Consider the following 72,089-nt stretch of genomic DNA (forward strand, 5'->3'; position numbering starts at 1 on the left):
CTAATCTGTTCTTCCCCTGCATAGCATGACACTAAATACCCAGGGGAAGGACACAATGACTTCTCAAGGAAGTGTCAGAGTCCTGTTCTTCTCTTATTAAAACGATGAACAGCAACTAAGTTGAAATACAAATAATTATGTTTCAGGAAAGATACCGTGACTATTCTTTATATTCATACCCTTGATGTTGACATAGTTTGTGACCTATTCTGTTTGTTAAATAATGGTTACAAGTGTGCAAAGTTTTCCATTGGTGACATTGAGTGTGACAGAAGACTATTAAGGCTGCCAAGTAATTCTTGGCTATTCTCAGACTAATTGCGCACAAAAAGCAGCATAAAAAATGTGTTTCACCGGGCTCCGCAAGGATGATTTTTCCAATAATTATTTTAATATGAGTCTATTGTATGACCTTGAACAAGATAATATGTTGCCTTGGTTATACCCATTCATTTATTACAGCCAAGGACTATGCTGAGGGTACAGTGACCTTATCAATTAGATTTTGGTTCTTCAGAGGGTAACAAAATGAATATTATATATATATATATATATATATGAATATATAATGTATCTCTGTACAAAGTTGATATATATGAATATGTAAGATTATTTTATTTGCCATTGTGTCTTAAAATAAATAACTTAGCTGGAATGAAAGAAATAAAGTTGGTGAGTGTCTTTCAAACTGTGTTTGACATTTATGTCTACTTGGAACACAGGCCTAGAGGAAACCATAGCATGTACTAATTTCAGACTGACTTCTCCTTGGAGCCTGAGAAAATATGCTTTCATAGTTGTTGAAAGATTTTCAAAACTAAACGTAAAATATAAACATACAGCTGTAAGCATTAAAGAAGCATGGAATACTGTTTTTTCCTTCCACTTGAGAGGATTATATGAATATGATCAACCTTATCTACCATGAGGATAACAAAGGGACTAGAAGAGGTCCAGGAAGTGACTTAGCCTCCCAGAACCTCACTTGATATGCAATTTGGCATCGTATAATTCTACTCAAAGCCCAGTCCTGGTATTTTAGTTTATAAAGTCTTTTGGTTTAATATTACTTTTTAATATACTAAAACCCATTATAATACAAACACATGCAATTTTTCATATTCCTGAATTTTATCATGGGGTTATTTAAGTTTTTAAAGATTTAATAAACACTAATGTAGGAAGCCAAGTTGTAGCACAAAAACATTTTTCTCTAACAGCAGGGCCCATTTAATTTAATCTTGGAATAGATGATTTATCCTTAAAGAGAGATACTGTTAGAAAAAAAAATGAAAAACATTGTTCATGGCCATATGTTATTGTAAAACAGCATATTTGAATATTTTAAAGACACTAAATTTGGTCCAAATTGAAATAGGCTTTTCTCTTTTGTTGACAGTATGAAACATATGCTAGGAATATGAGCTATAATTAAGCAGTAAGAGACAACAGCATGTTATGTTTAGTTGGGACTGTGCCATACAGGGTGTGTAAGTTATGAGGACCAAAGAAGAGAAGCCCATAGCCACCATCACTGTGGCAAAATTCCAACTGAAAATCTGAGCATGTGGCTGGCAGCATGCTTATGCCATCCTAATGTGCCCTTATATAGAGGGCTCCTTTATAGTATAGGGACATTACAACACTAAACTCATAAAATGCAAATTGCGCGCCGAGACCCTCTCTTCCCAGACACATTAAAGAGTTTGCTTGCACTCTTTCCTTCACCTCCAGAAAGGCTCCTGTTGGTTCTCATAGCTACTCTGTAAAGTGGTTGCTTTGGCAACTAGAAAATACACATGTGATTTGAACCCAGTAGAGAAGCTCGTACTCTGGCTTAAGACTTCAGTCCTCTAGCTCGGATGAAAACCGAGGTCATTTATTCTGCTTCTTCAGTTTCCGGCAGCAGAGTTGACACACTGAAGCTTTTAAGTGAGGCAAAGTTGTGTCTTGCTACTAGCACCTTCTGTACTTTAACAAATGGTAAACTGTGCCAACAGAAACCTCCAAGTCTTCTTCACTTCGGCACGCTTTCAGCAATGGGCAGGAAGTGACCTGCGATTTGCTTTAATTAGTATGAGAGTTTGCTCTGCTCGGAACTACTAATTGAACCTAAGACCTTGTTCACATATAAAAGGACTCTTATCCCTTATGGCTTTGGGATAAAGACTCACAAGGTTGTCCATAGCATCCAGTCTTGTGAAACTCTTGCCTCAGGCTCCTAAGGAGCTGGTCTGGATTGGGGACCTGATTTAAACTAAGTTACCAAATGACATGGGCAAAATATTCATCTTTCCATTCACTTAAAAATAAACTATGAAAGAGAAATTTCTTATTAAATTATTTTATTTACATTCCAAATTTCCACTTCCTGGTGCGTCCTCCCAGTGCTCTTCAACTCTTACCCCTTCCCTTTGGCCACCCCCTCAGCATCTCCCTTCTAGGGACATCAAGACTCTACAGGATTAGGTTTACCTCTCCTACTGAGGGCAGACAAGGCAGTCGTCTTATGTGGTAGGTGCCATGGACCAGCCCATGTATGCTCTTTGATGGTGGCTTAGTCTCTGGGGCTCTGAGAAGTCTGGGTTAGTTGATACTGTTTTTCTTCCTATGGGGTTGCATTCACATTCGGCTCCTCCCATCCTTCCCCTAACCCTCCACAGGGGAATCATGATAGAAATTGAAGTTGTTCTAAGATGAAGAAGCAAAGGAGCTTTCCTTATCCCAGGATCACTTCTACTCAAGCAGTGTGAACTTGTGTATTCTAATATGCAAATTTCTGCCGTGGAATGGCAGAGTGAAAGTTCATCTGTTTTGTGAGAAACCTATCTCTCTTCTAGGTTACAAAAATAAAATTCCATTATGTTTTTATTCTGTTTGTAAGACCAAAATTAAATGAGACAACATTTGCAGCTGTGTACAAATATTAAAATACCAACACCCATTTAAGGAATATGTGTCATAGTACTATGACCTGGCTTTGAAAATTAAATAATTATATATTTACTATTTAGACTTATTACATAGAAGTACCCTATTGTAAGGAAGAAAAAAATGGAGTTAATATCAAGCTAAATCTGAAAATTATTTTCAATATTCAATTGTTCTAGAATATTTTATAATTTCTGAAACATATCTTCAAATATTTTATGCTTTAAATTATAAGATGAAGTTTTAATTAAAGAATAAAATACGTCCAATCAATTTTCAACATTTAAATTTTATATGACTAAAAAATAAAACGCAAAGGGAAATTCTTATTGCCAGGTGGCTTAACATGCAAATGACTGTAGAAAATGATCATGGGTTTTATTAGAAGGACAAGTGCAATAAGAAAGACAGAAACATTTGCTCTTGAGAAAATGCAGAAGGGCCATTTATACAATCTCATGTGTAAGTTGTATGTATGGTGGTAAAAATAAAATAGCAATCAGTTTAGACAGGGAGACCTAATAACCTTTAGTGGAATTAAAAGAAACCATGAGGAAAAGGGATAAATTCCTTTGACCTTTTTGAACTGAACAGAAAGCAAATGTTTCTCGGTATTCAGTTGAGTTGAGGTCTGGCTCCACAATGCACAAAAAAAAATCGAAAATGTCCAAGCCAGGCAGTTACTATCCTTGCGGGATGCTCTGATCTACTTGAATGTCAGACAGAATAAGAACTTTATCTCAACACTGATGGAAAGCCTAGGAAGGGTTCTGAGCTCGCGTGGGATCAGAGATATTTAAGCATGATATTTCAAGTAGACGAGAGTAGGGAAAGCCGAGCAGTTTTGTTAAATCATGTTGGGAAAGTGACATGGCGTACTAACAGTGACAGAAACACAGTGGGCTGTTGAGGAAGTGTTTGGAGGTGACTTGTTTGCATACAGCATCAAACAGCAGAATATAATTCCCAGATCCAAGAAAGCAAAGAGAATAGAAAGTAGCACCTTAACTTTCTCCTGTTGAGAGGAAAGCTCCCAATTCCTGAACTCTGATTGCTCTCTTACATGGTGGTTACAAAAAGTATATACCAGGAAAAAATATGAAGATATTATTTGAGAAAAGAGTAATAGGAGGATATTTTTCTCTTAGGCATATTGTCCTTTAGAACTAAAACAAAAGTGGAATTTATACATTTGAAAGGGTTATAAAATAGTTAATGTTTCAAAGCCAATTAAAGGTCCAGACTGTCACATCTTTGAAATTGAAAATATTAATAAGCCACGTGTGACATATGAAGTCATAAAGCTCTGAAGGGGCATCTGGGGGAGATCCGCCACATAGCAAGAGGATCATACCTCAGCTCTTTCCAGAAACACGGCCATTGAATACAGATTCCTCTGTGCAAGCGTGTCCTCTAGACCCCAGAAAAGCAATTCTCTCGCATGGCTAGGATGTGTAGGGTACCTCTCTCCCCCTTTTCCCCCTAGCATATCATGACTTCCGCCTAGGGAGAAATAAGTCTACTTATCAAAATCACAAGATTCCCTTCTGTTTTTGTATGGCAATGCATGGTTGATTAAGGGGAATCCTCAAGAGAAGACATCCCAGGAAAAAATGCAATGGGTATCACGGGACACGAAGAAACAGGAAATGATACGATGAATAAGGATAGAAGCTGGTGAATCTAATTTACCGTGGGTAAGCTGTAAGGAAGACAGGGGCAGCCAAAGATTTCATTTAGAAAGAGGACCACCATCATCCAAATGCCGGTCTGTGCCTCATTACGTAACTACAGCAGACTGGAAAATAAATTTTTCCCCCGCGAAGTTGTTCACACACCATAATTGAGGCTGAAAAGTTCAGTACTGCTTAGAAGGAAAATGCCACCGAAAACAAAATGTGTGTTGTGCTAAAGTACCAGATGTGAGGCATTTGCTGTGCGAAGCGCACCTTTCAGACAAACTAAGAAACATAAACACAGGGGCCGGAGGAGTTCGCCATGCCCCCTTAATGTTATTGCAACCTTGCCTAAGTTTCATAGAGACAGTTGAGACATTTTCTGGACTCTAAATCATAACTTTATTTGAAGGTAATTGAAAGTTGTGTTTTGTAATCGATATGGAATATAGACTTTTTGTAATCATGTAGGAGATTCTGTATAATTACTTCTTAACATCAAAGTCTAAACTGCACGTGTGCCAGTGCATGAAACCTGGAAGAGGCTTGTTTAGTAGGGAGTGTGTTCAACAGCAGAGCCATAATAAGAGAAGCCATTGACGACCGGAGGCAGCTCGGTGCCTGTCAGTGTACTGGTGATTCCTGTGCTCGACTCACATTTGATTTAATGGTGCATTTTAATTTTTAAACATGGCATTTCTTCACACATTGAAGGCGAAGTTCTTTCTCAAATCTCAGAGTTGCTAAGACAAAAGAGTAGCTCGAGTGGATATTCTCTCTCTCTCTGTTATCATTTAGCAGGTTTTAATGAAGCAAGGAGAAAGTTCTATTCGCTGAAAGAATTCGAGACAAAAAAAAAAAAAAAACACTGAACAGAATTTATCTCAGTGACAAAGGCAGTTGAATACCCTTAGAATAAAGAAAAGTTCAGTTTCATTTTCCTGTAAGTTTATATTTGACATATTTATTGTTTCTTTGTAGATGGTATGCCTCCCTTCTACTTGATTTGAATAGACACTGAATAAGCATAGATTTAAAAAAAACTTTAGCACAGACAAAAAAAGAGAATGCAAACCTTCAAGTGAAAAGGACTAAAAATTGTATTGGGGGTTGGGGGAAGCAATAAGAATAGAGGTGCACGAATATTGAAAAGAAATATATTCTTGTCCTAAATACACTAGGCTGAATACCTTGAAGGAAAGAAAGAAATGAATGAATAATAAATCAGGTATTGTTTGTGTGCCCACCTAAGCACTGAACCCCTGGAGTTGAATATAGGGGTTAACTGTAGCACTAAAGCATGCAAAATTTAAGAGAGAGAGATACAGAAGATGATGACATTCAGAACCAAACTTTCTAGGTTTCCTCTCTGCCGTTTATGAGCCTCTATGTGCCTTTGATTAAATAATTTATAAAATGGTGATATTAAATAACAATCGTGGTAGCAACTTCAGTGAAAAAATACAAATTTTATAATCTACCAATCTAGAAAGTGACTGCAAAAACATATAAGTGAAAAAAGTTTTATTAATAAATAAGCATTCCAAAATTTTCTGTAGGTGATATATGATTATTTACATATAATTATATACAATTATGTTTGTATGCAGATACATATATGTGTGTATATATGTATATAAAGACTATATATCACAATCAATATGCTAAAGGGTTTGCAAAGGCAGGACATTCTAGTGTGTGTGTGTGTGTGTGTGTGTGTGTATACTTATACATAGATGTGCATGGTTTCTCACACAACCAGGAACTAAGAGCTTTGGTCCTCAAGTCCTTAGAATATATCTTGAATAGGGATTCCAAACCCCCACTTTGCTCCTGGCTTCTTCAGTAGGGGGTAGTGATCCACACTCAGGTGTTTGGACTTAAACAGGAAGCACTTTATTCACCAAAAAATGTGGGCCATACACTAATTTTTATTTTCAATACAGACAAGCTGATGCAAAGGATTACATAGACATTCTCTAAGCAAATAATAATTAGTACTCAAGAAAGAGGACCTGGCAGCCTTTGTCCTAGATAACTCATTCTAACTTGGCCTGGTAATTAGATGACACTTTGTGATTTTATGAGCGGGGCAGTTTTACACCTTGAAGCAGAATGCCCACTAAGGAATAGCATCCTTCCTTCCCACAGAACTTGCAGATAAAACAGTCTTTACATTAAATGCATTCCAAAAAGATGATTTCCAGATACAAGTGCTAGAATAAGACTTACTTACATAAAAAAATAGATTTCTATATATTTCAAAATGATGGAAAAATCTTACCATCACAAGTTTTCTAAATTCATTTTGCATATGCAAATGAGGCAAAAATAGTGGATGTTCTTGGTGTGTGTGTGTGTGTGTGTGTGTGTGTGTGTGTGTGTGTGTGTGTGTGTGTATGTTTGGAGGAAGAAGCATCTTTCCTTATTCTCACTCGAAGTTATTACCATTACAAGTAATTTGAAATTTTCTTATATTTACCAATCATGGGAGATGTTTAAAGTAGTAATGGAGACCTTATAAGTAATATAAATGTTATTAATATATTAAAGACAACATTGATTATAATGAATATTTAGTCAAAAGGAAGTTGTGTGTATATGTGTATAATTATTGTATTTAGCATATATAATAAAAATAACATGTATTCCACCCAAGAAATAGGTGCTATAGTCACCAAGAAGACAGAAGGACAGGGTGATGCCTCTACAGTAGACTGGCAGGCAGCACAAGGCTAGCAACATGAGTTCCATCCCTGGAATACGAATTCTTACAGAAGCTGGGTGTAGTTTTTAGTTTTAGTTTTTAGTCTGTAGTTTTAGTGTTCCCATGATGAGATTAAAGATGGAAAAAGGACAATCATTGAGAAGCTCATGCCTGATAGTTTGGGTTACTCAGGACAGTGGCAGGAACTGTGAGAAAGACCTTAAAAAATAGGTAGTGAGAAATGTTTCCTTTCGCCCCTACAAGCATACTATGACATGTGTACAACTGCATGCATATGTACTAGTGTACAAATGAACAAGGCACATGCACATGTGTGTGTGTGTGTGTGTGTGTGTGTGTGTGTGTGTGTGTGTGTATATAAAGAGAAAGAGAGAGAGACAGACAGACAGACAGACAGACAGTCTGGGACCTGAAACTAATTTCTGAGTATCTATCTTATGAAAAGAACCATGTTACAAAAGAGGAGAGAACGTGTTAAAATGCTATTTTCTAGAAGGTTGGAATCAGAGAACATAAATTACTAAAACAAACCTCACACTCTGCTTGGGAATTGTAGGAGTGATAATATTGAGATCCTTTGCAGAGTTATACTCATGGATATCTTACAGTATGAAATTCAAATTTAATGAAATTAAAACTTGTCATACAAGAGCTAGTAAAGAAGTAAAAACTGCTTTGTCTCACAATGAAGTGCTTATAAAATGATTTTCGTACAAACAAAGCAATCAGGCAGTATACTTGAAGAAGGTGAGTGAGCTAAACCGAACCACAGCTATGGTTTTGGCAGGGAAAAAAAGGAAAGAAGATATTCATGTCAGGGTAAAGGAATCAGAAGAATGTGGGAAATAGTCTTCATTTTTAGGAAATAGTCATCAAAAATGTAAAAAGTAATGTTTTTACCTAAATACATAACAAAGAAGGATTTTATAGCACGTCATCTTCTTATTTCAAAAAAGGTGGATAGAAGAAAACAATAGAAGAATTGTTATAGTGCTACCTAAACTCATCGGGTGACTAGTTTTATGTTGAATGAATATTTTTAAGTGATTAATTAAGAAAAAGAAAAGAAAGTTAATTAATATGCACAGGCATGCACAAACTCTCAGTTTTTCCAATAGAGTGTTATTCCCTTTTTCACTTCTTCCTACTAATCTGCTCCCTTCTTTAATACTGTTACTTTGAACTCAGCTGCATTTGATTGTTGGAAGGCACACGGAGAGAGGAGAAGACAAGGATGACCTGAGGGACAGAACCATTTTTGTCAACCATGAGACTCTGCTGCCTTGTGATACTAGGATCAAGTTGTCACAGTTTTAGCTCAGGGCTGTGGGTTGCATCTGGTGTTGTTTCTCCACAAGACCTGAACTGAAATCTGGAGCTCGTTGTTGAAGAAGCAGGATGGTTTCTGTGATCCGATAGACAAAGGTGGTTTAGAAGATCCCCAAGTAACATCATGGGCAACACAGTTCTATCCCTGTAAAATCCACATTACTCTTGCTTCTTCACAAGATTTCCGCAGGGAGAAAGCAGAGGAAAGCTCTACTGGAGTGATGCTAACACAAAGGCAGGGTTTGTGTGCAAAACTCCACGCAATGTTAAGAGTAGGAAGTTCGCAGTAAAAAATGTGGAGCTGGCAGCCCCCACCCCACTCAATTCTCTGTTTGCAATTTAAGGGAAATTCTCTAGTCACTTTTCCCAGCAATAATTGTAGGTATCTCATTAAGTGGAATCTAAATTGTGTGGTATGAATATTTTATGAGGCAATTTTGTTCATCTAATCATCATATTGAGATTGATTAAAGATAAGGAAGGCTGGTTTATTTCTGATATCTGCTCTATTTGTTTTTGTTTGAGGGAGGTTTTTTTTCCCTCTACAAAACTGAATTCCATTATCCTAAGGACACACACTTTACTCAAAATTCTCATCTATGTGAAATGGCAAATTCAGTCCTGGCTCCTAGCGATGAACTCTCAGTGGAACATTCTCCTTTTATGTTGTCAGATTTTTTTCTTTCCATCATAGAAAAAGAATGTCATGACTGGCCAAAGTGCCATAGGCTTTGGCAAACCATCCATGCTATAGAGGAAAGTCTGAATGCTTTAAATTTTTATGAGGCTCTGTCATCCTTGCTAAGAAGAGTAAGAGTATTTGAGAATAATGAATTTGGTCAATATCCAACATCCATCTCCTTTCCATTTTTAATAAAACTTTACCTCTTAATATTTGCCTTTGTTTGAACATAGTAACTGTACAATGTCATAGCTCTGGATACAAAGCAATCAAGATTAACAGAGGAAGCAATTTTATTTTTAGTATTAAGATGAACTTCAGAACAAGAAATTTGGAAGAAGCATTTTCTCAAAAAAATATAGAAAGAAGAAAGAAAGGGAGAAAGAAAGAAACAAACAAAGAAACAAAGAAACAAAGAAAAGTCTTTGCAACCTTATCACTAAGAAAAAAAAATCGTAAATTACAAACCATCGATTGGGAATGATACTTTAAGAAAGCTTCAATAATTTTCTGACTAGTAGATTTTTCTAAGTTTATTAAATAAGAAGCATTTTCTTTGATGCTCTGTCTTCATGACAGTTTCCATAGTATAAACACAGTGATTCCTCCACTCAAGTAGATGCTTCCAACAAGAGATGTCTCTTTAAATATCCTTTGTAGATGAAGCAATGGAAAAGATTTTGAAACATATTATAGGAAGACTGGTAATTTGAAGAGAATTATAGTTAGTATTAAAACGCTCATGGCAAACCTGGCACAAAGGGATAACACACATGAAGGTGGCAGGAAGTTTGTCAAAACAATGGGTACCAAAGTTCCATTTTGAGATTAAATGTATCTTAAGGCTTTAGCGACCTTTATTCCTATCACTGTATGAACTCAAACAATAGGAAGAAAGCAACAGCATCATCTATTCATCTGACTCGACCTCATGTAAATTATATTAACTTCCGCGATCAACCATTGCAAATGCTGTTTAGAAGTGCATCACATATACTAGAGAAACGAGAATGGAGAGATTCCTACATGTATCAAAGCACTTAATTAACAAGGGGAGAGGAACTGGGAATAACCTGATAAGTAAGGCAAAATATATGATGGCTTATCACATCAGAGAGCATCACTACAGCACAGAACACACAGCAGTAGTTGTAGGGAAGTGTAGTTAGAAGGAGTGCGGAATGGGAAGTGTACTCAAGTCAAATTTACAGAATCAAAAGAAAGTCATTAAGAAAGCCATAGTTTTCTATCACCATTAGCTTCCCGTAGAACAGTTATTGTCCACAAAACTCTGAGTGGTTTGAAACATAAAAGGGTGTGTAAAGATTTTAACTACTTTTTCTATAAATTATAAGCAACTCACTATGAATGAATAAAATACAACGTAAATTTTGAATATATATCTACTAATAATACATTAGAATTGATGAGAATGTACAATGAACATTTATTTATATATATATTTACATATACATATATATGCATGTGAGTGCATGGGAATTATATACAAAATATATGTCTATCACCATTTAATCAGCAGCAGTGTGTGTGTATACATTTGAAGGATTTTATAAGAAATGGCTATGTCAAATATATTTTTCCAATTTATCTTGAAACTTCCCAGTAGGTAGTTTTAGGCAGGGTTTCCTTGATTATTTCTTTAGTCTATGAAGATAGACTCCAGGACTCATGTCATTTGTGTGTCTTACAAGTTCTGAAAGAAAAACAAGGATCCCAGAGTCAGTAGTGTTTTAAGAGGTATCTGTGACAGCTCTTACATGCCAGTTATCTGATTATTCTTGCTAGACAGATCATATTTCTAGCAAATTTATGCATAAACAAAGCAAGCAGCTCAACTATATCTGGCTACACAGTGTAGTGTGACTGTTTTTGTTTTTTTGTGTTTTTTTTGTTTTGTTTTTTTTTGGGGGGTATGTGTTTAAAGAGAAAATTAAATAGTGCAGGGAACGCAAACATCACCACACTCCTTTTGTGATCTGGTAAGCACCTGTAAATGGGCCGAATTCCTACTTGATGGGTTTACTCTTCTCTTTGGATATCCCTATGCTCCCCATTAGAAATATTCTACCCTGGAGTCTTATGTTATTTATCAACTGTTTTACACTGTATAGGATATTCTGAGACACTGAAAAAATTACTAAAGTATTTCCAAATTCAACATTTTCACTGACGTGCACGTGCAGAGTTTATTTTGCTGTAAACGAGGGTCAGTTATAGGCGTAGTAGAGCTGCAGTGCAAAGGTGTACGCTAACCAGAAGCTAAGGTCATAAGTTCACATTGAGGACCTCTGTCCTCATGTTCATGTTAAGTGAAAGACTTAAGATGCTAGAGGGAAATAAGTGGCCGACAGAAGTGAAGAGGTTGCCCGTTTCTACAGCAGATAGGATGGCTGATGTAGCTGGTAAAAGAAGACATATGACCCCTCACTGAAATATTAGGCTGTCCATTAGAAAATCTGAAAGCTTCCAGGGCTTTTAGAAGTGCACGGCCACCTTCATCCTTGGTATCCTTGTATGTCAAGTCCATCTCAATCCCTATCATTACTTCCAAGAGTCTTTCCATTTGCCTGTCTTCCTATAATGCCTATCTCCAAACCCACTCAATTCCTTCATTCACAGAGGTTATTCAAAAACATAGCTCCTTTCTCACAAGCATTTACTTGAGTGAAAGAATGACTGAGTTTGTACTACGGTAATCCTGCCACGAAGGCTAATTCAAACAAACAAACAAACAAACATAAAGTCTGACTGAGCTAGCTCCCCTGGGCATAAATGTGCATGGACAGTTTGTAAGTGTGATATGCTGTGTGTAAGGCATGACTATGCCTTACAGAAGAGAAAAATGACAAACATTTTAAAAAGGAAGAGGCAATTTTATAAATTCACATTCCAGTCGTTGCCCCTCCCCTTCCCAGTGTCCCCTCCCACAATGCCTCATCCCATTCCTCCTCTCCTTTGCCTGATAGAGGGTGCTCACCCCCAGCACTAAGCCTCCCTCTTCCTTGGGTTTACAAGTCTCTGGTGGATTAAGCAAATCTCCCACTGAGACCAGATCAGGTTGTCCTCTGCTATATGCCAGGCGATTACTTTAGGTTTAAAAAACAATGATGCTTGTTGAATAAATAGTGATAAAAATACAATGGACAATTATATCTGTATACATATGGAGTCACATGTAAGAGTAAAACACACACATATATGCATAAATCATTGTCATATGTATATGTTAATATATGTAGAGATTATGGATACCTGTTAAGCAGAAATCTTCTAGGTTTGATTGATAACTGTATATAGTATTTTCTGAAGTAGCTTTAACACTGATGTGAATTTAAGTAAAAATGCTATCACTACTTATTTAGCTGTGAATAGTGAATCCTTTCTTATGGACCTTGTTATATCTATTTGCACATCTATCATGTATTTTATTACGAAGGAGATAAAACTTTTGCATTGCTTTTTCTTTTGTAAATCATTTCAGTGTAGATTACGCACTCCCAAACTAAGGGAAGTGTTTGCAAGTCAAAGTACAGAAAACAAATGCTTTATCTTCGTCTTTTCTTCACTGTATTTTTCTTGTCTATGCCTTGCCCTCCTATGTCAGAATTATGGTCAAATTTTTCTTCTCAACATTTATGAAAAATCAATAACAGGAACTCAGATAGACAGAATTTAAATTGCTGTCAAGAGAAATCCTTCAATGCCCTTCTCTCACACTGTAGAAGAGGCTAAACTTGCAACTCTTGAGGGCTTCTACCCTTTACTGGCCAGTTTCCAGTGAGGTACTTCTAGCCATAAATCACACTCTGCAAACACTGTTGTTGATGGCTAGAGGTGTGCCATTAATTGAGAGGAGTGGTAGGTCTGGCCTGATTTTCAACTTGCCCAAGAATATCGCTGCTCTCCTGTGTTTGGGTGCACTGGCAAGCCCCTCCCCCAGAAGAAAAAAAGCCACTGACATAACTCTAAGCCTTTACAAGTGGGATTTCCAAATGCTAAGTGCTAATGCATGATTTAAAAGTATGCTATTTCCTCATTCCTTTTGGGTTTCAAAGCTTTTGTCTCCTGGCTAGAAACATCAAGGTCAAGTGAAGGTTGACCTGATATAAACCCCATGAGGTGAACACTTGTGGTCTGCTGAGTCTCCCCGTTGGCCTCTTACTTGTATCTCTAAGCACTGAAAACTGCTCATATTTAGAGATTCAAAATACAAATAATTGGATGATTATCGCTAATCCAAATACCTTTAATATATGTGCATACTGCTGCTTGGCTCAAATCAATACTGACTATAATAGCAATTTGAATGTGAGTTCTTATTTTAATGACAATGCTAACACTTATAAAGTTCAATATTCTATATAGTTTCAGAACTAATCTTGTAGCACTACTTGGGCTTGATCGATTATATACTTAATAAAGTGTCCCAAAACACAGTGTACTTTCAATCTTTTCCATTTTTAATATTGCATATAATTTTTTTTGCAGAGTCCGGTTATTTGACTATGCACAAATCTTACAATTATGAAACAATATGTCATTCTGGGCAGGAAATTAAGGATTTTTTTCCCCTGTGATTGATTAGAAAGTGAGAATGAGAGATAAAAGACACTTGGTGCTACTATTGTTTCATATATTTTTTGAATCCCCTCATTCCAAGGGGTTTATGTGCCTTTTCTGTTACATTATGAGATACAATATTACTTGAGAAAGATTGGCAATAAAGGAGCAATACTACTAGAAATTAATTTTCTCAATAGTTCCTAATATTTTTCATTAGCCTAGAGGGTTAATTTTACAGTTTTAGGCAATCATTATTTATCATCTCTTGCTTTACGGAAAAGAATTAGAGTTATTAGCTATTAAATTATCCATGAAAATTTGACAGTCCTGTAGACCAAACAAGGCCTGGGGCTTGCTGATTTTCCCAGTGTGAAACATCTGTGGCTTCAACTAGAAAGAACTTAACATTGTCTAATTAGATTTTCAAGATTCATAGGGTTCAAATACTCTGTTATTAGAAACCCGAGAATTAGTGTAAAGTTTTACATTCTCACTTATTAAAGTTTATTTAAATCCCCCTTAATGATAACATTTTTATAGTAAAGAAGATTGATTTGTAATTTACTCAAGAATATAAAGAACACCTAACTAGCCAAAAATACTCATAGACCTATGTACATATAGGTAAAGAACTTTTCTTTAAAATTCTGGAACTAACATTAATGATGATTAGATACCATTGGAAAGTTTTACAGCTAATTCATGCTATACACTAATAAACTACCAGTCTGTGCTTGTTAATGCAAGTGCGGTGTCCCTGATACTTTCCTATCTGAAGGGAAGAGAAGGATCAGCTCACATCTTTCCAGTCAATAAACAGCCTATATCTCTTTCTTCATGACCTCATTATTATGGAAAATTCTCAGAAGATATTCAGGTCCACACTAGGAATTTACCAAAGATGCTACCATCCACATGCCTTACTGTGGGCATTTACTGTTTCAGGGACACTAGAAGGAAGAATTCCCAGATAGAGGAGAAATGGGACTGAACATCCCCTCTGCCTTAATCGAGAAGACAAGTTCAGAAGATAATTTTTGGGGTGTCCACTCTACGTACTGGATGCTGAACATATCAGGCAGTAGAATATTTTTTCCCTCTTTGCTGTTAACCATCCTCTTAACCCTGCACTCTCAGGAATTCATCTCATCCAGCTTAGCTCCAGGGGTTATGTTGACAAGAGAACCCTGCTGCCACTGTAGATGAGGGAGCTTCAAATCACCAGAACTAGTAATGCTGCCAAACAGAACATGCAGCTTTCTCCTCAGGGGTGGAACATGTTTTTCTCCCTACCTCGAAAGACATTAAGTCTATGCTAATGGATTTCAAAGATGTATGTTTAATTGGTTCATCATTCAACATGCAGCCTGCCTCAGTTATTTTAAATGGAAAAGTTAAATTCAAGGAAAATAATTTTAGCAGAGAGTGAATAAGAAATATGACTATGTGAGATTTTGAATCTGATCATAGAAGAAAAGGAAGATTATTTCTTCTTGGCATTACTTTTCCTCTTACCCCCATGCTATCTATATTTCCTTCATGTGCAATGACTGTTCCTAATTAATAAATACAGATCGTGTGTGTGTGTGTGTGTGTGTGTCATTATTCACAAAGTCTTGGGTATGATCCCCAATATTAAAACCAGACGTGGGGTCACACATCTCTTAGGTCTGTACTTGGGAATAGAATCAGCAAGAACAGACATTCAGCTCATCTTCATCAAAACAGAGTTTTAGATAAGCAACAGATACTAGAAAACTCATAGTTTTTCACTGTGCTTAAAAACAAACAAAAAAAGTGGCTGAAAACAAACTTCAATGTTAGAACACTTGGCTTGAATATGTAAATCCTAGTTTGCATACACAGTATCTTAAAAAATCAATATGAGTATATGTCAAATGTTAAGAAATTCCGTAAAACCTAAGTCCATGCTATTTGATTAAAGTTTTCCAGTTTTTCTTATTATAATAAAGATCTGTAATAAGAATGTGTCAACATGAAGAAACATCTTTACATGTATAAGAAGCCCTTTTATTTATCAAGTGAAATGAGTAAAACATAAAATTAACAAGTCACAGCCAACACCTAGGGGCACCGGTTATAAAACGTAGAAACAGATGAAAATGGAGTTAAAAAAAAATCAGTGAAAAACATGAAGAAGCAATTCAGACAGGTAAATCTCAAATTGACAATAGGAGTTGAAGACTTGTGCATTTGTACTATTGAAAGGCAACATTCGATGTTTAATTCCATCTCTTTTCATATATATTCTTAAAAATGCGAAAGTGAAAGAAAATCTAATAACCATAAATGTTGACAAGATGTGAAGAAAGAAATCCTCAAGTACATTGTACAGATTTTTGGGAGATCAACACGCTGCTATATCTTGGCATTGAATATATGTGAGTTCTACTACATGATTATTCAATTTCAACTTGTAAAAATCAGCGAGCTTCACTTCACTGCTAACCTATTCATACATGTACATAATAATCTTAGCTCATGTACACGTCTTATTCCACTTCCCTGTCTTCCTCTCTTCCTACACTTTTCTGCAAGTCCCTTTCTTCGCTTCTTTATCTGAATAAAAAATAGATTCTACATATGCAGGAAAACACTACGTGTGTGTGTGTGTGTGTGTGTGTGTGTGTGTGTGTGTGTGTGTATTATTTCGTGTAGTGAGAATTTTGGGCTGCAGGACTATGTTTTGTTCACAGATATGGGATATAAGATAATGCCAGCTGTGGGATACGGGGCTGATTCAGAGTCCTCATAGCTTCAGACTAGGATTTGCCTCATCCTCTGGCAGGAGCTTGATTTTGCCAGCCTCAGATAGTCTTTGTAAGTGTATGACATTTGGAATTATTGGGACCTTTAATAGGTTAGATAAATGTAAGCACCCAGGAGGTGCTCCAAGGCACGGAGGCTGTTGCTCCCTTGTTCTTGCAGTTACTGTTGCTGCTGCTGCTGCTGCTGCTGCTGCTGCTGCTGCTGCTGCTGCTGCTGCTGCTGCTGCTGCTGCTGCTGCTGTTGCTGCTGCTGGTTGCTGGGTTCTGGGTTCTGGGTGCTGGGTGCTGAGTACTGTTTTCTAGGTGCTGGGTCCTGAGTGCTAGGTGCTAGAAGAAACCCTGACAATGAAGGACAAACATGTCCCAATTAAATTGATACCTCTTATCAGCAGGAAGCAGTCTAATGGTGACTCCCTTTCCTTCTTACCCTCTTTCCTACCTAATGTTAAGAGTTGGAAGGGATGAAGGTAAAGACGGGTGACAGAAAAGAAGAACCCGTGAGGAGCCAAACTTCTGGTTAAAACGTCACTTACGTAATGGCTTCTAGTTCTACTTCGTTTTCCTCATAGGAATCAAATGTGTTCCTTTTTTCATTTTTTTCAGCCAACTATTCCTCTGTGTGTGTGTGTGTGTGTGTGTGTGTGTGTGTGTGTCTGTGTGCATGTGTGTGTGCACACACATGTATTTATTTGTGTTTGTGTAGGAGTTTCTGTGATTGTGTGTGTGTTTGCTTGTGTATGTTTGTTCTTCTGTGTGTGTATGTGTGCTTCTTTCTATACCCCTCTGTCTTGTAAATAATGCTGCAATAATTTTTTAATCCATAGGTAAGAACAATAAATTCATGTTAATTGATCACTACACTGTGGAAAATTCTGGGCAAGGGGTTGATATGCTAAAACAAAGAATCCCACAGATTATGTGCCACAGGAGACAGACAATGATTGCTACAGTCCGGACAAGTGGTTAGTATCAAGATTATCAATGCCTCAAACTGCTTAACAGCAAAAAGTCCAATCATTCAGCTTAAAAGTGTAAATAGACAGAATAGATAGATCCTGAAGTAAGACATTGAAAGAGTCAACACACATATGCAAGCATCCTCGATATAATTACTCATCAAATACATGGAGACCAAAACAACAATCAGATGCCACATCGCTCTAGTAAAACTGATTATAGCCCAAAAGAATGAAATAGCAAGTGCTATTGAAGAAATAAAGAAAAGGCAGTAGTTATGTACTGCTGGTAGAAATTCTAATTACCACAACTATCATGGCAGATAATGGAGACTACTTAACACATTAAAATTAGAACTACCATATGATCCAACTACTGATACATTTTAAAGGAAATGAAATTAATATGTATAAGAGACATAAGTAGTCTTACGTTTTGCAACAGTCCTTGTTACATAACCCAAGAGAGAGCCTGTTTATCAACTGTTGACTGGACAAAGAAATTGTGATGTTTGAACTCTTTGGAACAGTTTTCAATCATAAAATACAGTGAAGTCCTGCCATTTAAGATGCTATATGTAGACATGGAAAGTGTCCTCAGTAGTCTTAAGTTAAACCTAAATGCTGAATGTTCTCACTCATAGTATAATTGTGAACTTGTTCTCAAAGAAGCTGAAAACAGAATACTGGTGACCAGGCGGTAGGAAGGACAGAAGTATATAAAATGCTCATCAGTAGATACTGGGATTTTAGATGGGCACTGTCAGGTATTAATGGTGTATCTACTGAAGCCAGATCATACTGTGATCCATAGTGTGTCTGCATTCTAGACAGATCTTGTAGACCTAGAATGTCTTTGGATATTAATATTTGTCATAGCAGCAATGTTTCTGGATTAAATTTTTTCACATAATAAAAGAAAGGTTCCTAGGTGTTGGTTGCATGGGGACATAATTATTGTTAGTAACGTATATGCTGTGAATCTCGAAAGTCTTTAGTATTTTTATTATAGGACCGATAAGTTTAACCGCACTGATATTTTTAACCCAATTTAGACATTATACTATTTGCATGTGAGAGAAGCACCATATGGTAGCACATTAATATACACAGCTCCTATTATTTGCATCTTTATATATTAGTTAACTGCAATCATACTTTTTAATTAGAAATAATAAATATGAGCTTCTAGAAAGGATAAATGCAAAAGTAAAAGAAATGCTAAAACATGTGCAAACTTTAATGGTCAAATGAATCTGGGCCATGTCATCTCAGACACAGTAGAGTCTGTGCGTGCGAGGATGGAAACAGATTGAGCATGGAGGAGCCAGGAGCCAATGTTTTTGAGACATCGTAGCTGGGATCAGGAGGCTCCAATCTCCTACATTCTCATGTTTTACCCACACACCCCAGTACTACCATTTGTGGCTTTATTGATGACTCTTCTCTGAAATTAAATCCATCTCCACATACTCTTATTAACCTGATCAGGCTATTATAACAGAATGGTCCAGATTGAGTGGCCTGCAGGAAATATTCCTTCTCACCGTTCAGGAGAAGGAAGGCCCATGGTAAAGGAGCCACCATGTCAGAATTCTGATGAGGCTTCTATTCCCATTCTGCAGTTGGATGCCCTCTAACCCTGTGTTCCCATTGATTTTCTTCTGCAGTCACATTTCTAGGGTCTATTTCTTTGTTCATCTTGGCCATGTTCTTACTGAGAGAGGCTCATAATCATGAACTCACTTAAAGGAGCCGTTCCAGACAGGTTCAGGTTGAAGCATGGGATTTAAAAAATGAACTCTGGGGAATAAACAAAACAATATATATCATCATTATGCAGTTTCGCCCTCTGTTGCATTAGAGTGATCTGAAAAGGAATAGACTATTCTAACACCTAGCCATCTATATCAACCTCTTCGTATGTTTCTCAAACATAATGAGACTTGAAAAAAAATCAATTTGACCAAAGGAACAGATATTCTGCTAAACACATACAGTTAAAAATTTGTGTGGAAGCATGACTTCAAAGAAAATGAAATTGAAAATATAACCATTGTCCACCGACAACTGATTTAGTAGTCATTGAAATTCATTTAATATATGAAGTTGGGGTGATAATTTATCTGGACTCTCCCAAATGGCTAGGGTTTTTGGACATATCTGACAGAATATCCATCCAATGGATCTGCTTCCAAACAGTAGTGGTTCCATTTGTATAACAGCTACATGTGGACAAGAAAGGAAGTCCTGAATGGTTCCCAAACAGAGATGTGAGGGAGAAATAAAACAATAGTTATTAACATTACAAATTCTAGCAGGAAACCAGAATAGAGGCTATATTTAAACTGTTCAAATCAAAATTCAAAATTCACTAGAATCTTTTGATGGCCTCTCAACAACATACATCTATTAGGTTCTTCCTTGTTTTATATTGGCATCTAAGGTTGGGTTCACAGTACTGTCCAAATCTGGAATCAGCATAAGATCAATCCTGCCCAGATGGATTATAGATAGCCAGAAATAAAGAAACTGAACCATTATTATTAAAGCAAAAGGAGGCTTGTCTTGTCTCTCTTGGCTCTAGGTAAGTGTTAAAGTGATCCATATTCTGAACTCCTATATTTTGGGAGCACTTTGCTTATCAGAAAGTCATTAGTAATAGCTGGCTAAATGATTTAAGCTAGTCTCATGTATAGCAAGTGTGATCCCTTGGAATGTTGCAGAAACATACCAGTCAGTTTACTCATTAACTATACTTTACCAAGGGGGTGATTAAGGCCATAAAGGTGGCTCAAATCAATCATTTTGTTTTTACTCTTAGGGCCAGCTGAAGACTTCTTCCTCAGGATTTGAGGGGTTTCTCATCTATTTGAGGACAGTTCAAAGACCTTTGCTGACCTTAGCTTGAAAGAATGGAGTAAGGTTTCCTCATTTTAGACTAGACACTGATTAAATTTCACTGGGATTGGTCTCATTTCGTACTCTGAGCAAGAGAAAATGTATTTGTCCATAGTATCATTTTGAGGATGTCGGTAATCTCCTCAGACCTAGCTTGGTGTTCACAATATCCACCAGAATTCACCTGGGGAGGTCCTGTTAAAACTTTGATGCTGGAGTTAAATATTTTTGCACTAGAATAACCAAGGCAGAAACCAAGTGTCTGGCGATGTAGATCCTCCCAATCCATGCCCCTTCCCTCTTCACTCTGACTGAGGGCCTTATGCAGTGGTGTCCTATGTTAATATGCATTGTAGTACCCTGAAATCAATGAAGACTGGTTTGGAGTCCCCAGTCATTCTTTTAACTTCTGAGAGGAAGTGACTGACTAAGTACTAAGCCTGTGCGTCTTTCCTTAGTCTTGTGCACAAGACGTACCTGGTCGCCATGTTGTTTTCTTTGTTCTCCTCCATTGCTGAGAAACATTCCATCCTCAGATGTTATACAGATCACAAACAGAGCCTTTCACCAGAGCTGACAGGAGCCACTGCAGTGTTGGTGAGAGAACCCTCCCTTGAGGGAGGAAATCTAAACAGTTTCCTTGATGAATTTGAATTGCAGCCATACCCCAAATAGTCGGAAAAGATTACTTGCCGTGTCACGTGAAGAATACGTGAACAAAGCCAAAGTAAATCCACAAGGCGACTTTGTTTCTGTGGGGCTACAGAGCATACTATGGCTTTGACTTGGCAGATCAATTTCGCTCTATGTCCTGACAGTCAGTCTGCATCTCAAAAGCTTCTCCAAATCCTTCCCTAGCTCTACTTTTTTAAAAATAAATTTTACATGGCCAAAATAAATGAATGAATGAATAAATAAATAAGCCTATGTGCCTGTAAGGATTTCAACAATAGGTTGTGTCTTTGTGCCTCCCCTTTAACTTGGGCACTACATAAGAAAATTCTAAATTCATCACCAGGGGGAGCCATAAGGAGAGACTAAATGTTTGCATATGTAAAAAGTCCTTTTATTTAACTATATGCTTTACATAAATTCCTTTCCAAATGTACTAAAACAAATAAAAATAGGTAAATACATAGATACACAGATAAATAAACAAATATAGAAATAAATCAAACTCTTTTAAACAAAAAAAGTACAAAATGAATTCTAAACTTCCAAAAAAATCCATAAAAGAAAGTAACTATTCAAATTTCTGACAATAAAAGAAACTATAAACGGTTCTAGATATTAGAATCTATTTTCATGTGCACAACTTGAAAAGTTGTATCCATTTCAAATATTATGTTAATAAAAAGGAATCTGCCATATAATTGTCCTTTCCTTCCAAACACTTGAACTTTTTTAAAGATGCCAAATATGCTGAAATTAATCGAGACTGTTCTTTGGATTTTAAGCTCACTCCTAATCACACAACACGGACACTTATTTCATTGTCATCTGGAATTGATGAGGCTGCTAGATGCTAATTTCAGGGTGTCACTAGCAACCATTTTTGGAGTAAAGATTGATTTGAATAACAGTCGGTTTTCCTTGCAGTAAAGTAGAAATACAATTAGAGGGAGATGCTCATAATTTATCTCAGCTTTATGTAAAAATATTATCAAAATGGAAAAGAGCAACTAACAAATGCTAAAACGGGCCAAGAATTCCAAATCTCCTGTCAGGTTTAAATATGAATATGAATCAAATTATTTTTTGTTAGTTTGTCTATAAAATCCCAACAAAATAGTTGTGCTATACAACTTAGTGGGATCACAACCTATGCTCCAAGTTGGGTCTGGGTACCTTTTCTAAATAAGCCACATGGGGAGAGAAAACAAAGAGATACTCCATCCCCTCAAATCTACCTTTAGAGCCCTGAAGAGAGAGCCAGGAATATGCACATCTATGCAGTCCTGGTCTAGGATAGGCACATCTAGCCTTGACCCACTATTTTCTGTGCTTTAGTTTCTCAGTATAAGATAGTCTGCAAATTGTTGAAAGTGTCCAAACTCTTGTTCTTGGAGACAAATCCCCTCTAGTTGGTATCTTTCCTTCTCCCATCATGAGATTCCCAAGGAATTTCCCTATTTTTTCAAGTCTGGTAGTCAGATTGTGAGACACGATGTCTCTTTAATATATCTTCATTTTTGCCAGAATGGTTACGGTTCTATCTGTTATTTATATTTACAATGGTATTTGTATTTAATTAGTCTGTTAAGACCTAGGAACATATTTGGTAGTATTTCTTGTACATGAAATCATTCAGAAGTCAGATGATTGAGAAAATGTCATACTGTGCAGAAGCATCAATAGTACCATTATCTACCTGATTAAAAAAAAGTTTATGCATCTATAATAGCCACCCTTCAGAGTGAAATACATCTTTAAGAACTTTCAAAACAGGGGTTGGGGATTTAGCTCAATGGTAGAGCGCTTGTCTAGCAAGCGCAAGGCCCTGGGTTCGGTCCCCAGCTCCGAAAAAAAAGAAAAGAAAAAAAAAAGAACTTTCAAAACATATTCACGCATATATTTCTTTGCCTTGTGACTTGACTTTTCTGTGGTAGCTGTTGATTGTCGTTGTCCTTTTTTTATTCATGTTTCAGTCATCTCATTGCTGAAACTTTATGGGTGTAGTTTCTGAAAATGTTAAGAAACACAATCTCACAATAAACCCTTTGATACCTTAAAGTGCAGGAATCGTGTTGTAAATGTGTATATTTGGATTGGGCTCTAAAGCTCTGTATTTTTATTGTGGTTCCTCTTATGGTGAAAGTTGGTTGCAAATTGAAATTTCCATGATGTGGGATGAGAACTACAGCTACCTTTGAGTTTAAGGATAAATATTTGACTACAGTTGGGATTATGCTGGTTTAGTAAAGTGACAGTTGTACGCTCTTTTCTAATATTCTTAACTTTCTAAGCTCTGGGTAAGGTTCGCAGTACCAGAAATGATTTCCTTCATGTTTAACAGCTCTTAAGTTCAATTTATTAGAGAAAGGATTGAAGGAGCTAAAGGGGTTTCCTACCCCATAAGAACAACAGTTCCAACCAACCAGAGCTCCCAGGGACTAAACCACCATTGAAAGAGTACACATGGACAGACCTATGGCTCCAGCCTCATATGTAGCAGAGGACGGCCTTGTTGGGCATCAATGGGAGGAGAAGCTCTTGGTCCTGCCAAGGCTCTATGCCCCAATATAGGGAAATGTCAGGGTGGGAAGGCAGGAAGGGGTGGGTGGTAGGATGGAGGAAAGCCCTCATAGAAGAAGGAGGAGGGGGTTGGGATAGGAGGTTTATGGACAGGAAACTGGGAATGGGGATAACATTTGAAATGTAACACACACACACACACACACACACACACACATTCAATTAAAAAAAAAAGGAGCAATTGCCAAAGCATGAGTTGCATAACTGAAATTTTGGTGTTAGCATGTCTTGCTGGTAGTTATGGTTCATAGGCATTATAGCTAGGTAGAGTACTGGTTGCTTCACTCCCAGCTTACAGGATGCCTACTTGTGTCTATAAATCACCATATGGCTTTTTAGCTCTGCCCACAGAATATATAGAGGAAGAAATATGTTTCACTACTATTTTATTTTTAGGTACTAAACCTGTAAAAATAGCTGATCCGAGTCAAATTAGCAAGCCAAAACTTTTAGAAACTTGCTTCATATTTTTGTATTCCACACACAAAAATCCATCAATGAGGAAGTCGAAAGCCTTAAAAAACGGTATTAATTCAGGAGCGTAAGTATAAGACATGTGTGAATAGATAAAGGTAAGGGCCTTGAGAATTCTGTGTGCAATAAGTTATGGAAAGTTGACTTGAAAGGCAAAAGTCATTGACCCGGTGTGTTTCTATTAACGATGGTGTTTTGTTGTTGTTCATTCTGCTGTGTTATCTCCATCTTTTATTCCTTGTCCTAGGGAGAAAAACACTCCCATAAGGAAATTCAGAAATTTCCATTCAGGTAAATGAAGATGGACACTAATATGTCGAGGGTTGAGGTTGAATCCAGATCAAACTAATTCATGTCACCGTGATCAAACAGGTGACATAATGTTCTTATTCCCTTTAAGTGCATTTTAATTGATAATTGAAGCAATAAACGAGGCTTTGTTCTCTTTATATAATAATACTATAGATCCTTGAAATTATTAAGTAATTAAGATGAAAAACTTTTAAAGACTTTCACTTTCTCTGTTGTTTATAGCTGTCTCATTTATTCTGTTTTGGAATTCTTTTTAAGCCTCTTAAATATCTGTTTATGGTAAAAATAAATGTTCTCGAAGCTTCAGTGTTAGAATTCCTCAGTCTATGCACTTCACTTAAAATAATTAACATGAGTTTTGTCATTTGAAAAGAGATATGTTTCTATAGCATTTCCTACCTTTGTAAAGGTGAAGCTATTTTGTATTTTACAAGTCCTTTCAGTGGAATATTTAGATATAAGTAAAATCTACTGCTTCAGTGTCTTTTAAAATCATTTCACAAGTCAATATTTATATAATATGTTTATATTATATAAATCTAGTAAATATGTATTTTTCATTCTTTATATTAGATAAAATATTTCCCTCTTGTATTTCCATGGAGAAATTTTCAACTTTTTATACAAACATTAAATATTTTGGCTACTAAATATATGAATATATATATATATATCTTTATTATCATCTAGTCTGTGTTATTATAATGTAGATTGCTGTGTAGAATTTGTGTTTGTCTGTGTTTGTGTGTGTTGGACATTTAGTTTTGGAGGAAACTGGCAATGTATCTGAGGGATAGAACCATGAGTCAGGCTACAGATATATAGAAGAGCACAACATATCTAAATTTGTATACAACAGCATAAATCTTATCTTCCTCCTTTATATCATAGGAGAAAGGGAGTATATATGCATTATGCAAACTAATACTACATTGTGCTAAATGATTTGCTATACTCAAAGATGTATAACATAGCTTTTTTCCAAGCAGGTCAATCTTTCAGAAGCAGCACATTAATCTTATTTTTCCTCTTACTAACTGCATGACAGCTAATATATAAAAATAAGTTCCTTTGTAAGATGGAATTTATGTTATGCCTACAGAAGTTGCTTAGATAACAGTGCATTTCAAATGTTATGAAATGGCTTTGCTGTGAGTACCAGCAGACTAATTTATGTTCCATTCATGTAACACTTGTGTAATTTTTTCATTAATGTTCTAGCGTTCCTTTGAAATGCTGCCATTTCTTTATGGCTAAATTAATTAACGTGGGATGGTTTTATTTATATTTTACTGAAATTTTCTGTAAAAATTGGAACTGAATTTTTTACTTTATTTATTACGTAATTAAAGCCATTTTGTTGGTTACACAAACTTCGTCTACTCTTCCACAAGTTATTACTTGTAAAATAGAAGAAACACCTCAGATAAAATTATAATATCCTTTTTTATTCTTACTATCTTTTAGTGGATTTGAAAATTCCAGGCATACTTTATATTTTATAATGTTTTCTAAACTATGAATTATATTGCATTAGAGTGTAAACAGAGTGCATGGCTAGCCTTGAGTGTAAGTATGACAAAGAGTTTTTGGCACAGCGCTCAAACTGAAGTCTGGTAGAATCAGTCTGCAGGTCATAACTATAACTTTTTCAATGTCCCAGAAACCTCTTGTGCTTATATCTACTTAATCCAATCTCCTTGGATTTTGTATCCTTGTACCACTGCAATGTTACCATCTCCTGATTTTTAATTACTGTTGATGTCTGTCTTTATACTATGACTTATTTTATATATTTTCTACCCAGTATACCTAAACTTGGGCCTAGACTTCATCACTCAGCAGTTCTTGTAGATTTTTTTAAAATCCTTTTTTAAACACTTATTTATTTATTTTATATATAAGTACACTGTAGCTGTCTTCAGACTCACCAGAAGAGGTCATCAGCTCCCATTACAGATGGTTGTGAGCCACCATGTGGTTGCTGGGATTTGAACTCAGAACCTCTGGAAGAGCAGTCAGGGCTCTTAACCACTGAGCTGTCTCTCCAGCCCTCTTGTAGATTTTTATCCATAGTATTTATGTTGAAAGATATTTGTGCAGTTTTCAGCATGAAGCCACTATCCAAAGTGAAGTTATAAACTTCTTCAAACACATATTTTATGATCCACACCCATGTATGTTTTGTTTGGTATATTTTGGAGAATTGTTGTATCATTAAATATTCATGGGTTTAACTTGCATATATTTAGCCAAAGCAATTTTCAAAATCACATTTCAGCAGAAGGGTATGAACTTACCAAAGTGTCTCTATAGTCTTAAAATATTGGTTAGTGTACTGGTTAGTTTTGTGTGTCAACTTGATACAAGCTGTAGTTATCACAGAAAAGGAGCCTGAGTTGTGGAAATGCCTTCATGAGACCCATCTGTAGGGCATTTTCTCAACTGAATCAAGGTGGAAGGACTCAGCCCACTGTGGGTGGTACTATCCCTGGACTGGTGATCTTGGGTTCTATAAGAAAGCAAGCTGAGCAAGCCAGGGGAAGCAAGCCAGTAAGAAACATCCCTTCATGACCTCTGTCTTAGCTCCTGCTTCCTGACCTGCTTGAGTTCCAGTCCTGACTTCCTTTAGTGATGAACAACAACATGGAAATAAGGTGAATAAACCCTTTCCTCTCCAATTTGCCTCTTGATCATGATGTTTGTGCAGGAATAGAAACCCTGACTAAGACAATTAGGTTTATTTACTCTACTGGTGTTCCCAAAAACCCAATACTTCCATTTGTATTTCCAATGGAACCACTTTTTTTCATGTTTTTCATGTTTTCTTTACTCTATTTATCATTTATCATTGTTAATTTTAAAAATATTTACAACTTTGAGAATTTTGCACAGTTCTTCAATCACATTCACTTTTCAATATACATTTTTCCTTGCTACTTGATTCCATGTCTTTCCCCCCATTTTTAAAGATCAGTTTGTTCTACTCCAATATTCTTAGGACTATGGTCTTTTATTGGAGTATCATGAATTATTCTTACTTGTAATCCTGAAAAATAACTGATCCTTCCTGTACTACCAGCTAAGATTTGCAGTAGCCACATGGCTAGTGATGAAATTTCATGCCTATAGCCCTTCTCCATGCTAGGATTTTTGTTTGTCTTACATATGCATGATGTTACAACATCTGTGAGTTCATATGTGCAGCTGCCCTAATGCAACCAAAAAACATTTTCCTTGTGGTTATCTACCATGTCTGGCTTTTGTGCTATACACTCTTTTCCAAAGTCATCTCTGACCCTTTGGAGGAGGGGATGTGCTATATTTTGATTGTAGTGCTGACTGTTTCATTGCCCCTCATTTTCTGCACCTAGTACAATGTGGTTCTCTGGGTTGATCAGTAGAAATTTCCCTGGTTGAGTTTTTGAGATGACTTAATCTATGAGTATAAAAATACAGCATGTGTTGGTTTATTATTATTTCTATTTAACAAAATAATTGTATTAGCTGCTATCCTAAGTTTTATAATCTATCTACCCATAGGTTATTATCTCAATAATGGTAGCAAGTATGATTTTCTGTTGTGGGATAGGATTAATTATGATTAGAAAGTGGTTGGTTACTCCTAGAACATTCTATACACTTTTGTGTGAGCATATTTTGGCAGGCCAATCACTATTATACCTTACAGGGTGCAAAGCTAGATAAGATTAATGATTACTCTTTTCTAGTAGCATGCATAGCATCTTCCATCACTAGCATATTCTATTTACATGAAGAATTAATCCACATAGTGTGTTGCAGTATTACCCAATTGAAACACTTAAATAGATCCCATCAGAGATGATGGTCCTTGCTACCCTCCCCAATGTGCTGGGTTCCCAAATGAAAGCCACACACACACACACACACACACACACACACACACACACACACACACACACACACACACACACACACACACACACACACACACACACACACACACACACACACACACACACACACAGCCTTTATATTTTGATATGCCTTAAACAGCTCAATTGCTAGGCCACTTCCTAACCTCCATGTGACTAATCTACCTTCCTCTGATATTCCCAAGTTATTACTTACTGAAACATATAATCCAAGTTTCCCCCCCCCTGGACCCAGTTAGGTAACCTTCTTGGGGCCATGAGGCTATGCTCTTTATCCTGCACAGTCTTGTACCTTCTCAGGCATGGCACATCCTCTTCTCCTCCCAGCATGATGGATCTCCTCCCTCTTCCTCAGTCCCTTGCTCAGGAATCCTGAAAGTCCTGCCTCTGTCTGCCTTGCCCAACCACTAGCTACTGGCAACTTTACTTACCAATAAGAACCAACTGGGGACAGTGTTTTAAGTGCAGACATACAGATTTTCGTGCAAACAATTTTGGGGACCTAATTAACATAATACAAGCAGCATTTGGTCAAACCCACTACAGTATGTTAATTTTGACATTGAGTCTTAGGCATTTATCTTATTACTTAATATGATTTATATTGTATATAAATATTATTATAAATTCTTAGCTTATGCATTGCTATAGAAGTTTACAATAATTTTACATTATTTTCTATGATAGTCGAATCTTCTGACCCACATTAAGAAATTATTAGCTCCATCCATTTGCCTGAAAAATTCATCATGTCCTTCTTTTTAATAGCTGAGTAGTATTCCATTGTGTAAATGAACCACATTTTCTGTATCCATTCTTTGGTTGAGACACATCTGGGTTGTTTCCAGCTCCTGGCTACAGCATAGTACAGGATGTACCCTTGTTGTGTGGTAGAGCATCTTTTGGGTATATGCTCAGGGATTGTAGGGGGAAAAATGGAGCAAAGACTGAAGGCAAGGCCATCCAGTGACCTGATCAACTTGGGATACATCTCATGTGCAGGCACCAAACCCCAGTACTATTACTGATGCCATGTTGTGCTTACAGACAGGAGCCTAGGATGGGTCTCCTCTGAGAGACTCTACAAGCATCTGACTCCAGTGCAGATACTTATAGCCAATTATTGGACTGAGGTCAGGGACTCCTATGGAAGAGTTAGGGGAAGGATTGAGGAGCTGGAAGGGGAGATTGCAACCCCACAGGAAGATCAACATTATCAACTATCCTGACCCCTCAGAGATCCCAGAGACTGAGCCACCAACCAAAGAACATACATGGGCTTATGCGTAGCCCCTGGCATATATGTAGCACAGGACTGCTTGCCTGGCTTCAGTGGAAGAGGATGTGCTTAATCATGTAGCAACTTGATGCCCCATAGAAGGGGCATGCTGGCTGGGGTGAGGTATGTTAAGTAGCACCCTCTCAAAAGCAAAGGGGAGGGAGGATTGGGTGATGAACTAGGGGAGAGGGGAGCAGGCATGGAGCATCATTGGGAATGTAAATAAATGAAATACTTTAATAAAAGTAATTATTAGTTGTTTCAAACATGAATATGCCCATATGCTTCTAGAACATATAACAGCTATAATTTAAAATGTAAAATGTATTATCTCACTTGATATATTTATATCTTATTTCTGAAATTGTATTTCTCATTTCCATCCTGTTTTATTCACACAGTTTATTTCCTAAATCATTTCTTCACAATGAACCTCTATTTCTTTCATGACTTCACTGATACCTAAGGGCACATCTTCTGCAGCTTTACTTGTCTCTGTATGTCGTGACAATAATTTTTCTAAATCAAGTTTAGTTCAAATATTTAATTTCTTGAATTTAAAAGAGGCTAGCACTTAAGCATTTTTTGAATATGGAGGAGATTCATCTCCATAATGCTGAGACTCTCAATGATCTACGATGCCATTGCAATATATTCGTCTTTCATTATTTTATAATCAGTTGTTTATAAATTATCTTATGGTTTTTGTTGATGTGATAAAATACTATAACCAAAGCATTTAGGGGAGAAAAGGGTTTATTTCAGGTTATAGTTCTACAACACAATCCATTGCTGAGAGAAGACAATGCAGGTGTTCAAACATGCAAGATCTTGGAGACAAGCGTGCATACACAGTGTAGGAGAGCTAATGTCAGTCTTGCTTCTCAGGGCTAGCTCAGCCTGCTTTCCTATGGCATCCAGGACCACCAAATCAGAGATGGTACTAACCCACAGTGAACTGGGCCCTAAAATCGACCACGAAACAAGAAAATGCACCACATTCGTTCTCACATGCCAATCTGATGAGCATCTCAATGGAAGTTCCCTCTTCAAAAGTAATTCTAGCTCATGTCAAGTTGAATGGAAGCTAAGCAGCACGGAGTGCTGAACATTCGCCATTAGTTATATTCAGATACTTTCAATGTGCGATGTTAACATAAATTATGTTTTAATAAGTACTTCTCTCTGTGTGATCGATGATAAGACAGACCAATAATTGATGACTTTATATCAGTAATTTTGTTGCTTTTATAAATTTCCTTATTACTTCTTTTGCAAAGTACTCTGTATTCAGTCACGCCATCTATAAATTAACATTTTATGTCTTCCTTTGAATCTTTTCCAATTTACTATTTTTTATTTAATAATATGATCCTAAATGATAACAAGTAAATATTTTCTATTACATTGATAGATATAGTTATTTTCATAGTTCTATTGGGACATAAACTTTAAAAATTATGTATTCTGATATATGCATGTATGGCAGTGATTATTATAATTTCCCAATTGCCACTATTTTTGCCATGAGAACAGTTAAGCCATGAACATAAACTCACAGATTTATAGACAGTACAGTATAAATATACTGTAAAATGTATATAAAATATAAAGTACAGTGCAATTAATTGAATTTATAATGGTAAATGTTAGGTCTTGAACACTCACTCATTGTGGCTAACTAAAAACCACGTTCCTTGAGAATTATTTGGCCAATCTCTAAACTAGACCTGGTCACATGATTATCCTCAATGTAGGAATTCTAAATTGGTGAGATTCCATCGATAAATTAAATCATGTATGATATCCAGTGACTACCTTATTTCATTTTACACAGTTCCATCTACATTTATCCATATTGTTGCAAATGACCACCTTTACCCCCTCACGGATGGGTAATTTTCTATTATCTGCAGACATTCCATACTTCCATTATTCAGTCATCAATACTCACTTTTCCCTTACATAAATATATTGTGGAAAATGCTGTGACAAACATGTGGAGGCAGATCTGTTTTTCAATTCTGATTTGATTTCCTTCATATGTATACTCAAAAGTAAAAAACCTGGGTTGTATGGTAATTTGTTTTTAATTTTAGGAAAGTCTCTTCTTCTCAAAGTGACCATAAACATCAATACTGTTACCAACAGAACGCCTTTATTCACTTTTCTGAAGATGCTTACCAACAACAATTTTTTTCAACTTTCTAAAAACAAACCCAACTACAGCTTCTAATGAATAATAATAAAATAAAACACACTTGAAAAACCAATTAAAGTAAGACCAAACGGCTGGGTATTCCTTAAATGCCTGTTTGTTTAATTATTACTTTTATTTTTTATAGTCCAGTCATTACCTCCCCTCCCATTCTGCCCTCCCATAGTTCCTCATCCCATTCCTCCTCCCCACTGTCTCCAAGATGATGTCCTCACCTACCTGCCAGGCCTGCCCACTCTCTGGGGCCTCAAGTCTCTTGAGGGTTAAGCTTGCCTTCTCCCACTAAAGCCAGACCAGGCAGTCCTCTGTTGTATATATGTCAGGGACTCAGACCAGCTTGTGTATGCTGCCTGATGGGTGGCTCCGTGTCTGAGAGATCTCAGGGATCTGGGTTAGGTGAGACTGCTGGTCTCCCAAGGCAACGCTTTAAAAAAGAAAGCATTTAATTGGGGGATTGCTTACAGTTTCAGAGGTTTAGACCATTCCCATCAGGGCTGGGCTCAAGTGGCGATCATGGTACTGCTGAAGTAGCTGAGACCTACATCCTGATCCAATAGCAGAAACGGTCTTTTGAAACCTCAAAGCTGACCATAATTGACATACTTCCTCTGACAAGGCTACACCTCCTAATTATTTTAAATTAACTTAAATTAATTCTTTTCCAGTGAAATCTCATGATACTGGGAGATGAAAAGTTTGGCAGTTTTGGGGGCTGGGGAAATGGGAGGAGGGCACTTGTCACCTGAAAAGAAATTTCACCACCTCGCAGGATGAAGCTGAGCCCAGATATAATGATAATTAAGACTAGTCCCCATAAACTTATGTATTTGAATGTTTGGGCCCTAGTTACTAGAACTATTTGGGAAGGATTAAGAGGTGTGGTCTTGCTGGAGAAAGTGAGTTGTCCTGTTTCTTTTCTAAGGAGAAAGGATATAGGATAAGGATCCAGATGGCAAATGAGACAAGGAATAACTGGAAATGGGAAAGAAGACTGTAATCAAAATGTATAGCATGAATAAAAGACATTTTGAGTAAAAGATAAAATATAAGAACGATGATTAAAAAAAAGAACTTTGACTTGATTGCCACTGTGACCACGATTTGTGTTTCTATGATAACTCCTGCTGTTGACTGAACACTGTCTCATCAGATGGTGCCTCTTTTTGTATTTTGATGGGAAATGTGTCTACTTAGGTCTTTTGCTTATGTTTGACAAGATTGTTTGGAGTTTTGTTTTCTGTCTGAGTTGTGTGAATACAACCAGAGCTTCAAATTCTGGTTTTTGATTAAAAAAAGTTTGTAATCAATAATCTGGCTTGTAAGTACATTTACTCATTTTATAGAGTGTCTTTACATTTCATTGCTATTTATTGAGCTCTTAAAAACCCTTTTAGTCTTGTGTAGTTGTTATTCATGTTTGCTTTATGGCGTGTGTTCTTGGCATCATATCCAAAAGGAAAAAAAAGTTCACTGAAAAGACTAATGTCAGAGATCATTTTCTCTGTCCTTTCTTTAGAGTCTTCTCATCCTCATTGTACAAGTGTGAGACCATTATCTAAGATCGATGAACCATAGCTTTTTCCAGACTTTCTGTTTAGTTCTCTTGATGTATCCCTGTGATGCCATCCACTTTAAGATACTCATCAAATAGTAAAGACAAGAGGATACTAGGTGTTGTTTAATTTTCCCTCCAAAACTGATTTAAATGAGTATTTCTTTATGATAAGTTACCCAGCCTCAGACATTTTGTTACTACCATAGAAAATCAGTAAGCACAGGCATTGTTCTTGCATAATAAAAACTGTATGATGAATTAATAAAAATCATTAACATATTTTACTTAGTGCTGGAATGCCCTGCCACACAGGAAAATTAGATTTCCCTATTGAAATACTACTTAAATATATATTACAATCCAACTGTAGTTCCCCTTTTCATTGACCCTACCAAAGTTCCTCAACCCTCCCTGTCTCTGTGAGAATTCTCTCTCCGCCATACCAGGTCTCACCTTTCACTAAGTCCTCAAGTATCTCTAGGCTCCTCTTATGCCCCTGAGGGAAGACCTGGCAGTCCTCTGCTATTTATGTTGCGGTTTGGAGAACTTCCTAGCCCACATATGCTGCCTGGTCGGTGGTTCAGTTACTGGGAGCTTTCTGGGGTTCAGGTTACTTGAGACTGATGGTCTACCTATGCTGTTGCTCTCCCGTTCAGCTTCTTCAGTACTTCCCCTAATTCAACCATAGGGATCCCTGACTTCAGACCACTGTTTGGGTGTAAGTATCTGCTTCTGTCTCAGTCAGCTGCTGGTTGGGTCTCTCAGAGGACAGCCATACTAGGCTCCCATCTATAAGCACATCATAGCATCAGTAATAGTGTCAGGTCTTGGTATTCCCCCATGCCTCACCCATGAGATGAATTTCAAGTTGGACCAGTCATGGACCACCTTCCCTTCAACCTCTTCACCATTTTTGCCCCTGAAGGTCATTTAGACAGTCACAATTCTGGGTCAGAAACATTGACTGTGGGTTGGGAATCCCTTTCCCCCACTTGAGGCCCTATCTACTGGAGATGAACTCTTCAAGTTCCCTCTCCCAACACTTGGGCTTTTCTATTATGATCACACCCCCATTGAGTCTTGAGAATCTCTCACCTCCAAGGTCTCTAGTACTTCCCAGAGGTTCCTTCCACCTACCACCGCCAAGGCTGTATAATTTCAATCATTCTGCTGGTTCTCCTCTCCGCCAATACTTGACCCTGTTCCCTTTTCTCCTCCCCTGACCTCTTCCACCTGGGTCTTTCATCCCCTTTGTCTCCCATGATTATTTTCTAAGTGGGATTGAACCATTCTCACTTGGTGCTTTTTGTTTGTTAAACTTCTTGTAGTCAGGAGAGGGATAATTACTGACTGTAAGAAAACATTAAAGATAATAAAAAAAACTTTTTGAAAGGAAAAAATTCTTGGAATCTGTAGGTTGTATCCTAGGCATTTTGTAATTTTTTGCTAATATCTACTATGTGAGTACACACCATGCATGTCCTTTGAGGTGTTGGCTACCTTACTCAGAATGATATTTTCTTCTTTTCCTTTCTTTCTTTTCTGCCTTTTGACTTCTCGCCTCCCTACCCTGATATTTCCCTACACTGGGGTGAGGGGTTCCATCCTTGGCAGGACCAAGGGCTTCTCCTCCCTTTGGTGCCCAACAAGGCCATCCTCTGCTACATATGCAGCAGAAACCATGGGTCTGTCCATGTGCACTCTTTGGATGGTGGGAGCTCTGATTGGTTGGTATTGTTGTTCTTATGGGGTTGCAAACCCCTTCAGTTCCTTCAATCCTTTCTCTAACTCCTCCAATGGGAACCCTGTTCTCAGTTTAATGGTTGGCTGTCAGAGTCTGCTTCTGTATTTGTCATGTTCTGGCAGAGTCTCTCAGAATACAGCTATAGCAGGTTCTTATCAGCATGCACTTCTTGGTCTCGGTAATATTGTCTGGGTTTGGTGGCTGTATGTGTATGGGCTGGATTCCCAGGTGGGCCAGGCTCTGAATGCCAATTCCTTCAGACTCTGCTCCATATTTTGTCACCATATCTCCTCCTATGAATATTTTTGTTCCCATTTCTAAGAAGGACTGAAGTATTTGCACTTTTTTCTTCTTGAGCTTCATGTGGTCTGTGGATTATATTTTGGGTAATCCAAGCTTTTGGACTAATATCCACTTATCAGTGAGTACATACCATGTGTGTATTTTGGTGATTGGGTTACCTCACTTAGAATGATATTTTCTAGTTCCATCCATTTGCCTATGAATTTATTGAAGTCATTGTTTTTGATAGCAGAGTAATACTCCATTGTGTAGATGTACCACATTCTCTGTATCCATTCCTCTGTTGAAGAACATCTGGGTTCTTTCCAGCTTCTGGCTATTACAAATAAGGTTACTTCGAACATAGTGGAGCATGTGTCCTTGTTATATGTTGGAACATCTTTTGGATATATACTCAGGAATGATATAGCTGGATCCTCCAGTTGTACTATGCCCAATTTTCTGAGGAACTGCCAGACTGATTTTCTAGTTCTATTCATTTGCTTGCAAATTCATGATATCCTCACTTTTAATAATTGAATAGTATTCTATTGTGTAAATGAACCACATTTTCTGTATTCATTCTTGAGAATTTACAACAGATCTCAAATGGACTAGAGCACCTAAAAAATGTTCAAAGTCCTTAGTCATCATTGAAATACAAATCAAAATGACCTTGAGATTCCACCTTGCACCAATAAGAATGGCTATGATCAAAAACTGAAGTGACAGCAAATGCTGACCAGGATATGGAGAAAGAGGAATACTTCTCAATTGCTGTTGGGATTGCAAATTGGTATAACCACTCTGCAAATCAATCTGGGGGTTCCTCAGAAAATTGGAAATAGATCTACTTGAAGATCCAGCTATAACACCCAAGATGGCCCACCATACCACAAGGACAAGTGTCCCACTATGTTCATAGCAGCCTTATTTGTAATAGCCAGAACCAGGAAACAACCCAGATGTCCCTTGTCTGAAGAATGGATACAGAAAATGTTAAAATTCTTATTGATGACTTGGTTTTAAAATTACTGTTCAATATATTTGCTTATTATCAATCTTTTATGTGGATGTGAGGGATTTTACACTAAAAGTGATATTAGGTACAGATCATCCACAAAGATGTCTCATCATCTAAATTTACATAATTTAAAATATTTCAGCCTTGGTAGACAAGACATTTACTCTGGTTAAAGGACAATGGCCTTTCCACCTTTGTTTCCTGAGCACACAGCACCGATGTTGGTTCTTGATCTTTTTATTTTTAATGAACTTTTGAAAGATTCAATCAAGCTCAACTTTTGTTAACACAGTATCAGATTTGAATAAATTTCCTTGTAGTATGTTGGCAACTACGTAAAACTTGCCCTATCATTTTTGTATGGACCTCTGTGAGAGACCTGATCAAAACAAGAATTTTGTCCAGGTATGTACTTAGCAACAAATTCAGCCTATACCTCAAATTAGCATATTCCCTATAAATGGGACAATGCTTCCTAAGTTTTCCTCTGCTTCATCAAACAGTTTTTAATCATTTAATATTCATTGTTTCTGCAAATCTCTAAGCCTTTTTTTCATAAGAAAATTATTCAATCAAGTTTCTGTAAAAATAACATTGTTATTCAGTGGCCTAATCCATTGTGTCTATAATGCACTATAAGGCTTAAATATCTATATTTGTAATGTCATAAGAATAAAAATACATTTATATCAGTTGAGATATATTACTAAACACTCAATTTTAATTCATTATACTTAATAAATATAGAAGAAAGATTATACATTTATTTTTATGTAGGTCGAGGTATATAGATATAATTGAAAAGAAACTAAGAAGTGAAGTTTGGCTCACAAGTTTCCAAAAAAGGGTTTATTGATGTGTTTCCAAAGCATGATCTCATATATGTGGGATAGATTGAATAGCTTGCTTTTAATAAATAAAAAGTGGCAGGCAGTATGAACTATCACTTTTTAACATCATTTTGAAAAAGACTAGGCTATTCTTCCCATAAGTCCTCTGTTGCTTTCTGTCTTGCTGACTAAAGCGAGCTGTTAAGATGTGAGTAGCCCTTAGGAAAATCCCATGTGGCAAGGAAGTAATGTTGATGGCAAAGAGTCAGAGAGGACATGTGCCTTGCCAGAAGGTGTGTAACAGGAGACTCAGCATAGATTATCATGACATAATCCTAGGATTTACTGCATTCTAGGTCAATAGCTTGATTTCAGCCTTTCAAGAGACTGAGGTAGAGAACTTGCCTGATTCATAGATTTCTTAACTCACAAAAAAACAAACAAAAAAAACCCCCCAAAAACAAAAAAAACCCCAAACAAATAAAAACAACAACAACAAAAAAGCCCACGGAGGTAATACAGCCATGCTCTTTTGTAATAGCAGTTATAAATGCTTTTAATATTTAGCAATAGGCAATAACGATTCTGGATATTATGTGACTCTGAGCTCCTGTTTGTAATGTTGTCCATTCATGATTGAATAATAAAATCTCCATCCTCACTGCTTCCTTCTCTATACATAAATCCTAAATGTAACAGAGACCAAGCAAGTGTTCAGAACTTTAGAAAATACTAGTTCCTGTGTGAGATGTTGGTAAGCTTGTAAGTGAACTTAGGGTTTCTTTTTGGTAAAACATAAAATATATGTTCCTTTAAGATACAATAAACAAAATAAATATTATCAAACTGTAGATCAACGTTTGTTAACATAGCATCAGATTTGAGAGTCACTTATTTATACTATCATATTATCATCTGCAGTCTTACTTTCATTTCTTCCTTTCCAATTTGTATCCCTTTGACCTCTTTTTGTTGTCTAATTGCTCTAGCTATGGCTTCAAGTACTATATTGAAGATTTGGAGAGAGTGGGCAACCTTGTCTTGTCCCAGACTTTAGTGGGTTTGCTTCCAGTTTCTCTCCATTTAATTTGATGTTGGCTTTTGGTTTGGTGTATATTGTTTTTATTATGTTTAGTTATGGGCCTTGAATTCCTGATCTCTCCAAGACTTTGAACATAAAGTGGTATTTTTTGTCAAAGACTTTTCCAGCATCTAATGAGATGAGATGATTATGCTTTTATTTCCGTGAGTTTGTGTATATAGTGTATTATGTTGATGGATTTTCATATATTGAACCATCCTAGCAATCCTGGATGAAGTCCACTTGATCATGGTGAATGATGGTTTGGATGGTTCTTGGATTCAGTTTGCAAGAATTTTATTAAGTATTTTTACATTGATATTCATAAGTGAAATTGGGTCCCTTTCTTTTTTGGGTCTTTGTTTGGCTTAGGTATCAGAGTAACTGTGGCTTCATAGAATGAATTAGGTAGTGTTTCTTTTATTTCTATTTTGTAAAATAGTTTGAGGGGTATTACTATTAGCTCTTCTTCGAAGGTCTGATATAATTCTGCACTAAAACCATCTGGTCCTGGGTTTGTTTGTTTGTTGTTTGCTGTTTTCTGTTTTGTTTGAAGTTGAGAGGTTTTCCATACCTATTTCTATTTCCTTCAGGGTTATGGGACTGTTTATATAGTTTAGCTGATCATGATTTAACTTTGGTTCATTACATGTGTCTAGAAAAACATCCATTTCATCTAGATTTTCCAGTTTTGTAGAGTATTGGCTTTTATAGATTTGATTGGTTTTGATGATATTTGGTTTTGATGATATTTTGAATTTCTTCGTGTTCTGTTGTTATGTCTCCCTTTTTATTTTTGATTTCGTTAATTTGGATACTGTGCTCTGTGCTCTTATTTAGTTTGGCTAAGGGTTTATCTATCTTATTGATTTTCTCAAAAAACTAGATTATGTTTTTTCTTTTTCATTCTTGTATCAGTCTCTTTGAATCTTATTGGTTGATTTCAGTCCTGAGTTTGACTACTTCCTGAGTTGACTCCTCTTGTATATCTTTGCTACTTTCTGTTTTAAAGCATTCAGATGTTAGGTTGCTTGTATAGGATCTCTCCAGTTTCTTTCTGAAGGTACTTATTGCTCTGAATTTTCTTCTTTACACTGCTTTGTGACCCATAATTTTGGGAATAGTATGTCTTCATTTTCATTGAATTCTATAATGCTTTTGATTTCTTTCATTTCTTTTCTGAAAATGTTATAATTGAGCAGAGAACTGTTCAATTTTTATGAGTATGGGCTTTCTGCTGGTTCTGTTGTTATTGAAGTCTAATCTTAGGTCACAGTGGTCTTATACCATGCAAGATTTTATTTCAATCTTCTTGTATCTGTTTAGACTTGTTTTATGCCCAATTATATGGTCAGTTCTGGAGAAGGTTCCATAAGGAGAAGAAGGTATTTTCTCTTGTTTGGGGATAAAATGTCCTGTATATATCTGTTAAATATATTTGGCTCTTAACTTCAGTGAGTTTCACAGTGTCTCTCTTTACTATCTGTTTCAGTAACCTATTCATTGGTGGAAATAGAGTGTTGAAGTATCCCACTATTATTCTGTGAGCTTCAATGTGTATTTTGAACTTCAGTAAAGTTTGCCCTTGCATTTTGGGCATAGATTTTTAGAATTGAGATTTCCTCTTGGTGGATTTTTTCCTTTGATAGATATGAAGTATCCTTCCCCAGTAACTTTTGGTTGAAAGTCTATTTTATTGGATATTAAAATGACAATTCCAACTTGTTTCGTAGGACCATTTGCTTAGAAAACTTTATTCCAGCATTTTACTTTGAGGTAGTGTTTGTCTTTGTCACTGAGGTGTGTTTCTTGTATGGCAGCAAAATGCTGGTTCCTATTTACATACCCAGTCTGTTTGCCTGTGTCCTTTTATTGGGGAATTGAGTTCATTGATGTTGAGAAATATTAAAGACAGATGATTGGTAGTTTCTATTATTTTTGTTGCTGGAGGTCCTGTTATGTGTTTATGAATCTCTTCTTTTTGGGTTTATTGTGAACTGTTTAGTTTCTTGTGTTTATGTGGGTGTAGTTATCTTTCTTTTGTTGGGGATTTCATTCCAATATCCTCTGTAGGCTGGATTAGTAAAAAGGTATTGTATAAATTTGGATTTTGTGGTAGAATATCTTGATTTCTTCATCTATATTAATTGAGAGTTTTGTTGATATATTATCCTGGCTTGGCATTTGTGTTTTCTTATAATCTAATGACTTTTTTTCTAGGATCTTCTGACTGTTAGAGTGCTTTTTGAGAAGTCTGATGTAATTCTGATAGGTCTACCTGTATATGTTTCTTGGACTTTCCCCCTTATAGCTTTTAATAACCTTTCTTTGTTCTGTGCATTCAATGTTTCAATTATTATGTAATGAGAGGATTTTTTTTCTAGTCCTGTGTATTTGGTATTCTGTAGGCTTCTTGTACATTTATAGCCATCTCTTTCTGTAGGTTAGGGCGATTTCTATGGTTTATATTTAAGATGTTTTCTGGCCTTTTGAGCTGGGAATCTTCACCATCTTATATTCCAATTAATTTTAGGCTTGATCTTTTCATTGTGTCCTGAATTTCCTGGATATTTAGAGTTAGGAGGTTTTTACACTTTGAATTTTCTTTAACCAATGTGTCAATATTTTTATACTATCTTCTATGTCTGAGATTCTCTGTTCTATCTCTTGTATTCTGTTGGTGATGCTTGCATCTGTACCTCCTGATGTTGTCCATCTCCAGGGTTGCCTCCCTTTGTGCTTTTTGTTTGTTTGTTTGTTTGTTTGTTACTATATCCACTTTTAGTTTTTGGACCATTTTGTTTAATTCATTTACCTGCTTTATTGTATTTTACTATATATCTTTGTGGGATTTATGTGCTTGCTCTTTAAGGGCTTCTACCTGTTTGCCTGTGCTTTCCTATATTTCTTCAGGGGAGTTATTTATATCCTCCTTAAAGGCCTCTATCATCCTTATAAGATGGGATCTTGGGTCATTATCTTGATTTTCATTCATGTTAGGGTAGCCAGGGCTTGATATGGTAGAAGTGGGTTCTGATGGTGCCAAATGGCATTGGGTTCTGTCACTTATGATCTTGTGCTTGACTTTGGCCATCTGGTTCCCTCTGGTGTTAACTGGCCTACATGTCTCTGACTGGAACCATTCTCCTTGGAGGCAGGCAGTGTTGTCACTGGTTAGGGTGGGCCTCCCGAGTCTCTGGTTAGAGCAGGCCTCCTGTGCCCTTGGTTACTGCCAACTTCTTGGGAGGTTAGCAGGCTGTAGCATTTTAGCAGGTATCCGGCCAATAGTCTGGCCTAGTTAGGGAAGTGGGCAGGGAAGAAGGTGGAGTTCTGTTTTTGGTCATTGTAGACCTCCTAGGAAGCACAGACTTGCAGTGTTTGGGAGAGTATTGGTCAGGCCACTGATTTCTCTTTTTTTACTCTTAATAAAAAGATTGTTTTGTCAATCTGTCTCAATATGTTTATCTCTTGGAACTACTGTTTCCAAACACTCTTGGTTAACCCTCCCTTGCATTTTATCTAATTTATGTCTTCTTCCTTTTATTTTTCAAGTTTATTAGTAGTTTCCTTCATGACATGACATAACTTTGTTTTCAGCCACTGTAATATAAAGTTTCCTTTTTTCATTTTAATACTATGTCTTTCTCATTTGTATTTTAGAGGGTTTCATGGTCTTCCAATAGTATAACTCAATGTGACTTTGAACTTGTGATAATCCATTTGCCTCAGTTCCTAAAATCCTAGGATTATGGGTGTAAACCTCCCTGTCTATTTCTTTTTATCTTTAATAATTTAAAGGAAGTTTTCATTTATTTTTCAAGTATGTAGGTACTTGACAAATTAGAAGTAGAAAGACTGCACTTACTTCTATCAGGAATGAATGAAAGAGATAGGATTCAGCTTGAAGATCGACACAGATGACCAGCTGTCCTAGAACTTTAGAGAAAACATGGCACCAAAAAATACACTGAGCAAGCTTCATTTAATGGGTGCTTACTTCTGGAATTCAGAAAAACAAATTTACAAAATCGCACCAAACGAAACAAAACAAAAAGCCAAAAGCAGCCAAAACCAAACCAAAACAACAAAGCCAACCAACAAACAAAACACCCCAAGTCAGCTGCTCAAATGGAGGCTCAGGTGAGATATGCATGCCTGGAGCACAGCAGGGCTACCCAAGGAGTCTGAGCAGAGCAGCTCAGAAATTCTAATGGCTAGAATTTATCCAGCTCATGAGAATTCAGCCTACAGCTAACTAGTTAAAGCTGAAACCCTGGGAGAGATAATTCCTCTAAGAATCCAAGTAAATAATAAATAGAGAGCTCCCTGAAGGTGGAAGGAAGCAAGGGATAAAGATTAGACAAAGACCTCAAAGTCTGGGGTATGGGAATCCATCTGTAAACAGGAGAGAATAAAATCAGTGGTCTCAGCATAAATAGGATAGATGTTTACCAGCATCCCTGTGTCTGTGTGCAATGTAGGAACCTATGTATAAGATAAGGTCGTTACTTATCGTTCTGTAAGGTCAAAATTGCACGTAATTCTGGCAACCTGTCTCACTACAGGAAACCTTTTTACCATCTCCAAGGGCTTCCTTACATGCGCCTGATACTGGGGAACGCATATGTTTACAAAGATGCTTCATAAATAGAACACTCGATCTTGGGGCCCCTATTTGTATTTTGATGATCATTATCTGTTAGCCAACATTCTACCTTATGAGGCAACACAATTTTTTGTGACAGGTCTCCCAATATATGAGTTCACTTTTTACAGAGAATCCTTTTATCAGTGAAAATTCCTCAGTGTTCATTAACTATTTATGTGACAAGGTTTGGGGGAATTGTCTTCATTTTAATTGCTTTCCACCTAGAAGCCTTCAGCTGTCAGTGTCTTCAAAATATTTCAGGTGTGCTCTCTAAATGACAATCTGCCTTGCATGCAAAGGGTGGCTAATCATCTAACTGAATGAACTAAAAATAATGAATAAAGTTATTAAAATAAAAACACTGTGGTGGATCTAGACTGGCCAATGTAGACACAATATGTTTCCATCCTGCAACTCAGAAACCTCACGTCTTTCTGTTGACACCAAAACCCACTTTAGGTGTGGCTCTCGATTATTTTATGTTCTTTATCGAGTAGTTTTTGTACCAGTGATGAGTGTCCTTGTGTGCTAAAACTTGTCCATATGAATCATTGCAGCCTTAGGACTCTGGTTTCCAATTATATAATAATCATAATAATGTTAATATCTGCACTTAAATGGTAAAATATAAAAATCTGAACTTAAAATTTGATAATGACTCTATTTCAATTCCATTTTGTCAGCTTTTACTAGTACACTAGGGAAATAATTTTGAATATTGATTTTTATATGTCTTTTATGTTTTGAAACATATAGTCTTTATGACTTATATGGAATCTATACAAGGTTGTTCACAGTAGTATGCTAGGTCATTGAAAATATTCACAGTAGATATTGTGGATTAATTAGCCATAACTTCAGATTATATAGAGAATAATGAGGCTTATAAAATTGTACTATTCTCTGATGCATGCCTTATACAGATATATTTATCTGTAAGGTTATAGTTAGATGTTGTGTCAAAATTCAGCTGAAATCTACATTATATTTGGCATTCATCAGGTAAGTCACTCAAATAATAGGGAAAGAATACAATACTAAGAAAATCTTTTTAAAAAATCACCTATATTTTTGTTTTTCACTCTGTTGTGTTAGATTGTTTTCTGACTCTAATTCTCAAAAATCATATCAAGGGAAAAGAAAGAAAGACAGCATAGAATTTTCTAGTTATTCAGAGAAAGAATGGCTAAATAAGTGAGATTTGGGAACAGTAAGGAGTCCATGGCTTGAGAATCAGAAAAGCTTCCTCTATTGCTCCTGGTCATGTGATTTCTGTATAGGAAACGATTTTTTTTTGTTTGTTTTGACCTATTCTTTTCTGTTTTATCTTATTCTATTTAATTATTTATATAATTCTGCTTTAAAACAATTTTAGATTCTAATTTGTTTTCTGAAGAGTGATAGAAAAAATGTGGTGTAGAATTGGGTAAGATCTGGGAAAAGTTGGGGAGGGAAAACTGTAATCAGAGTATCTCCATTTCGGATTAAAAAGGAGTTTAGGTATTGACAACAAGTGTAATTTCTCTAAAACCTTCTTTTTAATCAATCATATGTCAGTGGTTATCCTAGAATGTATATGTACCTTTTAACTAACTTTAAAATCTTAGAAATATGTAAAGTTTATGTGTACCCTAAATTTCATTAGTTGTAACGAAACAATTTAAATAAAAAAGAATAAGGAAATATTATAGTTTAATACATGATGTTAATATATTTTAGAATGTTTGTGATATTCTACTTACTTTGTCCTATTGAGTTGCATAAAGACATCCCCAGAGAGTATGTGATGTACTCTGAATACTTCTCCCATTCTCTGAACCTTTTCTGTTCATAACTGTTTTTTTGTGTTCCCTCTGTTGCCATAGACAATTTTGTACACATTTTTATTTCCCCTGTACATATATGGACTCGAGGCCGTCCTGAAACTCAGAATCCTCCTGCCTCTACAACTGAAATACAGAGACGATTCGTGCACCCATCCCCACACCAAGCACATGTTTGATATCTTAGGAGAAGAGGAATGTGAACTCGTTTTGGGATCTTGTTTTTAATACAATATACATGCATTTCCCTACTGGTTAACACACCTCAGGGAAGAGGAGAGTGTGAAGCAGTTCTGAGCACAACTCTAAATGGAATTGTACAGCGTCTGTTTATTCTTTTCCTGCTGTGATGCGATAATTAGCGAGACACTTGGTATTTAGGTGAATTTTCATTAGGAAAGCAGTAGAAGTAAATGGAAATGGCAGAAGAGCCACTAACTTCTCCTCCTCTTTAATGTGTTGATTTCTTCACACCATTCTTCAAGCCGGAGCCCAGCGTGTGTTCTCACATATTTTAACCTTTATTCCTTATAATTAATTCTAAACATATATTGAAGTTGAAGCTACTTATCTCTTGTAAGTGTATTTTTAACAATTAGAAATGAGCACGATCGGGCTTTAGTACAACTCCAAAGGCTTCCTACCGTCATTTATTCACACCCTGCCAACTGCAGAGAGACCAGTCCCAGTTGAGCAAAGGACAAACTCTAGCCTCATTTCTAGGTCACAGTTTGACTGTGGTGCAAACACGCTCTTTGATGGGAAGTTTATTTTTGTCAATAAGATATCATTTAGCAATAAACCAATATGCAAACTTAATTCAGTATACAAAGTGGAGAGTGGAAAAAGTAGTTGAACATTTCTTTTCAATTCTAATGCAGAATGCATGTATAGTTGGGTTAGAAGAGAACTCGTGAGTAGGGAAATAACGAATGAGGGGCTAACCTCATGCATTGTTAAGGCATGTTCATGGAGTAAGGGGAGGAATTAGCAAAGGGCAGCATGATCACTGAAGCAGTACCTAATAAATGAATATAAATGGCTCAATGAATCACTGTGTTCTGTAAAGGAGTATTAGTGATGAAGGAAGACACCAAATGATTTCACAGTAGGAAGAGCTTAAAATGCATGCTCCTTTGAGAGGTCAACTATAGTAAAAGAGTTAGAGGATAATACAGAACAATGAGCAAGACAAGGGGCAGCATTTATAAGATAAAAAGAGTCCAAAGATTCGCCCTAGACCAAAAGGTTATGGTATTTGCTCTAGTACATACATAACCACACTTGTATCTTTTTTGAATGGTACTGAGTTTTGCAACTGTTACTTCAGATTAGTTTTTATGTTGGAATATAATGATTTCTAGGTCACCGGAGGCTAGAGCATAACACACATTTATTCTGTTTGTCACTAGTTTCTTTAAGTTATCCCTCTTTCATATAGGACTGAACTAGATATATAGACATTGGATTAAAATCAAGTCACGAACATGACAAATAACACATTTTGATATCTTCTACTTAATAAAAACTGAAACACGCAGTAACATTATAAGTCATACATATATTAGAAATCACCCTTCTATATTTTCTGACATTTTAAATAACAAAGACACTAAAATTATAAGCTAGTTATGATTCCAGATTTTAAAAATTAAAATATTAATATCACATAGAGTTATCTTTTCTATTTTTATAAATCCCCATATAATACAGTTCTTCGATAATAAATTTAACACAGAGTATAGTAATGTAAGTTTTAAAATGCAACTGATGCATTTATCTTTTTAACTGATTCTACCCAGAAACCAGTAAATTCTCTGCAAAAATAAACCACATAAAATCTTATTGTGCATTATTAATATAGTAATAGGAAACAAAAACTTGAGGAACTGATGACTACTCTTCTTTTTAAAACTAAGTTGTGATAGGTGTTGTTTATACAATGAACATAAGGCTGTGATCAAGGTGACTTTTGTTCAATCATCATATACATGTTGGCATGTATTCAGGTAGATTTTTATACAAAATCATAACACATCTTCTGAAATTGCCTCTGTAGGCAAAATCTACAGTTTACTGAAAAAAAAATGTATTTGTAATAACATGTGGCTGTGGCTCCCCAAAGAGAAAGAGAATTCAAACAATTTTTTAATAATTTACAAAAATTTAAAAATGATTTTTATTGTATAAAAAGTCATTGTATGAGAAATAAATGAGTTCTAGAAAGATGGTTCAATGTTTGAACTATATAATGCATAAACATAAAATACTGAGCTTAAGTATTTCTCAGCCATTTGATTTTCTTCTTTCAGAGAATACTCTCTTCTGATGTGTACCCCATTTTAAAAATTGGGTGATCTTTTTCTTGATAGCTAGTTTTATTAATTCTTTATGTATTTTTGGATGTTAGCTCTCTATTTGATGAGTAGGTAGTAAAAGTCTTTCATTCTTTATTCTGTTGTTTTGTCCACATGACAGTAACCTGTCCCATAAAGAACCTTTCAAGTTTCATGAGGTCCAATTTATTAATTGCTGATCTTAGTGCCTGTGCTAATGGTGTTCTGTTCAGAAAGTCTTGTTCTGTACCAATGTGTTTAAGGTTATTCTGGACTTTCTCTTCTGTCAGCTTCTGTGTATCTGGCTTTATGCTATGGTCTGTAATCCACTCACAGTTGAGTGTTGGGTATGATAAATAAGTATGGCCCTATTTGGATTCTACACGAACCCATCCACAGTTTAATCAGCTGGATAGTTAAAGATGATGTATTTTTCAGTGTGTATCTTAGGCTTCTTTATTAATCAGTTGTCCTTAGGTATGTAGATTTATGTCTTGGTCTTCAATTTGATTATATTATCAATACCATTCTGCTTTGTTTACAATACTTCTGTAATACAGCTTGAAATTGGGAATGCTTCTGTCATTTCTTGTTTTACTTATGAGAATATCACGTTTCTGTCTAGTATATTTAGATGATTTGTCATAGTATGAAAAATTGGTGGGAGCAAAGCAAATATTGATGGAGAATAAACAGATCATTATATTATCAATAAAATCATCAAATAAAATGAACAAAGATAATGCTGTAGAATTAGAAAGTTGTCTGTCTCACTTTTCTACAGCTGTGAAAGACACCATGACCAAAGCAACTTAAAGAAGGAATTTATTAAGGGCTTACAGTTTCAGAGTCCATGTTCGCCCTGGCACTGAACATTGCAGAGCTTACACTTTAATGCATAAACATGAGGCAGACAGAACAAACTTTTGAATCTTGGGAATGACTTTTGAAATCTCAAAACCTGTTCCCAGTGACACACTTCCTTAATGAAGCCATATGTCCCAATTCTTTCCAGACAGTTCCACCAACTGGCAATCAAAATTCAAACATAAGAGATTATGGTAGCCATTGTCGTTCAAACTACCACAGTTCATACACATAAAAGCTTTTAGGAGGTATATATATATATATATATATATATATATATATATATATACCTATGCTGGTTAGAATGAGTAAGGTTAATCCTCACCAAAGTAAAGCTGCATTAAGCTTGAGAGATTCAGGTTTTTCACACAAATGTAGTACACAAACTTGAGCATTTCAGAAATATTAGCATTTATTATTAGTGGCAGGATGGTATTTACCAGAAACAAATATTACAAGTAGGAGAAGACAATTGCAGAGTGGCTGGCTGGGAACTTGCAGAGTAGTCTTCTGAAGTTGCTTCCTGTTGCCCCAGGACTGCAAAGTTCACAGTGCATTTGAAGCGAAGTTAAATACTGTCGCTGTGCATTAGGAGAAGTGCGAAGTAGGGTGTGCATTTGCAAGGGAGATGCCGTCCTTGCACTTTGCTATCTTATTAAAGGAATATCATTAAAGGGGCCAGCTCACAATTAAAACTGTATTTTCATTAGTCTGAGCTGTGGACTGTGACTCTGTGTATTCTGCCATGTGCTCCAGGGGGGCACTACCTCCTAAAGGTCATGCCAATAGCAGCAGGAACAAAACAAATGAAAGGACTGAATATGTGTTAAAACGGCCAGAGTGCAAAAGTCTTATTTCCACACAAAACCAAAGCTAATGACCTACTGATCATCACAAACAGAGTTAGGAGCTGTTTTCCTCATTCTGATGTTTTCGTCACTTACACTGATGTACTTCCATGTGATATGAACATTAAAGATATATAAAATTTGTATCCATTTGAAAGTTATATGAAGACATGATTTGATGACAGTGCTGGCACTGAGTCAATAAGAAATATTTCCCTATGTTACACACTGACTCTGTGTACTATGAATTCACATACATATATAAGACAGGATTTCTGCTTGATTTGCCTCCAATCTGATAAAGAGACAGGCATCCAGAACATGTCATTTATAAATGATACAAAGCTGGGTTAATAAGTATTCTAAAGGAGATACTGTTATTGTAATAATTCAAGGATAAGTAAATCATGTCTGTTTGCAGATGTGGGAAGGGCTTGGGGACAGACCTACTCCATTGGCGTATACTTGTTTTTAGGAAAACCCTTACTCATGGTCATATAAGTGATGCCTTTAAGCTTATTAGCTCGCCAAGCTTCACGTGGATGGATATCATTTCTTTGGATTGTCATTGGTACCATCAGGGTTGAACAGACATCTGTTCAGATCTTCTCAGGGAAAGATCAAGCAGCAATCCTCCTTCTTGTCATCTGGGTGAAGCCTGCCTCAACTGGGTTGGCAACTGGACCCAAAGGCTGTTTGATCAGACCCCTGGACTTCCCACTGGCTTTGACTTGGCTTTTCCTCCTGTGATCAGAGCTCTGCAGGAGCAAATCTTTTTGTTGTTGCTTGGGCGTGTCTACAGCTGATCTTCTCTCCCACCTCACCTTTCCAGAACCAGCCTTCTCAGTTACAGTGCTCCATGACTGTCACTTGGGAAGGAGGGATGGAGCCTAAAATCCTCAAGTTTGTCTACTCTTTTCCTGTAAACCATCCAACCTCCCTGTGGAGAGTGACTGTGGGGAAGGCAAGAGAGTCAGCGAGGTGCCCACTCTGCTTTCCAGGGTTTTCAACTAACTTATGAGTTCAAAACACTGTGGTCTATCACTTGGAGGATTTGGTTCTCGCTCCCTGAATTCTCCAGCCATGTTTCTGTAGAGGTCATAAAGCACACTTTCTTTGCAGAATGTCAGCGGGTGTTCAATTCATGGCTTAATCCCTCTCTTTAAACAGTAGTTTCCACATGGCATATCTTTAAGTCTCAGCTTAAATATTGTATACGCAGATTGTATTGTACACAAAATACATAAAAAGCTGTGTATTTTTGTGTGTGTTAGAATTGACTATTGTTGCACACAACGATGGGTAGATTAGACTAAAGACACAGAGACATACACACAGGCACATGCACACACACACACACACACACACACACACACACACATTAACATGAGATTCTAGACTTATATTCTTCCAAACAACTAAACAGAAAGCATCATAAACATCAGCAATCATGTTTTCTATTTGTCATTTGTTTTCTGCCTAATCATATTATGTATTTGACCCAGCTAATGGAAAATTAAATGAATAAAAAATTTCTACAGTTAGGTATTTTTTTTTAACTTAGCTTACTCTTAGAGTACTGGTTATATAGAGGACAAAGGCATCTAAATTATAACCAAGTTCTCACCCACAATTCCTGTAATGTATTAAGCAGAGGCAGTGCGAATTGAGTACTGCGTGGATCCAAAGGAATACTTCCTTTTCTTTCATGAGTTGGGAAAGGAGCCTAATAATCAAATTAGCTATGGACAGTGCCTGTAGATCATTCAGTTCGTAGCATTCTCTATTGCCCCTCGGACTAAGTCCTGAAACAGCAAACACATCATTTCAGCAGGTGGGGAATAGATTATCTCATATCAGCATCTATGCTCAGGAGCTAATAGGACACCCTCCCCACCAGAGAACACAGCCTGCTTCAACTTTTGTTTTCACACATTAGAAACATCTCCTCAATAAGCACAAGTAACACCTCCCATCTGAAGAACATCTTCAATGGTTCATTATCTTTGATGCTACCATTTTAATTAAATTTTTTAATGTAAACTATGTACAAGTTTACTAGTTCATTTGTTTTTGTAAAACATGAAGTAGGAAAAAATTCAAGTCCTTTTTCTTAGCATAGGCTTTGCATCTGTTGACTATCGAGTTGCCTTTTAAGCTATATACTTTATGTTTAAGAGAAGAGTGCTATGAGTGCACTAATAAAAGTAATATCTTGGAGCATATCTGGTATGTTTTATTCATAGCAATCACCTGATTGTGTTGAATAAAACTGTTTAGTAATCTATATAAAATTAAAATTCTTTCAAAAATATTTAAAAATCAGGTGGGGGAACATTGTGTGCCATTTTATTCAATAATTCAATATTTCTGTTTATTCTCTTCCTCTTAAAAATAGAGGGAGGACTCAGGAAAGGTTAATCCTCGACACTCTGTCACCACAAGACTGCATTGTGAACATTCCGTGACCCCTAGAGTTATAGTCCGGTTTCACGGGCTCTTTCTGTGGATTTAAAGGATTTGTTTGCTTGTCTGTGCTGTTTTCTGCAGAGTCCCATTATGTAAAAGTGAAACATGGCATCGCTAGCTTGGAATTGTTACGTAGATTAGGATGGCCTGGAATTCACAGAGATCCCTCTCCCTCTGCCTCCCAAGTGCTGGGACTAAAGGCAACATCTCCGAGTCCTTCCCCTTGTCTTCCTGGTCTGATTCTTGTCCTCATTGTACAGTGAGTATCGGCAGAGCCCACTTCTGTTGAGGGAGTTTTAAAAGACGCATCCCCTCTCTCGCACAGCCTTGAGCACTACTGGCTCTTCAACCATTCTACCAGTTTTCTAACGTCTTTTCAAACCTTGTCAAATAAGCTTCATCTGCAGTTGTTACACATTATAGAAGATCAAAAACAGGTGGACCGACTTCATTTTGCAAGCAAACTAAGTCCAGGAATTGTCGGGACAGTGCTATTAGAACAAGGTCAGGAGGATATTCAGAAACCTCTTCCTTTTGCATTTATATGCCTGGGCCCCAAGCAATGCAAGCTGACCTTTCTACAGCATGGAAAGTATCTATTCATTATCCATCTCTTCTAGGATGTCTAACCAGAATTGATGGGTCACATATAGCTCAGGATAGCTCTGAATGTGGTCAAAGACCTAAAGTTATTTAAAACATAATGAGATTAATTTTGTTCTTGAAATGTCTTAATTGTGCGGATCTGAGGTGTGAACTTAGTAATGAACAGTGTTGCGTTGCAGTGTCCAGTGGTGGACAGATTTGATAGACTCCTCCGTGGATTCATTCCTCACTTCGGCAAAGACAAATTCGAGAAAATGACTCCCTAATTATGGTCTGTGGCAAACAAGACTATACGGCATTTTCTTGGTGATTGATAGGGAAGGGCCCAGCCCTTGTGGTGGTGTCATCCCTGGGATGTTGGTCCTAGGTTCTTTAAGAAAGCGCACGAGATAGGGGTTGGGGATTTGGCTCAGTGGTAGAGCGCTTGCCTAGGAAGCGCAAGGTCCTGGGTTCAATCCCCAGCCCCGAAAAAAAAAAAAAAAGAAAAGAAGAAAGCGCACCGAGCAAGCCATGAAAAGCAAGCCAGTACACATCACTGCTCCACAGTCTTGGTATTAGTTCTTGCCTCCAGGTTCCCACCTAGCTTGAGTTCCAGCCTCAGCTTCGCTCACTGCACTGTGATTTAGCATGCGGTAACTAACTAAATCCTATCCTCCTGAATTTGTTTCTGGTCAAGGTCTTCACCACAGCCATATCAACCTTAACTACTACAATCGGTGAGGACCTAGCCATATCTCTCTATATGGAACCTGGGAATGTTTGTTTTTATTTAAAGCAAATTGTTTCCTCAAATTAATTCAGAAGTTTTTATTACTATAAGGAAAGAACAAATATTTAGGCAGCTCCCCAATGACAAGCTCAATTGATCAGCTCAGATTTATGTTCTAAAGATGTCAGATAACTTTAATTTATCAAACTCTAAAGAATGGATTTCCTAGATTTTCTTCATTAATCTTCTGACCCATCTTTCATAAATCTTTAATTTAATATTAGGTTATGAATATGTATTATAAATTCTTGAGGTAAATTTGGATCTGTAATAACAAGAGAGTTTCTATTCATTGTATCAGTACTTACAGAGTTACTACTTATTAGTAAATCATTGTTATAAAAATTTTTTATTTAAAATGTCATTTTAGATACACTTTTTGTTTCAATTAGCTCCCTGTCATGTAGGTTTTTGCCTTTTCTTAAGATAAATTAATTAGAAAATTTTTATAAAATTTTGATGACTTTTTTCTTTTTTTGACATTTAACAATAGTGTTAAAGACGTACTTTCTCTTTCTCTTTTGAATAACTCACACTGAAGCTTGAAGTGCATTTTTTCATTTTCCAGGGATGCTTCACTGGTAAGGATATAGAACCTTCTGATGTACAGCAAACCTCTTCCTAGGTTGCCACATTTGCCTTACATGTCCATAGTTCCAGATCCTTAGAAATCATTACAGTTTATACAGATACCGTGATTTATATGTCACATATGCCAGATGTCACATACAGGCCAATTTAATACTTTCACCAAATAGGAAAGGGGATAGCTATAAAATTCACATATTTCTAGAGGTAACTATGGAACAATTTAGCCTGAGTCTATTTCTTATAGTGATTGTGCATCTTTTCCCATGACAGTTACATCTATCTATCTATCTACCTACCTATCTATCTATCTATCTATCTATCTATCTATCTATCTCCTTTCTTTATCATAGATAATAGCAACATTATGTATTTATAATATTAGCCACATTTCGAAGATAATATTGCTGACTTTACTTACTCTGTGCTCCTTTACCTTGTCAGATCATTAACATATTTTCTTTAAATACACACTAAAAAGTACATATAATTGGTGAGTGTTGACAGTGCCACCATCAAATCTGTGCTAGAAGGCATGAGTTAGATGTCACTAACATGCACTGATTGAACGTATTCGTGGGTTCCCAGAGGGTACAAATATGCTTTCCTTAATGTATCACTGTGTGGCCACTGTAAATCTTGGCCTAAGCAAATTGCTCAGAAGCGACTGCTGAGAAAAATGTGTTAGTGACATACATGTTTTCATCCCAACATTTCCTACAAATATTATTGATTCTAGTATGTGAATCTCAGATTCAGTCAGGTTTTATACCATGACTTTATGATGCATTATTCTCTCTCATTATTATTATTATTGTTGTTTCTGTTATTATTAACTTTTCTGCTTTTATGAATGTTGCATTTAAATGCATGTTGTGCATAAGGTGTATATAACTGCAGGAGTCAAAATAGATACAGAGGACTGTAAGTCGCCCTGTGGGATCTAGAAACGGAATCCTGGCATTCTGCGAGAGCCAACATGTGTTCTTTTTACTATTATACTGTCATTGAGAATTGAATGTTTTACTCTCATGATATATTTTGATTATGGTTTCCCTTCTCTCTCCTCCTCCTCCTCCTAGCTCCTTCCCACCTACTCTCCCATCCAGATTTACTTTATTTCTCTCTCTCATTAGAAAACAAAGAGGCTTTTCAAATATAATCTGAAAAAAAAGTAAAAATTAACAATTGGGGATTGGACAAAACAAACAAATGGAAAAGAACCACAGAGAAAGCACAAAACTCGAAGACCTACTTGCAGGTACATTCCGGAGTCTCTTAAAAACACTAAACTAGAGGTTGTAATTATTCACAAAGGACTTGATGCAAACCTGTGCAGGTCCTCTACATGTAGCCTCAGTCTCTGTGAGTTTGTATAAGCTTTGAACATATTGATTTAGAGGTCCTCTGTCTCTCTGTCTCTGTCTCTGTCTCTCTTTCTGTCTCTCTGTCTCTCTGTGTCTCTGTCTCTCTGTCTCTGTCTCTCTCTCTCTCTCTGTCTCTCTGTCTCTCTGTGTCTCTGTGTCTCTGTGTCTCTGTGTCTCTCTCTGTGTCTCTGTCTCTGTGTCTCTTTCTGTCTGTGTCTCTGTGTCTGTGTCTCTGTGTCTCTGTCTCTGTGTCTCTGTCTCTGTCTCTCTGTCTCTCTGTCTCTGTCTCTCTGTCTCTCTGTCTCCCTGTCTCTGTCTCTCTGTCTCTCTGTCTCTGTCTCTCTGTATTCCACCTTACAGTTATTAGGCTTCCTTTTCCTACAAAAAGTAGAGGAGACTAAACCATTTCTCTAGTTCCATCATTCTCTTTGTCTAATGTATAAGTCCTTTTGTGAAGTTTCGTGTGGTGTTCATTCTTTTCCCTTCCGTTAATTTATTTACTTTTAGTTTGGGCTAGTGTGCTGAGTAGGTCAATTATAATACTTTTCTAAGTTAGTTATCATTTACTGTTGAAATAAAAATATTAAAAACAAAAAAGTAAGGTTGTCTTTTATCCTGCTTAGGTCCAGCACCTCAGTGCCCCAAGATATCTGCTGGATATCTTAATTCTCATCTGCTCTCACCTGCTCTGCTCCATCCCATATCGCGCTGCCAAAAGCCTCTGTCTGAGCCTGGCAGCAATCAATCTACCTATGTATTCCCTAGGCAGGTTTCCAGGTCAGAAACACACATCCCAACTCTGTGGCAGCCCGGATCAGCCGCCACACTCTCTTACACTTAAATCGCTACATGAAAAAACACACAACTAAATAACCTTTGGCCCAATTGATAAGATATAATTGCCCACCTAAACATACAAAGCCCAGTAACATCCATCGCTTAAGAACATTAATAACAACCTGTAAATACACAGAGCAGAATCTTAACGTCACCCGCCATATTGTCCTGCCACGGCTTCTCTCCCTCTCCCTCCTGACTCTTCCTCCTTTCTGTTCCCGTCTCCTCCTCCTCCTTCACACTTTTTTCCCTCCCACCCTTCCTTCTCCTCCAATGACAGGCCTCCTTCTACCTTGTTCCTGCCTCACCTGTGACTTCATCCCACAATTTACATAAAAGAAAACAGTCTATTTTGATTCTTTTTGGTTTATATCTACCACATTATGAAGTTCAAAACAAAACAAACAGAAACAAATAAACCAAAAATAAAAAATAAAAAAAAAAAACATCAAACTTTCTTCTCAGTGCATTTCAATGACATTGTCTAGAAATCACAAGAAGGTAGTGATATCATGGAGATTCTAAGATTCAGATATTTTTTTCTTTTTAAAATTTTCTCAGATGTATTCATTTTATTTTATGTATGTGGGACATCATGTGCTTGCCTGCTGGGCACAGAGGTCAGAAGAGAGCCTTAGATTCCTGGAGTTGTAGCTATGGAATGTTCTATGTGGGTGCTAGAAGTCCAGCCTGGAAACTTGGCAAAAACAACTGCTCTTACCTGCAGAGTCATCTCACCAGCCCTTTGGCTATTTCTTTTATTACTGAATTTAGTAGAATTTTGGTTACAGTACAGATCATTCTGAATAGGTGTATCATTTCCATTTTTTAATCTGCACTCTGAAGATTACATTTCAGGTAAATTTGTAATACATCATTAAGTTTCTTGATTGACAAGCATCTAAAAATTAGTAATGGATACTGAATTTGATCAAATGATTTTTTTCATCATCTATTAAAATTCCAATTTTTAATGTGTCACAATAGTAATAGCACATGGCACTGCTCAATTAAACTATAGTTCTGCAGAGCTGTGGTTATTGAGTATCTGGCTGGGTACCAGAATTGAGAACTTTAAATATAATTAAAAAGACCAACTTTAGTGCATGCTTATTTTACAAATATTAGTGGAGATTCTTTTCTGCCCAGGATTTACACATAAAGGGATTAAATGAGATGATACTGAGGAAAATATTTACAGAACTGCCCCTGAGCCAGTCCAAATAAGTTTATCACTGTTTTGAACATTGCCTAGGGCTGAAATCTGTTGACCTAACTATTCTTCGACCTAATTTAGTCTGTTTAACAATATAATAAAGAGAACCCTCTGAATTTTAGCTATGAGAATTACTTTTTTGAGCATAAAGCTGGATAGTAAGCAGTGACGGCGCATGCACAAACCCACTGAAAATACAATAGCATCGCCAGCTTGTGTTTTCTTTAAACATCTAATTTTTGTTTTCATTCAGACACTTGACCTTGGGAGAGGTGCACATGTACAGTAAACATTGTGTGCCTGGGCTTTCCTAGGTATATTGCACACTTCAACTCTAGTGACTTGCCAGGAGAGTGTTCCTATTTTCAAGTTCATTTTTACAATTCAAATTGAAGTACTCATAGCGAGAGCAATGTCCCTATGTTGGCACAGCTGAAGTGGGCGAACCAATCAAACCTGAACCTTCAGCTCCAGATCCTCTAGTTGAGATTGTCTCTAGAGTTTTGGAAGGAAAATACTAACTTATAGATTGCTTATGAGAATTTGAAGTTTACTGGAATTAAAATGCTTATGCAGTATTTTTGGGGCATCTAAAATGTATAGGCCCAAGCTTAAATAGTCCACGAACTATTTATGAGGAACCTGGAAGGTTAACATTGTTTCATGTAGTCATCAAAATAATCATTCTCCACTGTGGTTCATTTCTTATGCCTTTTTCCTTTGTGGATGACAATGGAAGGCAGGATGCTTAGGCAGCCTCTCAGAATCCCAGTAACTAATTGAAGATAGAATATTTCAACACGTATGGAGACACAGCTGGAAATATTTCATTTTTAGTAGACAAATAATATAAAACAAATTGGGAGTTTCAGGTCTTCAACAGATAAGAGGAATGGGGAGACTCAAGTAGACACAACAAATATAATACACTAACAAATGCAAGCTGATGTTGGGGAATATCTGCAGAGGGAGTAGAATGCTATATGGTGATCATTTGCTAGGTAAAGTTATTGAGAAATATTTGGGAAGTTGACTGGCTTTATTTAAAATGAGATCTAAGTGAATAAATTCTCTCAAAATAAGGTCTGCTTAATGATGTGTTTATGATCCCATGACACAACACAGAAAGATTAATTTAAAAATATTTGGTGAACAGCAGACACTGTTCTTTGTTCCAGATTCTAATATAGATAGACCTGCATTCTTTAAGTACCTTTTAAATTTTTATATGGTCATCCATTAAATACAGTGTACACTTAAGACAGTTTGAATTTAGCTGTGATGTTGAGGTCAAGGATGTGATATCCAATCTCTTTGCATTTTATTGCTTCACATATATGTTTGCAGCCTTGTGTCATCAGTTCTATAAAGTAAAGGAGAGATAATGGAAACCTCACTAGAAGAAAAAGACTAAAAAAACAATGATGAATGCATAAGCAAAACCTTGCTTCCCCAGCTTAGAGGAACAATTGTTTTTGTTTTTTGTGGGTTTTGTTTGTTTGTTTGTTTTTGTTTTGTTTTGTTTCTTGTTTTTTTTTTTTTGTGAGATTTAGAACCTTCGATCATACTGAATCTACTAATATATCACCACAGCAAGCAGATTTGGTATGGCCAGCCCATTCCTTGACATGTTTCTTGATTTCACAAGTTCTTTTGAACTTAGTAGATTCCTGTGTCCATTTTAGTTTTGATTGGGACTTTAGTGTTACCATAGCATTGCAGCTGGAATGAGTCTGAGGACACTGAACCATAGTCATCTTTCATTCTGCCACACGATCTCACGAAGCCAACCCTATGACCCTCAACCTTGGCCTCTGAGACTGGGAGCTTTGCTTTGTATCATGCAACACTTTCTGTTAGTATAGGCCCATAGCCAACAGGAAACAATTCAAGATGATGCCACACTGTCAGTAGCTGATATCAGGTATGGATCTAGTAATATTGAACCATGAAATGTAGCAACAAAGATCCCCTCTTTAAAAATATTATGTGGAATATACTTTTAAGGCTATTATGTGAGTCATTTCATAGAAATCCTATAGGGAAGAGGACACATGGAAGAAGGAAGAGTATAGAGATGACGTAGCCAGGAACTTGCTTCACTTGTAAATAGGAGGATCTGAATCCCCAGATCTTAAATTCTCAGATTTTAGACTCTCAGAAACCACATAATAAAAACCTGTGCATGGTAATGTGTGTTTGTAATGCAACCACTGAGGAAATAGAGACATACTCACATATACCCATGTATCCCAGAAACATATTTACATGCACAGAGAGACACATTAACACACACAGGAACAAGAAAGGTAATCCAAAATGATTTACCACTAGATCTAAAACTCACAGTGAAATCTTATTCAAAAACATTAAAAAAATAAGGCATAGATAAAAGGGATTAAAAAGTCAACACAAGGACTTCATGTTAAAAATAAGATACTGCCAATATTATTTTCAGAAAAGAATGTTTTGAAAATTTGCAGTCACATCTCTCTCCCAAGTAGCACACATTTACCTTTGCTTTGAATAATTTCTCAGTAATAAAAGTCAATTTTTTTCTTCTTTAGTGCTTACTAAAACCCTCAAGATTTATATTCATTTCAATGACAATTACTCTGTACAGCAACATATGTTTTAAAAGCCATAGTAAAACATATTACACTAGGCTTCAGGTCTATATCTAATAAAAATATTCTTCAGTAATGGGGATATGAGTAGATCCTATATGCTTATAAGTATTATTTAAAAATTTTATAAGGAGTTTACTGCTCTATCTTTTTTCCTTTTATTTCTGAGACAGGAAGAACGATTTACAACTTGAAAATATACAGCTTATTCTGTACATTGGTTTTAACAAACTCTAGAGTAATATATGTCACACAGGATTTGAAAAATGCAATGAATACACCTCTCTGGCAGAAGAGAATCTTTTAGCTTAGTAACGCAGAGCAATGTATTGGGCATCATTTTTACGAGGCTTCACTTTCCCTTAGACCAGCAAATAAAATTGCAGCCACAGAAAATATCACTTTAGTTCATTTACCTTTCATGTGAGCTAGGCCATTTGGTTCTTTGAGTTTTCTAAAGCCATTTGTAGTGTGCATTTGTTCTCTTTGTGTGACTGTACATAACACCTCCTCCTGCTTGCTACTTTCAGAAAGCCTGTGAATCGATAGACATAATTTTCCTAATAAAAGACACCTGCTGGTATCATTATCTTTATACTAGAGTCTAGGACTATTTCCATATTATTTGCAGATCTATTCCTTATTACAGAGAATGATTTGAAAGATCTAATTGGCCAAATGTAGGGTTTTCTGTTTTGTTTAGTTTTGTTTTTTGGTTTTGGTGTTTTCTTTGTTTGTTTTTCTTTTTCCTTTTTAGGTGCATGGTTGTGGGTGAGCCCAAAACTTTCTTGTATTCTCAGTTGCTAACTGTCCGTTTTCCACTGCCCTTCACACTAATCATGAAAAAGTAAAATAAAAAAGCACACAACACAGTTACTTCTTCCCCTTCAATAGAAATGATAAGGTGTAGGCTAGCTTTACATCCCTGTTGAACTGTAGCAAACGAGAGAGCAGCCAAGAAAGCTATAGAGCAGTGGTGAAAGCATGAGTGCCTTTCCTGGAGAACAGCGTAAGGAGCAGACCACAGTCAAAGGGTCTTTGGGTAAGAAGGGAGCAATAAATGTCACTGTGTTTGGAATGATGGTTGTTATTTGGGGTTTTGCAAAGCTGATTGGCTTCACTTCAGAAACCTCTGATGTCTTTTGTTGAGAACATTTGATTTCTTTGTTGAAAGGTGGTCTGAAAACTTTCACTGGTTAAAACAGGCTTGTTTCTCTCTTTCTTTCTCTCTATTTTTCCCCCTATCTTTCTAAATGGAGGTTTTGAGTTGGATGTGCAGGATTCAAGTGTTTATGTAACCTGGTCCTTTGATTCACTGTTCTTTCCAGACTCAGAAGTATCTCTGGCCATCTTCATCCTCCCAGAAAGACAGACCAGAACCCCTGAGCCCTTCCGCATCTCCCTCTCTCTCATTTACCCACTTGTTCTTTCTTATGTTCTCATTCAGTCTCTTCTTGTGACTTTTCAAGTCCCTTCGAGTAGTTTTTAAATAGCAGACTCTAGGCAAACAAAAACACAATTGAGGACTCTTTCCATCCACTTCCACCTTTGGGGCTAATGAGGCTTCTCCTCTGAGGAGAGCACTCCATGATAACTCATGACAAGTGTGGGCATGAGAAGTCAAAGTCAGTGAGAGATAAAATAGCATATGAAACTTATAAGTTACTCTGACAGTCCTCAGCGAAACTTCCACAGCCCCTTACATAACTTCCTTCTGACATGTCGAGGCTGTGCCGGATGCTTCAGTGTAGTCAGAACCCTTGTTCGTTAGTAACTTCACAGGGTCCACTGGCATCCCGAGTTGGGTTCCTTTGCTATAAAACATCACCCAACTGTGTGTGTAAGCTGTGCTACGCTGCCCTCATAATGGTGTTTTCTCATTTTGTAGGAGATGAGAAATTGCTGCTTAAGCAACTAGGATCTCCTGGTGCTTGTTTTTTGCTTTTTGGTTTTTTTGTTTTTCTTTTTCATAATAAAAGGAGAATCTCATGAATTTTAAATGTTTATGATGAAAGACATAAAGCTAAAAGAGAATTATGGATTTATGATAGTTTGTCTAATTTGAGTATGTGCAAGCATTTGGTGATCATATCTCAAATGCTTATAGAGCTACATGGAATTAGACAGACAAACAGTCAGATAGCCAAACTGATTTATATTTGTTTTTACGTATTTCTGCTATACTTCCTGGTCCATTTCTAAAAACAAACCTGTTATACACAAACACAGGACCTAGGAAAAAATTACTTCCAAGCTACACATCCAACATCTATATTAATGAAACAAGAAAAATGCTGGAAATGTCAGCATGATGATGTATCAGGTAAAAGTTCCTTTCCCATGACTGAAGACCTGAGCTCCATCCCCAGGGCCCTGTGGAAAGAAAGAATGGATGTTTATGTTGTTCCCTGGGCTCATGCACACACACCTACACATTCAAACACACACACACACACACACACACACACACACACAAAACTATACTCACATATTATATATAAAAAATGAAATTTTAAAATAACAGGAATCTAATAAAAACTATGTTATGATTTTATACATAACAGGTAAAAACCTATATAACTACTGTAACACAGGCTGAGCTTCCACTTTAAAAATAATTAAAAATTTTCAGGCTATTTGTCAGCATGGTCCGTAATTTCTAAACTATGAGTTACATAAATAGGTGGGAAGAGAGGTATATGAATTCCGAGGTCAGCTTATGACATCAAGTACAGACAATTGCAGATCAAAGACCACACGTACCAAATATCACATGTAAGTACAGTTTTTCTATGTTTGATACAAAGGTTCCCTGAGACCCATGGCTATCATTGATGCTTTATGATATCAAAAATAATTGGAGGATTTTTGGAAAGGAAACTGGGAAGGAGGATACCATTTGAAATGTAAATAAACAAAATAACCAATAAGAAAATTAATTCTGTGGTCCCATGCTCAGTCTTAATTACTTTCTTTGTTACTATGGAGATTATTTTTGTCACGTCCTGCTCTTCACCCCCAGCTTAGCTCAGCTGCTGAAGGCTCGCAAATGTAAGGATGTTTGAAACCACTATACCAGCTTGTGGAAGCTCTAATAGGATTCGCTTCTGTGGGATTTGGCTAAGCCCCTCTGAGGTTTTCTCACGTAGATGCTGCATTACCTGTAGCACACTCCACTTGGCATTTGGAACCAGGATCTGAGATGTTAGATGCATTTCTCTTTTCAATGCATATAGAAAAGATCACCAGGGAGAAAATGTAAGGAAACATATTGTTGTAAGATAGCAATGCAGTAAACTGGAAGACAGTAGGACAGCACATACAGTGAAATGTAAAGAGAGTGGACACACGTTAGATAATTGGCATCCATTGTTAACTTCTCTTTATATTAACAGTACACACGATAAGGTTTTTTAGACATTTAGTTACAAATTGTATTGATGTTTTGATATTGTCGTATACTACGGTTAGAACAATTTTCTCTTCATTGCTTTCTTTTGTTATAAATTTAGAAGTGCCATTGTATGTCATAGGAATAAGTGGACTTTTCTATTGCTCTATCTTACTACCATTTCTGCAGTACATAACTGTAAACTGGTTCTCTGTTTATACAGACAATTATCCTATTCTGAGTCACTTGCTCTGGATCTAACTCATTTTTTTCTCCTCCCCATCTCTCTCCTCTTCTCCCGTCTCCTCTCCTCTTCTTTTGTATTTTTGTATATATGTGCATGTGTGGGCAGGTTCATGGATGTGGAAGCTAGCAGATGGTCTCTTTCCATAGATTCTCTCCACATTTAATTTTAAAGGAAAAGATCTCATGGACCTGAATCTTGGCAAGTATGCTACTGGCCTCGGCCTCCCCCTTGATATGGTTATAAGACAACACACACACACACACACACACACACACACACACACACACACACACCACACACACACACACACACATACACACACACACACACACACACACACACACACGACGCACGCATGCACACACACACACACATTTTTCAGGATTAAATCAGTGTCTCCTGCTTGCAATAAAATACATCACTAACTGACCCATCTCCTCCAATCTCAAAGCCATCCACCTCCTGCTATAAAGACAGTAATTTCATGCAATCCATGCTCTAGCCTTATCCCATATTATATAGCAGCATAACATTCCATACAGTTCAAATGGCTATTGATGTCTGAGGGTGTTTTATCCCTATACTTGTGCTAAGTGTCCCTCCAGGGCAAACACGGACATCACACTCCTTATTGTGCTGTTCATGGTGGCCATTGCAGCTGTCTTCTCCCGATATCAACTCAGAAATATCCCTACCTTTTAGGACAATGGCTTTTTTGTGGGTTCTGGAAATTAGCATTCTGGGCCCCAGGCTTACACAAGTACACTTTCCCACTGAGATCTATCTAGCATCATACCACTCTCAGATATTATGAACAAACTCATCCTGAAAGTGCACACTTTTTTTTGCTGGATAATATCTTTATTTGGTGGCTAATTATCTCTTGTATAAATACATAGGAAAAGAATTTCTTTACAAGATAAGAACATTCCAATTTTCAGATTTTGACCAGTTTACCCTTTAATTGACAATTTATAAGGGGTCCATTATCTGCAGTTCTGGATCTTAGCCATCCGAGGAGATAAATTTCATTGTTCCACCATTTTAACTTTATATACTTCCCGTATGAGCAATGACAGGTACCATATTATCATTTGACTTTATTGTAATGATTTACTGATTCATCTCTCTCTCTTCTCTCTCTTCTCTCTGGGGTTTGTTTCTCTCTCTTTTTTGGGGTTTGTTTTGTTATTGCTTGCCTGTGCCACAGTGTGTCTATGGAGGTCAGAGACCTTTTGGCTATTGGTCCTACTTTTCACTTAGACAGGGTCTCTGTTCACAGATGTATACAAATGGCTGTTTTATGGGTTTCTGGTGTTCCTGTCTCACATCTTCCCAAATGGTCCAACTTGTATGAAGAGACATGTCTACTGTTTCTTCTTCTTTTGTCTCTTAAGTGGGTCTGAAACCAGATCATTACACTTGTTTAATGAGTACTCTATCCACTGAGTCTTCTCCCAAACAACTGTCATTCAACATTTTTATTAGCTACTTATATGTCATATCTGAAAAGCACCTAATCCATTATTGTACTTTAAAAAAAGTGTAGAATTCTTACTTTATGCTACATTGCAACAGTTCTTTTCTTTTTATATAAATCAGTAAGAGATACAGAGAGTACAAATATTTTGTCCTATTAATTGAATTATATTCTTTTAATCTTAAAGATGTCTTTGGATAAGCAGAAGTTATAATTTTAATAATCCATTAATCATTTTTAATTCAGGGTGATTTTTCTTACCAAATAAGCAATTCTTAATTACCCCAGTGTTTTGAATATACTGCCTCACTTCTGTTCTGGAAAAACATAATTTTAGATTTTATAGCTATATCTATAACTTCTTCACACTTTCTGTGTATAAGGAGAGGATTTATAATTGATGTTTTACATATAGATTTCTAAGAATCCTGGGATCAAAAACATCTTCCACTATTAAATCCCAGCAGGGGAAAATGGTCAAAATCAACTTGGAAAATTCATAATTCATTTGATAATTTTTGAAAAATCTTATTTTTATTCTATTTTAATTTTGGTTCATATTCACAGGAAACATATTTATGATATGTCATTTTTTTTTCAAATTTACTAAGGCTAATTAATGGGTCGGCAAATAATGATAACCTGTGAGTTTCCTTTTCATGGGAAACGAATGGACCTTCTGTTGATCTACAATCCCAAGTTCTATAAATACTACTGAGGTTGGCTGCTGTGAGTGAATCCTCTGTCACTCTTGTCAGGGTCTTTTCTTGACAATTGTGTGAGTTGCTGAAGAGATAACATGACCTTTCATAGCTCTCTTGTGCATAAGGTTATTTTCACTTGTGTGCCACAGTTTTAACCTCATACAGTTAAAGATCTGATACAGGTTATGCATGTGTGTGTGTGTGTGTGTGTGTGTGTGTGTGTGTGTGTGTGTGTGTGTGTGTGTCCTGGTGTGGATATGCAGATCAGAAGACAAGTTAAGGGAGTTGTTTCTCTTCTTCTAGCATGGTGGCTAACCACTCAAGTAGTTAGACCTGGGGACATGCATGCTCCTCTGTTCTCTGAGTTCTCTCACTGGCCTGAAGCATACTATGTTATCTACAATGGTTTGAAAAATCATTGCAGTTACCTGTGGACATGTTGATGTGCATTGTCCATGATTCAACGTAAGGCCATGTTTGAGTCCAAGGTCCTGCTGCATCAAGGTGTAGTGGTGATGTCCTTGGTCAGTATTGCTACCAAAAAGTCATGCTGATGTCTGTGGTCTGTGCTGACATCTGTAGCCATGTTAACATTCATAGACCAGGCTACTGTGCAGAACCATATTGGTGTCTGTGGACCACATTTCCCCAGGGGCTATGTTAATGACCCCAGCCTGTGCTATTTTGAAGGCTATGATAATGCCCACAGCCTGTGCTATAGCAGAGGGCAGTTTAGATGCCATTCTTTGTACGGCTCACAGAAAGCAGACTGAGTTCCAGGTCTGAGCCACAGGCTCCTGCCAGAAACCATGCCAGAAATCATGAAATCATGTAGAAACCATGATCTGTGCTCCTGCACAATGTAAAGGGCAAGGAAGCTATTTTTGCGATGGTATTATTGACTGTAGATTCACAACTGAGAAAGAGAGACATAGAAGCTTTCTGTGACACTGTTTATCCCCAAGCCCTCAAACACAGCCTAGACAGAAAGTCATTAAAGAGAACTCAAATCGTGATAAAAATACAGAAGTGTAGATCTTCACAGTTGATGGATTATGGCGGAGAGAAGATAGGGAAATACTCAGTTTTCTTTAAGAGGCTGGACACTGGAATCTTGACCATGATCCAGTGAGAATAAATACTCCTCTCCCTTCCCCTCCCCCTCCCCCTCCCTCCTCCTTCTTCTTCTTCCCCTTCTTCCGCTTCTTCTTGTCCCCCTCCTCTTCTTCCTCCTCTTCTTCTTTTCCTCCTTCTCTTCTTCTTCCTCCTCTTCTTTTTCTTTTCCCCTTCTCTTTCCTCCTCCCCTACTCTCCCTCCTCCTCATTCCCCCCTCATCCCTACCCCTTCTCCTCCTCTCCCTTCTCCTCTTCCTTTTCTTATTCTTTCCTTTCCTCCTCTTCCCCTCCCTACCGTTCCACCTCTTCTTTCTCTTCTTGTCCTCTGCCTCACCTCTGCCCTCATTTTTTTCTCCCACCCACACAAATTTTCTCACCCACTTCCTCTCTCCTCTCCCTTCTCTTCCTCTTCTCCTCCCCCCCCCTCTTATTTCATTTCCCTCTTCTTTTCCTATTTGTGTGTGGCTATATCAGAAGTGTGGTGTGATGGAACTGGGAGGACTGGGCAGTGAGTGCAGTGGCATGCATGATGAGATTTACCCCATGAAATTTCCAAATAATCAAGAAAACTGTTATTCTGAAAAATAAAAGAGGAAAACCTATGAATCACTAAAGGCTCTGAACTAGATCCTATGCCCTAAAAATAATAGCTTTCTCCTAGAAATGCCAGCCATGGGACATAATTTATCTCAACTATTTATAACTTAAGCCTAGTTCTTGAGTATATGGTGTTAGTTTTATTTCTAGAATCTTACTTGCAGAGTGACTGTAATTCATTTTCTTCATCATAAACATATGTCCAATCCTTTGTAAGTCTTTTTTGTTGTGTGCGTGTACCACCATATACAGAAGTCACAAGAATTTACTGTCTTCTCATGGAAGAATAAATATATACATATATATGTTTATTTTGTTGTTCCCCACAGGAGCAGCACACATAAGTGAAGTGACAAATATTGTGACAGTATTCGTCTATATCAGCATTTTTATATCAAATGTCTTTTTATAAATATATCAGTTTTATTTTTATCTTCATTTCATGTGATTTTTTTCTTTTATGTCCACCCTGACTGAAGAACAGCTTCTTAAAATATGAGCTTGTCTATGAGCTTTCAGTGTATGTGTGTCTGGTTGTCTATGTCCATGTCTGTGTCTTTGTGTGTGTGTGTGTGTGTGTGTGTGTCTGTGTGTATGAGAGAGAAAAGACAAAGACAGAAACATACAGAGAGACAGAGACAGAAAGAGAGAGAAATATATATATATATATATATATATATATATATATATATATATGTTATACTAATGTTCTATCCTGTTGAGATTCATCTAAAAATGGCATCATGAAATGTCACAAAAGCAATTTAGCTTTTAAGGAAATAGTCACCTACACCTATCAGCTTTAGAGAAGTATAAAAAGATATAATTTGTATGAAAAGAGATTAGATCAGACACAGAAGGTAGGTTGCCCTATTTAGATTATTTCTTCTTGAATTCACCTTACTTATGGTTAATGAAAATTGTCAGTCCAGTGATAATTCATCTGTATGTTCATTTGAATATTAATTTAAATACACTTATTCCTCAGAAGGAAGAGTATGGAATTTTTATTAATCTCTAATTGTTTTTCAAAGTAGAATTTATCACAGTGACTATTACCCCATTTTCTGCTTGCTTTGCCTGAAAAAACCCTAATATCAAGTCACAAGTTCAAATACTCTATAACTTGAAGACAAATTTTTAATGAGCAGAACCAATGAGTCTCATATGTAAATCATATCATTGTAGACTCTGATACTTCTGGTCATTAATTTTGCTGTCAAGCATTCTCATTTTTCAATATGCAAAGCCATAATGCCCATGTAAGTCACTGCTTTATTGTGTCTGGATCTTATGTTTTTGACATAAAAAATATTATAGGTTTCATTTCTAAGTGACATGTCATTAACTTTTGCAAAGATGAGAAGGCCCTGTAAGAACTGTCAGACCATAGGTAGCTAGATTCAACGTTTCTAATTGATTGACTTTTTGAATTTTCATAGTATTTCTAACACTTATTCAATTATTTCACAGAAGAACGTTTCTTTTGTTTGGTCTCTAGATGTTGTGCCTGTACACCTATTTTATATATTGTGTATTCTTAACAGTTGCTTTTTGCTTGGGCTGGTAAAGCAATACTTCATTAATGAACTACATGAACCTCAGATTTTTATGAAGCATCAGAGTATAGCTGAAGCAAAAACAAATCTTATGGGTCAAAGGATAGACATGGAACATATTAGTATCTTTGGGATTTATATGCTGACAAGGAACAGAACCGCTGTCCGCAGCACTGTGCCTTTTTCATTGAAAGGCCTTCTAGAGTCAGATTTCAGGGTTTTTTTTTCCTGTTGGGTTGGAGTTTACTGTATTTAGTGCTGTTTGTATCCCCACAAGACTAAACCAAGGGAGGAAGCGGGTTACCTCAATGTTTTACCCATTGCTTGGAAAAGGCACAAGCTCCCAAAGAACTTGAAAGGAAAAGCAACATGAAGTGGGGTCATACTTCATCTCTAATTTGAACGCAGTGCAGTGTGTACAACATTGAAGGATTTTTAGGCTGACATTTACAGTTAACTATATTTTTTATTTTGTCGTGAGACGGATAATAAGCTCCTGCTAACAGGACTGCGTTGGAGGGAAGAACAGATGCTGACACCTCGCTCAAAGTTCACCTGCTAAGCCCCTCCCGTCCTTTCAGCCTCGTGCTTCTGAGGCTCTAACTTACGAAGATGAAACAAAGGACATCAGTCTTGACAGAGGAGCTCTTCTTAAGATTTGCTTTTCCTACAAATATATTTCCGTTTCACCCCTCCTTTATCTATATTATTTTATACAGGGAATATGAAATCACTCTTTATGGGATATTTAGGCTCAGTTTTGCTACAAAGAAAGAGTAGTCATGCAAACACACAGGGACAAAGGTGGCCAGCTTTCAGAAAATGTAAATTTCATTCTTAAATATTATATTTTAATATTAATATAAATACTAATAGTAATATTAATGTAAATATTGTAGTATTTGATTTATCTGCATTATACATCTAGGAAATGTCTTCAAATATTTCATGAATATTTTTAAAGTGTCAAAATTATAAAAAAATTCTGTCAAATTTGCATCTTTTCATGAAGGAGAGAAACAAAATTAGACAAACAATATTGATATATGTGAGCTAAAATAAAATTAATTTGACTAAGTCTAAGATATCATTCACAATGATTTTTTTAAAGTCCAGAGTTAGTCTCTTTTCCTTAACTGTGTCTTTGTAAAGCAGTGACTATGTCAGAATTTAGTTGACCGCATTTACAACACTACTCTGATTTTATTTTCTTAACAATATAAAGGTAGGAAAAATAAATAGTGAGCGTTCAGGAAATTAAAATGTGCACAAGTACTGATAAATTCCAAAGATGGCATAGGAAACAGATCCTGTGCCCTGAGTCCATTTCCCTCCCCTCCTCCCCGTGAACCCTCACATTTCAAACTATGTCTCTACCCGTTCAGAAGCACTGAACCAAAGTTCTAAACGACCACATAGTTTACACACATTCACTAATAAGTTGCTTGGGGACTGGAAGTAGACATTAGGTGAAGGAATGGGGAAATATTTTTTTTAATTTATTTATTCTTTGCTATTTTTTCTGAAACAAATTATCTGAAGATATCATCTGGGAATATTGAGCCAAGTTTGGAGGGCAATTAAAATATGACCTTTGAGGAAATGACATATTTCTATACCAGATATTCTCCCTGTTCACTAAGTAGACATTTGCAGAAAAAGATAGATGGAGAATGAAAGATTAGATTAGAATTATTCATAGGAATCAATGTAACACCTATTATGTTCTGGGTATTGATTGAAATACCTATCAATTTAATTAATTCCATTTGGCTTTGAAATCTCCTCTAGGGAGTCCAAAACAAGTTTAGATTCAGATAACGACTCCTTCTGACACAGTTAAGAGTACAGATTGTAAGAGTTAGAAAAGTTTCATGACTGCTCTTAGGAAAGTTTGAAAACCTGTGACTCAACTGCATAAGTAAAAACCATCAGTTTAGCCTTTCTCCCTCTTTGCGTGTGGTCTCTGAGCTGGCAGACTTAGCAGCCTAGAAAGCCTTGTCAGACTGCAAAGATCTCACCTCATGGCACATCTGGAATTTGAAGCTCTGGGATAAGGCTCAGCAATCAGAATTTTAACAAGCCCTCCCGGAGTTTTGGTTGAGGGCTGAGAATCATTCTGGCAAAGCAAGAGCTACTGAGCTGTAGCATTCCGTAAGTAAGGATGTCCAGTTGATGGACCTCTAGCTCTTGATAATTATACATGGAAACTGGTAGAAATCAGAAAAAAAGGAATCTGATTTAGTTAATTATTCTTACAAATTTCATTTCCACAGTGACTCACTAGCCAATTGATAAAAAAGATAAATCTGGTAAATCTGGGTGTATTTCTGCCTAAACTCCTTACTCAACTTGAAAATGACCATTTTTAATGTTTTCACAAAATATATTTGTGTGTGTATGTGTGTGTGTGTGTGTGTGTGTGTGTGCGCGCGCGCGCACACATGCGTGCATGTGTATGTGCACATACTGTGGCAACAAGTGTGCAGATCAGAGAACAAACAACTTGCTGAAGTCAGTGATCTCCTTCTACAGTGCTCAGTCGTTGAAATCAGATCATCAGAGCTGAAAGGCAGCATTCATTATCATTTGAGCTGCTATTTTAACAGAGCAAAATACATCATGTGGTCCCATGTGGATACAAACTCTTGTGTCTTTCTTGTGATATCTCACACAGAATTTAAATGTATTTTAAATATATGCTAACTTTGAAGGGTATGGATTATTAAAAAATTACATATGAAGAAAACAGTTTGGGTCCTTCTTTAAAGGATTTTATCACCTTGTGGAAAAATTAAATCAGAAAACGGTGCTTTTAATCATGCTGAGAAGCATGTCACGCCTTCTGTGCTTTTCATAAACATCTCCATTTGAAAGATAATTAGAATAGCACCTGAGTAACATAAACATGTTGTTTGTGATATAATACAGCCTCCTCACAATACCTAAATGCATATATCAATAAACTGGTCACTCGTGGCACAGTAACGCCTACTCGCCCTTAGAGGACTAAATATCCAAATTAGAATTATACTATGCATGCATATTACAATGGATTGACTCCTCTTTCTACTCAACCACTGGTGTTATGTTCATCAATCGGCTTCAGAGCTTTAAACGCAAACCTAGGTTTCCGGGAATAGTGGTTATTCACTCAGATGTTCAAAGACTGTAACACAGAGGCAGTTTAAAGTGCACTTGGACTTTTTTAAAAGGTAACCATGTTTGTTGTTCATTTCTAAAAAAACATTCATGGTAGAGAAAAAAAGGCATAGGATCTCTATAAGCAGTCTGCGGGACATTTTATCTGGGGAGATGAAAATGATGAGTGCACTTAAAGTTACCTTTTGGTATTTTCAAAAGACAGTACAGGGTTTTACTTTTGCATATAGCATATCTTTTTGCTTTTTAAGGGTTCAAGGGATGATTAAACATAAACTCTCTATTA

The sequence above is a fragment of the Rattus rattus genome, chromosome 13 (assembly GCF_011064425.1).
Source record: "Rattus rattus isolate New Zealand chromosome 13, Rrattus_CSIRO_v1, whole genome shotgun sequence".
Taxonomy (NCBI): Eukaryota; Metazoa; Chordata; class Mammalia; order Rodentia; family Muridae; genus Rattus; species Rattus rattus.